The following is a 72,089-nucleotide window of genomic DNA, read 5'->3' as shown; positions in this document are numbered from 1 at the left end:
TAGGGAAGATTTTTGTATTTTACCCTTAAATAAAAGGGATAATAGCATATAAGGGCAATTTTTGGGATTTAATATCAATAAAAATAATATTTTTAAAAATATTTAAAAAATAGGTTAATTTTTTTGAAATAATATCAATAAAGGGCAAAAATACTCTTATAGTTTCCGAAGGTGGTCGGAGGCAGAGGTAGTGGTGGCGGCGCTCGTGGTCGTTCTTCTTCCCAACATCGCCACTTCCGCCCACCTTCGTCTTCGCCTTCGGCAACGCTATCAGAGGTGGGTGGAGACAGAGGTGGCGGCAATGGCTCTGGGCAAAGGAATGACCAATAGCGTTGCCGCCGCCACCTCTACCTCTAGCCACTTCCAACAATGTTTTCGGAAGCGAAGGGGAAAATGGGCGGAGGCAGTGGCAGGCGGTAATGGACGGCGGCGCTAGTGAACAAATGATAAGAAGAAGATGATGAATAGTATTTTTGCCTCTTATGATATTATTTTTTAAAAATTAACCTATTTATGAAATTATTTTAAAAATATTAATTTTATTGATATTAAACCCCAAAAGTTGCCCACATATGCTATTACCCCTAAATAAAATCAGTAAAACAGGAACCATGCATACAAATCAAAGCTTGCTCTTTGTTATGGGCACTGGTTTAATTAATGAAGTTATCTTAGCTCAATAATATCAAATTACACTCTCAATTTCTATTTTAAATCAACAACTCATCTTATATTTAATTCTAATCTTTATGACTTGAACCTCAAGAATTCTCTAGCTATATTTATTTAAGAAGTATGAACTCCATGCATACATTACTGTTTCCTGCAAACTCGATCGGTGGGTGAGCTGAGAGCCTGAGACTCTACTCAGTATCCGTATGGCAGAACATCAGTTCATTAACCCTTACAAGCTTCTACGGATCGTCCACAACTCGGATGGCACGCTCACACTGTTGGATTTTAATCTCATAAGAGATTAAATCTAATGGGTTTGATTGGTCAATTACATGAGAAATTGCACCTGTACACTTGTTTGAAAAAATCAGTTTTTCTCTTACAAAAACCCAGTTTTGAACTTGTCCCACATTGGAAAATTATAAGTTCTGTTTTCAATATTTCAATAGGTGTTGATTTACACTCCTTAGAATTAGTAGAGGAGAGTATGGGGATTCGATACCGCGCGTGCACGCGTGTGCGCGTGTGTGTGTGGCGCTTTAGAGGCGCATGTTGCTCGCACTTCTCGCAAGTTGGATTTAATCTCTACTATAGGTTCAGATTTTATCTCTACTCAGTCAATTGTATTTTTGGTTGAGGCTGAAGATTTTAAATAAAATACCCATTGTCATAAATATTGAAAATGATCCAAAAACCTATAGTGAGGCCATGGCCTCTAGAGATGTTGCCTTTTGGAAGGAAGCTATAAATGATGAAATGGATTCAATAATGTCAAATAACATATGGGTACTAGTAGATCTGCCTCTAGGATCAAAACCAATAAAATGTAAATGGGTGTTTAGAAGAAAATACAACATTGATGGAACTGTGCAAACTTTTAAGGCTAGATTGGTAGCCAAAGGATTTAGTCAAAAGGAAGGGATTGATTACTTTGACACCTATGCACCAGTGGCTAGAACAACTTCTATTAGAACACTTATAGCATTAGCATCCATTTATCACTTATCTGTTCACCAAATGGATGTTAAAACTGCTTTCTTAAATGGTGATTTAAATGAAAAGGTTTACATGGAACAACCAGAAGGATTTGTTCTTCCTGGAAACGAGAAGAAAGTCTGTAAACTGGTTAAATCACTATATGGATTAAAACAAGCACCTAAACAGTGGCATGAGAAATTTGATTCTTGCATTCTAGCTTTTGGTTTTAAACATAAAAGTGCTGATAGATGCATCTACTCAAAATTTACTGAAAATTATGGAGTAATTGTGTGTCTTTATGTGGATGATATGCTTATTGTGGGTACAAATATGGTTGGCATAAATGAAAATAAAAACTACTTATCCTCTGTTTTTAAGATGAAAGATTTAGGAGAAGTAGATACCATCTTGGGAATAAAAGTTAAAAAGCATAGTAGGGGCTATGCATTAAGGTAATCACATTATATTGAGAAAGTACTTGAGAAATTTAAGCATTTAGGTTTTAAAGAATATAGCACGCCATATGATTCTAGTATAAAACTAGTAGAAAATACTAGTAGAGCAATTACACAACTTGAATATGCTATGCTTTGTACCAGACCTGATATTGCATTTGCAGTAAGTAAACTTAGTCGGTTTACAAGTAATCCCGGTGCAGAGCACTGGAAGGCAATTGGGAGAGTTCTTAGGTATCTCAAGAGAACCCTGGAACTTAGCTTGTTTTATTATGATTATTCAGCTGTACTAGAAGGATACACTGATGCAAGTTGGATTATCGGTAATGGAGATAACAAGTCCACATTTGGATGGATTTTTGTCCTTGGTGGGGGTGCGATCTCTTGGGCATCCAAGAGACAAACTTATATATCTCACTTGACCATGGAATCCGAATTCATAGCCTTAGCGGCTGCTGGAAAAGATGCTGAATGGATTAGGAATTTATTATTGGATATAAAACTTTGGCCTAGTCCTATGCCTCCAATTTCCATTTACTGTGATAGTGAGACAACTCTGCCAAGGGCCTACAGTGGTACCTACAATGGTAAGTCCAGACATATAAGTCTGAGACATGAATTTGTTAGGCAACTGATTCAAGATGGACTCATCACTATAACCTATGTGAGGTCAAGTAAAAACTTGGTTGATCCTCTTACCAAGGGTTTAGCCAGAGAATTTGTAAGAATGACAACCAAAGAGATGGGATTAAAATCCTTTACTTATTCACCTGTAATGGTAACCCAACCTGAACTGAAAATCCATCAGTATTGGGTTTAATGGGTAACAACAAGTTACAACAATGTGATTGTTAGCACTGACATTGAGAAATTTCCCATCACAACATAAACAGTGTTGTCCGTTATGATGAAAGGTTGAGATAAACTCTTAATGAAGTTCTGAAATGTGTCAAATAATGGAGCACATAGTGGAACTTCACCTATGTGAACATAGAAGTGGTGCCACTTCTCATGAGGGTTTGGGTGCTCTCGGGATTGTTCATGAAACCAGGAAAAAAGCACATGGCCATAACAGTGCTGAGCAAAATTTGAAACTTTTGCAGAGACTGAACATTTTTATGTGTATAGGTGTCTCCGGTCTATCTTGAGAGTAGTTGGTTTAAGGTCTTACCACCAATAACTTTGACAAGGCTCTGAGATAATTATACTAACAAGAGGTTTAAGTTGATAAACACTTTTTGTATGCATAACTGTGTCATAGTAGTTTGGATTGAGAGAGAACTATGTAATTGATCAATCAATGTGGGGGATTGTTGGATTTTAATCTCATAAGAGATTAAATCCAATGGGTTTGATTGGTCAATTACATGAGAAATTGCACATGTACACTTGTTTGAAAAAATCAGTTTTTCTCTTACAAAAACCCAGTTTTGAACTTGTCCCACATTGGAAAATTATAAGTTTTGTTTTCAATATTTCAATAGGAGTTGATTTACACTCCTTAGAATTAGTAGAGGAGAGTATGGGGATTCGATACCGCGCAACGCGCGCGCACGCGTGTGCGCGCGTGTGTGTGGCGCAATGAGGCACTTTAGAGGCGCACTTTGCTCGCACTTTGCTCGCACCCGCGTGGCTTGCGATGGGCGGCTCTGGTTTTGGTACGTTGATGACCGTTGATCACCATTGATGAGATCAACGGTCATGATTCAATCGGGTGTGATCAAGAGGCATAATTTAAAGTTAACAGTCACCAACTGTTAACAACTTTTTAAACAGTCACAATGGTTGAAATTGTGACTGCTCAAGGTGCCTTCTCTAAACCAGCACCTACATTTTCCCCATACCTCTTCACAAGTTATTTAAGGAGCATGAATCAGACTCCAAAAACACAATTTCAAAATTCACTATCTCTCTCTCTCTCAGTCCTGTCTGCTACAGTCTCACAGAAGGTTTCTTTGGAGACTCTTCAACTTTGCTGGTTGCAGATTCTCGCCCAAGGCTCTGTTGTATCCTGGGAACGAATTTGCCTGTAACCCAACAACAAACTCAGTAAAACTGAGTGGGGGCAAATAACGTTCTAAAGACAGTGTCTTCAGACACGCCTCAGAGCTTCTCCTCCTAAGTTACAGTGACCCCATCTTCCCCAACACACACGACTCAACCATCTCCCCACCACCGCTGCAACTGATGACACCGCCGATCAAAAGTTCCACACCCTAGTTCTTTCCAAAGACATACCAATAAACACCATCAACAAAACTTGGGTTCGAATATTCCGACCTCACACCTCCTTCGTCAAGCAACCTCTCATGGTTTACTTCCATGGCGGTGGCTTCATCCTCTGGAGCGCAACCTCTACAATCTATCACGACTTCTGCTCAAACATGGCCATTCAACTGCCTGCCTTGATCGTCTCCGTCGAGCACCACCTCGCTCTCGAAAGTCGCCTCCCAGCGGTTTATGATGATGATGCAATCGAAGCGTTGACTGGGTTAGGAAACACGCCTCATAGAACATCGTTAATGGCAAAGAAGACTGACTGGTTGAGCAGAGACTTGGTTGATTTCTCTCGGTGCTATCTCATGGGCAGCAGCTCAGGCGCCAACATTGCCTTCCATGCACGATTACGAGCTCTGACGATGTTTTCGGATGCTGCCGATGAGCCCTTGAAGATCGTCGGTCTTATCATGCACCACCCTTTCTTTGGTGGGTTGCAGAGAACATAAGCGGAGATGAGATTGTTCAACAATTTGAGATTTCCCATGTCAGTTAGCGACTTGATGTGGGACCTGGCATTACCTATAGGTTCTGATCATGATCATGGTTACTGCAACCCACTGAAACTTGGTGAGAGCTGCCAGGAATTGGGTTGCTAGGGAGGTGTCTGGTGACTACCTGCGGTGGGGGCCCCCTGATCAACCGTCAGACGGAGTTCGTGAAGATGCTGGACGGAGAGGGTGTTGAGCAAGGCTCAGTTCGACGAGGAAGGTTACCATCTGGTGGAGCTCTATGAGCCAGACAAGGCTCAGGCCCTAAAAGATTTCATTTTTCAGTTGCTGGCTCAGTCGGAAGAGGGCAATTGAGCTTGTATATTTCGTTATCATGAAAATTAAATAAAGTAGCTGATGAATGAATATGAATATACTATATTATAAATTCCAGTTATAGAGCCAGACTTTTTTTTTAGGGTTTCAATCATGTTTCATTCATTCAAGAGATTGGTACAAAGAGATGCCAACCAAGCCAAATAAATACCACATATACATTCTCAAGAAGAACAAAACAAATAGATGGAATTTAGGAGAATCAGAATAATTTCTGCAACCAAACAACCATAACTGGCGAGCAAGGTGAGTTAACTTCACCAACAGAAGTGGATAAAAACATCTCCAAACCACCATAACTAGCAAGCAAACTAACAATAGGAGTTACTAATCAAACTGAAAACTGACAGAGGAGGTTACATAGCCACAAGCCAAGAACTATAACTTCCAACTATGCCAAAAACTGTAAAAGACGCATCATCTGTAACTGCCATCCAGTACACCGAAGAACTGCCAACTGCAAGTTGTCTTCCAAAGAAAAAATGGAGAACTGTAACGTCCAACCACAATGCCGGAGAATGGAACGTCCATACACAACGTCGGAAAACTGTAACTGCCATCCAAAAAGTTGGATAACTGAAACTACCAACCAGGACGTTGGAGCACATCACAACCATCTAGGACATCAGAGAAACTTATCGTTTGAGCACTATCTCAGACATCTAGCACTGTCTCGGTCAACTAGGACATCAAAATGCCCGCTGAAAGAAAGCAAACAAAGAAAAACAAATAAGATCAGAGAAATAGAGAAAGAAAGGGATGATCCTCGAGAGATCTAGAGAGATCTTAAGAGAGAGAGAGAGAGAGAGAGAGAGAGAGAGAGGAAAACATAAAAGAGGGGAAATAGAGAGCTCGAGAGAGAGAGAATGGGGAAAAACGCCAAAAAAGGGAGAAACGGAGAGAGGGGAAAAACACAAAGCAGATGAAAACCTCTCTGGAAACAAAGAGAGACAAACCTTGAAAGATAAGAGAGAAAACCTCTCTGAGAATAGAGAGAGACAAAGTGGGGCGGGGAGGGGGAGTCACCCCTACCAAACAACTCTACTGCAGACTTTGGCGCTTCCCGTTCTAGAGCCAGACTTGGTAAACATGGCACGTGCTGAGTTGATGGGAAGTCTTCAAATAGTATTTGATGTAGGCGTGGATGGTGCTGCCCAATCGCAAGACTCACACATTTCTGGCAGCGCGGGTCAGAGTGGAAATAATCAGTTAACACACACTGTCCAATTCGGCTCGACGGGTCTTGGGGGGCCAATGCGGGGCCATTTGGTGGCTTTGGATGGCCATGCCCCCCACGTATGAATTAAATCCCTACTGTCCAAACTCACCTACCTCCATGCGGATTTAAGTATAAATATGAGGTGACCCTTCATTCAAGTAAAGGATTGAATACTTGAGCTTTCTCACTAGCACTTGAGATATTGCTTTCTAGTGACATCGTCTGGATGCTCACACCTCAGACCTCGTCCACTCCACACCTCGGTACTAACTTGATCATCGGAGTCATCACCTCGAGTCTCCACCTGAGGCCTTTGACACTCTTTCATCCTTGTAGAGCCGATATCCTAGTCCTCGGTAGTAGCAGAGCTTGGACTCTGAACTCGTACTTCGGGTCTCAGGCCCCATCCACCTTGGGTTCCACTCCTCGGTTACCACGGTCCTCGGCCCTTAGACACCTCGATCCCATTCAAGCTTAGAGAGTGAATCGACAGTGTTGTCCTCAGCCAATCCGAGCATCAACAATTGGCACCATTTGTGGAAAACGTCACTAAGACATCCCTCAACTTACCTTAAATTCAAAAGAACGCCCCTAATCTTCAGTCAACATGGTACAAAACACGAGGAACACCCAAAATCTGGTCACTAATGAACAACTCCAAGCGGTCCTCGACCATTTGGATCACCTCGCCTGGTGACCGAGTTCCTAGTCATGAGGATTGGCTAGCCCTACAATGCCATTATAGGGAGGCCAACCCTCCATGCATTCAAGGCAGCCATCTCCTCCTACCACCTCACCTACAATGCCATCAATTCTATATTTATCTAAATATGCATCCAGTTCTGACTTATTTGAATTTAATGGCTCTTTCTCAAAATAATTAATTAAATTCTTACGTAAAAAATCAATAGTCATAAGTCTTAAAAATTATAAATATAATGAAATATAATTGAATTAAATTACATTATACACACTAAACTTACAAGAATGTCATCATCTTCATCTAAATCAATTCTAACATCATTATTCTCTGTAGAATGTGTAATTGATGACTATGCACTAGAGTTCTTTTTGCATATTCGTTAAAGAGCTTGTACAATTGATTATAAAGATAGGTTGATTTTACATTTACAGTTTCCTCATTTAATTTTTTATAACAAAATATCACATTTACAGTTTTTGATAATTGACTAGCTCTACCCCTGCCATTAATGTTCTTTAAAACCAAATTGTTCCATCAAAATTAATATTCCATTAATGTTCCATCGAAATTCATATACACATATAAATTTTCTTTAAAACCCAATTGTGCCCTTCGTCCTTCTCTCTTCTTCTTCACTATGTCTCTCCTTGGCGACATTTATAGTTAACCACTCCACAACCGTTCCACTCCCTGTCCCTTCGCTACCGTCGCCACCACTGTCGTCCTCTGTATCCAACCATTGTTAGCATAATGAACCCAGGGAGGCCATTACATGTTACAAGACCGCTACGGGAGAGCTCAATCATTGTTGCAAAGCGGTCATGAAACAAGGGCGAGAGAGAACGAAGGAATGGGGGGAGAGAGAGAGAACGAAGGGGATGGTGAGAGAGAATCAATGGCGGTGAAATGGGTCATGGCGAGTTTGGATCCAGAGGAGGTGAAAAGGGCTAACAATGAGCAATATAAAAGGGGAAATTTTGTAGAAGCTCTTTGTTGAGCAACTGGGATTCCACTAGCAGTGATATACATCTTGTTGAAGCCATTGTTGATCTTCCTAGGCGGATCACCAAAGATCGCATCTGCGACAATGGTGTTCATCTATGGCCTCAAAGAGCATAATAGCCCCTAGCACATACACATCACCGGTCACAATAGCTCCATACATCACCTATGACACCACCTTCAAAGAGCTTGTATTTGTTCAAATTTTGAACTCACCTTGTGGATCTTAGCTGGTGAAGTGCAAGCTTTTATCCATTCGAGCTTGATAAATAGCAGTAGGGGTGTCAATTGGTCGGTTTTGGTTTGGATCTAATCCGATCCAAACCTTATCAAATTGTTTTTGGACGGTCCATTATAATTATTGGATTGGGCCAATCCTAAATAAATTGGTCCATATTCTTATTGGTTTGAATTGGACCTAAACCAAATTTCTAATAATCCGATCGTGAGGCCAAACCTTTGTTCAATTTGAAATCAACCAAAACAGAAAACAAAACAAAATCATTTTTATGAAAGTACTTTTACGAAAGCACTTTTTTGAAAATATTTTTATAAAATCACTTTAATAAAAGTACTTTTATGAAATGTATTTTTACGAAAGCACTTTTATAAAAATACATTACAAAAGTACTTTTATGAAAGCACTTTTACAGAAGTAGTTTTTATAAAAGCATTTTACAAAATCACTTTAATATTAAAGCACTTTTACAAAAGTACTTTTATGAAAGCACTTTTATAAAAAGTACTTTTACATGAAAGAACTTTTATTATGAAATCACTTTACAAAAAAAAACTTTCATGGAAGTACTTTTATGAAAGCATTTTTATAGAAATACTTTTATAAAAGCACTTTTATAGAAGTACTTTTATAAAAGCACTTTTACAAAAGCACTTTTATGGAAACCTAGGGGCTCAGACTAACCCATTTTATGTTGGATTTGGATAAGCATTCAAACTTGTAGGCTCGGACTCGGGTCTCTGACTATTGGGCCCAATTATATTTTGGGTCGGGTTTGGAAACCTAGGGAGTCTTTTGACATTTTTATTCATAAAACTCAATTAAAAACAGTAATTGGACAATAAAATGATCACATGTTCATTTTATAATTGGATAATTGGATTGATGGGTAGCTCTTAGATCACTGATCTTCCATAGTTCTGATCATGGGAAAGATACCTGATTGACTGATTGCTCCCCAGAGATAAATTATATATCAAAATCATAATATAAAACCATCAACTCAACTTTATTCTTTGAATGATGGACTACAGAATAATTAAGAAAGGAAATTGGAAACAGAAAGAAATATCTGACCAATCGTGAATCTTAGGCCCCGTTTGGCTCGTAGGAATAGGGATCTGAAATTGGAATCGGAATGGAAATTCTGATTCCAATTGTTTGGTTAGATGGAATAGGAATCTCATCCCCATTTCTATTGGAATGGCATTACCCGTTTGAAGGAATGGCCATTCCCTACTCCTCTCTTGAGAATGAAATCCCATTTCTGCTATTTCAATTTCTATTTCTGTATGAACCAAATAAATTATAGGAATGAATAATTTTGATTCCAATTCCGATTGCGAATCAAAGAGACCCTTATTACTTCATCTCTTATTATGCAACAAAATTGGGCTCAATTATTCTACAGGTCATTCTTTTTTGTGAAGGTTAAAGGTGAAATACTTCTCAATTATACAAACAATGTAGGGTGATTGTAATTGAAAGGAATATAGAATTCCTTCGTTCGATTGTTATATCACAGACATCAACAAATTTTCATTTTGGTTTATTACATCTTTTGTCTTATTTGAATTTAGAGCAATTATTTTCTGTAAAACCAATTCTAAGTACTTATTTTGAATATAAAGCATCTTCAGGAGATCATTGTCCTGTCATTAACCCCTACGAAGCAGGGGCCTCCCTGCTAATACAAGAGTAAACGTGAATGAGAGCCTCGTGTGGGGGAGTAATGTTTTCAACTTGTCATTGATCCAACCAGGTGAATCATCCGAACTGTTATCCGGTTAAGATTTTGGATCCCATTCAGTCAAAAACCGTTGACTTGGTGAAAAGTTGTTCAACTCGATCATTCAATCAGTAACCCGTTCAATCCAGTCATTGGGTCACGGGTTGCACATTCAATGAATGTAAACTTTCGGAGGCTATAACTTTTTACTTTGATGTTCGATTGGAGTGTTTTTTTCTTATTTTGGTAACTTTTCTAGATCTATGCGTCCCAAGGCGCCATAGGTGCCTTGCCCCACTAATTTTGCAAAACTAAAAAAAACCCTTTTTAGCCTCAAATTACAGTTTTTAATATTTTTATAAATAAAAATTAAAAACTGAATTAAAAATCAATTAAATATAAAAATACATATAACATATCTAAACCATATATATATATATGATGTGACACTGGATGTATTGATTTTATGATGTGGAGATGTATTGATTTTTTGATTCCTACCAACAAAGGAAATATATATTTTTTCAAATTTCAAGTACAGATCGCCTGAGGATGAAATCTCCGCCACTAAATTGGAACCAGATATTAGATATTTATTATGAAGAAAAATATAAATAGTGGGAATTTGGAAAGGAAGATGTGGGCATCCGGGGAATCGAACCCGGTCAGTACCGTGGGAGGGTACTATGATACCACTACACCAGATGCGCTTTCGTGATTAAAAGTGAGAATGTAAATTTATTCAATTCTCAATGTATGTTTTCTCATTTCCCAATAAATAACTTCAAGAATTTGATCCAACAAGTGATAAATACGACAGAAGAATTTGGATTTTGTACTCACAAAATTGATCCAAACAACACTTGCAGCCGTGAGGACCAATTTCATGAGAACAAAATCCGATTTCCTAGATTAAACTCATAAGGCAAAACTTGTGCATTCTAGAATTAGATTAATTTTAGGGATATTATTATCTACAATTCAATGACTTTTCGAATTTCTGTTAAACTCACGATTGACTTCTCAAAACTCCAGAAAGCTCCTTTGCCGATGGGTTTTATTGTCCAAAAATATGGATATTAATTGGACTGGATTTGGTCCAATCCGATCTAATTCAATGTGAGTTCATTATATATGGAACAACTCCAATCCAATCTAATAAATATTTTGGACCAGTCTAATCCCATGTCTGTATTGTCTAATTTGTTCAAATTCGTTTTGATTTAGATTGATTTCAACTCAAATCCAGTCCATTAACACATACATTCTTATCTATTATCAATAGATCAGATATGGGCTTAATCCAACGCAATCTAATATAAATTCATTACGAACGGGCTAGGTCCAATCCAGCCTAATGAATATTTTGGACTGGATTGGTCCAATCCAATATGTTTTGTTGGTCCGTCTAATTTGATTTTGGACTAGATGGTAGGGGTGTCAATTGGATTGGATTTTGTCCAATCGATCCAGTCCAATGTGAGCCCATTATAAATGGATCAGGTCCAATCCAATCCAATGAATATTTTGGACCGGTCCAATTCAATGTCTGGACTGTCGAATCTGTTCAAATTCATTTTGATTTAGATTGGTTTCAAACCAAGCCCATTCCATTGGCACCTACATTCTTATCTCATGTCAATGGACCAGATATTGGCTTAATTGGGTTGGCTTAATTCAACCCAACCCAATCCAATATGTCTTATTGGTCCATCCAATCCATCCAAATTGATTTTGGACTGGACGGGGTCCAATCCAAAACCGGTCCATTAACACCCTTACAGGATGGGATCCAATTCAAAACCGGTCCATTGACACCCTTATCCAAAAACTCACCTTCTATTAGATTTTCGTTAGATCCTACCTTATTAAATATTTTTTTATAATAAAATTAGCCTTGGTTGCCTATAGATAATAATTATACATATACTCCTTTGTTTAATTGGGATTGGCTAAGTTAAATTTAGAGGTGATCGTGGGTCAGGCCAGGCTGGGCCTCGATTGAGCTTTGCACATATGGTAATTGTTATAGCTTGGGCCTAATATAGCCCAAGTTTCAAGCCTGAAACATAAGCCCCAGCCTACATCTTTTACATATATAATATTTTATATTAAATGACATATGATATGCATATAAACTTATTTCATACATTATATAATATAAAATATTATGTGAATATATATTATAAGTATTACATTATAATATTTCTCAATAAAATATAGAGTACAACATAAAATAACATATATACATATGTATACATAATATATATAATATATGTGGATTGAGGCTTCAAAAAATATATGTGGGGATTGGGATGGGCCCAGGCCTGACCCTAAAATTTGTGGGCCTGGGCCTGGATCAGAGGTAATGTTGTTGTAAAAATATTTAATAAGCTTGACTTGCCACTTAGGGGTAGTTTGGTTATGTAAAACCTTAAATGCTTATGTGGACAACTTCTATTAGTAATCACTAACAGTGATTTAATGGCTATCTGATAGGGGGTTCTCGAGAGGTTTATTAAGAGTCATGGTGAGTTTAAAAGAAATGTGAAGAAAAAAAAATTATGGTGAGTTTTAGATAATATCCCTTAGTTTTAAAGACGGTTTTTCTGTCATTTGGTTGCAATTTCGAATATAATTTTAAAAATTGGATCAAATATACATGTATAAATGAACTCAAATACATATACATGCATGACATAAAATATAATATATATTAATTTTGCAATGAATGAGAACAAGCGACCAGTGTTTTCAACTTGTTGAGCCGGTTGGTCAGAGCATTCAACCTATCGCCCAGTCATGATTAACCCTAACCTTGTTCTTCCATAAAATCCGTTGATTTGGTTAGTGACCCACCAACCCAAGTAGTTAAACCATCAACCCACTTGACCTAGTTAACAAGTAACAGGTTAAAATTTTTTTATAACATTTATATCCATGTTTGTGGAAACATCCATAAAATTGTGTATTTATGAATATATTGTTGATATATTTATGGGTGTTGCAAATTTCAGGAGGTCATAACTTCGCATCCGCTTGTTTGAGCATTGCAACCACTGGTTTTGAAGTACCGTTTCATGTTCTAGTGGAAATAAGAAAAGATGGATTGGATCAGCCCATTCACATTCGCATAAAACAAATATGTAGGGAACCCAATAAATCTAAAAAAAAAAATACATTAATTATACATCTCAATTAGCTACAAATAAGTTTATTGGCTTGGACCTAGGATTTGTGTCTAGAATCAACCTGGCCTTGTATAATTTATATAATATTTTATAGGGTCATTTACTAAAACACCTCCTATGGTTTTATGAATTTATTAAAACCTACCCTATGGTTTATGTTTTATTTAAACATCTCCTATAATTTGCAATCCATTTACTTGATCGACCTTTCATTATTCAAAAGTAGAAAATGACTGTTTTGACCATGACCAAGGTTCAAAATTTCGATACGATACGCTCTGTATCGAGCGTATTGTATCGTTGGGGTCCCGATACACCTGTTTACAAGTGTTTTGGGATCCCCCTTCTTTTTAATAAAAAATATAGTTAAAAGTATGCCTAAAAACCAAATTTTTTTATGGTTTTAAGTACTGATACGCCTCTGCCAATACATCAGGGCGTATCGATACTTTGAACCTTGACCATAATATCCATTCAAATAAATTTAATCAAAAGAAAATAAAAATAAAAAGTGCCAATTTTGACCATAGTAAGAGATTAACAGCCACTCTATTTTGTTCCATGTGGGTCAATGTTTTTTATACAGAAAAAAAAAAGGTATTAGAAATACTTATAAAATAAACAACCATGGATACATTGGTAGTTTTATAATAAACAACTATGGATTCATTCTCTTGAACATTTTTCACTTAGTTTAGATGGCAAAATAAATAATTTTTAATGAAAGGTTAATTAAGTAAATAGATTGCAAATTAATATAATATTAACGATAATTGATTTTAATTCTAGCTGCCGAATTGAATGTGCTAAATGGATGAATTAGAGCACACCTTAAGGCTATGTTTGATTTGAAGAAAAATGTAGAAAAAGGAAGGAAAAGATAGGAAAGCCTAAAGAAGGGCTTGTCATGGAACGCCTGACAAATTTCTCTACTCCTACGTGAAGTGAAGCATTTGGTTTCTGGCAGATCAGATCATTCTCTTATTGCACTTTATACAAGACCGAAGAAAAGATTCCGTAGGAAGACAATCCGCTTCGAAGCCCTTTGGACGAAAGCTGGCTCACTTTCATATTACGTTTAACAAGTTTTGGGATGGGGGGCAGGATTCATTTGGTTGTGTTTGATTGCAGTGCAAATAAAATAAATGCATGGGAGTGCAAATGAAAAAAATGCAAATTTTCATTTAATTCTATTTTAGATTTTAATTTATTCTGTTTTATGTCTTAATTTACTTCATTTAATTTGCAATTAAATAAAATAGGCTAAAATTTGAAACAAAAATAGATCAGAATTTACATTCAAATCATTTGCACTGTAATGGTTCTTACCAAGGTTTTTAAAATGAGACCAGATAGGGAACCGTTCTAGGGTCCGGTTCTTAGGTCGAACGGTTCGACTGTTCAGTGCAAATGGACAGCCTGCTCTGACAAAAAATAAAAAATAAAAAATAAAACCCAAAAAACGACCAAAACCATTCCCAGGTTGAACGGTTTGGCAGTTTGAGTGCTCGAGTCAGTGGTTTTCTGACCAAATCAATGGTTTTTGGCCAAACAGCGGTTTTGGGGTAAAATAGAACCAGTCATGTGACCGATTCCTAATTTTTCTGATCCAACCTCTGGTCCGATCCGGTTTTGAAAAGATTGGTTCCTATAGTTCAAAAATAATCCTTTCCTTTGTGGTTGTTAGAATTTGGGGAATCTAATATATATATATATATATATTAAAGGGAGGCCTTCAAGGTATAGGCCCCCATCATTTAGATACGTGACATTTTCTGAGAAGTTGTTGTTAAAGCCCATAGCCCACTACCACCATTCAGACACGTTGCATCTCATTAATTTAAGAAATAGGATTTAAAAAGTGGATAGTTTCACTCATAAACATTCTTACTAGACACTTATTTATTAGCTTAACACATGTTTATCTATAGTCTATTAAATACAAATGGAGGGACCCATTAAAAGATTACCATAAACCCATGTTTGTTTTTAAATGATTTTTTTCAAAAAAAAAAAAAGCTTTATTAATTACAAATTTGATTTAACTTTTAGGAAGCAACCCAATTTAACTTTTAAAAATAAATAACTCAAAATAGATTTATTAGATAAATAGTAAATACCAAATAAAGTAGGTTTTTTTTTACCAATAAGATCTCATTTAATATTATAAACCAAATTAAAAAAAAAAAACATAAATTTATAGTGAATTTCAAATAAAATGTCAAAATAGATTGTTAATTACAAAAATGCAAAACTCATATTAATTTTTTTTAATTTAAATTTTGATAATTAAATAGTAAACTTCAAACTAAATTATACACACATTTGGGTTAGTTACCCACTACGGGGTCATTCTCTAGTTTGAGCATGAAAATCAAGGCAAACTGAATCAAAACTACAATCAGTCCATCATGACATTGCTACAGAAAATCAACTGCATACGGAGCTGAACAACATCTTAGAAGCAGGAGAAACTTTATCGGAAACAGCATGCTCATGTAGTAATGTGGATTGGCTAGAGGGAGGTCAAAACATAAGGTTTTTTTATATCTCAGCTTCCAACAGACGTAGAGCTAATAGTATTTACTTGCTTAAAACACAGGAATGGGAAGTGGACATCTGAAGAATCTACTATTTCCACCATGATATGGGAGTTTTATATTGACCTCTTCAATTCAGCCAGTATAATTCAGAGCTTATTCCTTGGCAAGTCACGGATGAAATGGATGATATGTTATGCAAAGTACCATCGACAAATGAAGTTAAATTTGTTCTCTTCTCTATTGGCCCTCTCAAGGCCCCAAGACCAGATGGGATTCATTCATTATTTTATCAGTCTTGCTGGTCAAAAATTGGTCCAAAAGCGGTGGAGTTTATACAATTAGTCTTCAGATCCTTTTCAAATTGCAGAACTTAATGATTCCACACTACTGTTCATTCCAAAAAGGAGGGTGCTGGCTCTCTCAATAACCTCCATCCCATCGATCATACAAATGTCCCTTATGTTGTGTTTGGTTGCAGTGCAATTTTATTTGCATTTATACAAATGAATAGGAGAGCAAATGAAAAAAATGTAAATTATTGTTTAATTCTGTTTTGGGTTTTACTTTATGTCTTTATTTACTTTATTTGTGTTGCAATCAAACAAAGTAAGTTAAAATTTAAAATTGAAATGGTAAGAATTTACACTGAAATCATTTACACTTCTATGGTTTTGCATTGGTGATCTATTTACATTGCAACTAGGTGTGAGCAAAAAAAATCGAAAAATCGGTTAACCAAACTAATTGGTCCGGTTTCAGTTAACCAATATAAGCTATTGGTTAACTGAACTGATCATTATACATATATTCTATATTATATATATATATATATATTATAAATTAATAAATATGCATTATAAATATAAATATAAATATATAATATTTGATATATTATTTATTAATTAAAATATAATTATAAATTTTTATTATATATTTATAATATATATTAAAAATTTTGAAAAACCGACATCTAACCAAACCGATCAATTGGTTAACCAACTGGTTTTGTTGCCGATTTTCCAAAAACCGGTAGTACCGGTTCGGTCCTAAAATAAGCCCCACGGTTCGATTAACCGAACTATGAGCACCCCTAATTGCAACCAAACATAGCCTTAGGCTCAGTTTGGAAGGAGTACAAATACAAATATGTACAGTTCAAAGACGTACAAAATAATACAAAATACAAGGTTTTGTACTCTACAAATTTGTATTTGTACTCCTTCTTAACTGAGCCTTAGGCTGTGTTTGGCTGCAATGCAAATAAAATTGCACTGCTACAAAACTATGGCAGTGCAAATGATTTGAGTGTAAATTCTGATCTATTTTTGTTTCAAATTTTAGTTTATTTTGTTTGATTTCAGTACAAATGAAGTAAATTAAGACATGGAACAAAATGAAGTAAAACCCAAAACAAAATTAAATGAAAATTTACATATTTTTTTCATTTGCACTCTCATGCATTCATACCGGTGCGAATAAATTTACACTGCAACTAAACACAGCATTATAAAGTAATAACAAAAATCATCACTGTACGACTAAAGCAATTCTTGAATGATCTCATCACCCCATTTTAGAATGCTTTCTCTTTAGGTAGGCAAATTACTAATAATAAAGTTATAGCTGCAGAGATGGTCCATTCCATGAGAAAGATAAAGCACAGAATAGGAAGCTTTATGGTAAAGATTTATCCATCTAAAGCCTATGATCCAATTGAATGGGATTATCTCATTTGGAGCTTACAATGAAGAGGACTCTGCTCTCAATTTTGCACTCTAATTAGGATTTGTATCTCTACTCCCACCTTCTCTATCTTGCTTAATGGAGAATTGGGAATTTTCATAAACCCTGAAAGAGGACTTCGCCAAGGTTATCCCCTCTCCCTCTATTTATTTATCCATTATATGGATTTGGTCTCTCGGCTCCTAGCCAAACATCGGATTGGGGATTGTTCTATGGAATCAAAATTGTCAAGAACTGCCCAAAGCTGAATCACATCATGTTTGATGATGACATATTGCTCTTTCCGAAGTGTACCAATAGTGAAACTGCTCTTCTTAAACAAATTATTTTATATTAGCGGGGACCGTGTGATGCACGGGATTTATTAAGAGAGAACTAAATAATAAAAATGGTTATACACTAAAATACCCCTTATACTTTCATGGATTTACTAAAATCTACTCTACAGTTAGTATTTTACTAAAACACCACTTATAATTTGCAATGGATTTAATCAATCTTCCATTAGATGACAGTGGAAAATGACAGTGTTGACCCTAATGTTCATTTAAATAAATTTAATTAAAAGAAAATAAAAATAAAAATACCATTTTTCCCTCAATAAGATATAGGCAACCACTCTAATGGCTACATTTCTTCAATTTTGTTTTTATACAAAAAAAGCATTAGGGGTATTTTTGGAATAAAAAATCATGGGCCTAAGGGCAAAACAAACACTTTAATGAAATCATGGGCCTAGGGCCCCGACCTCGATTCTGAAATTAACCCCCATCCCTGATCCTTGACAGGGATGGATTCCCTATTGGGACCCAAATTCCTAAATGTTTTCAGATAATAGTATTTTTAAAAATAAATAAAAATTTTGAATTATAAATAATGGTTTAAATATGTTTTGATATATATATAAGATAAATAATATAATAGTATATTTAATATATATAGTCAGGGTCGGGGTGGGGAGGGGACCTCAATCCCCATCCCCAATCCCAACCTCGATCGGGGATTCCTATTAATCCTCGTCCCCACCCCCGCCCCACCAAAACAATTCCCATCCCCAACCCCATTTGGTCGAGGAAGTCAAGTCCCCATCGGGGATGGGGAAATTTGTCATCCCTAAACGTGTGTTCTAATAAATGACCCTAATAGAAACATGTAAGAGTATACAATTGTTTTACATTTTCAACTTTTTAAATAATTAATAATTATTCATATTTTATATACTAGTTTTAATAAAATTTTTATAATACAAAATAACAATAATTAATTTTAGTTAGGTTTATTTATCAAACTGATGAAACCAACCAACCCAATTAATCTCCAATAATATTATATAATAAATATAGATTAAGAGTTTAAAATTATTATTTATTTGAAAAGTTATTTTCTCGAATTATTACTTGATATAAGTGAAATTAATTAACTACAATATTATGTCAAAATATTAAATTATTATTAATTTCAATATTATGTTATAATTATTTTTCTACTTTCTAGAATTTTTTTAAATTTATTACACAATTTATTTATTTTAACTATTTAAAATCTAGTTATGTTAAATATTTTGTTATTATTTAAAATATGTAGTTATTTAAATACTTAAATAATATGTAAAATATTTAAATTTTAAAATATTGATTATTTATTGAATTTAATTATCCATAAAATCATAATTTATATTATGATTACATAATTTCATTATTAAATTTGTAATATATTAAATAATTATTAATTTAAATATTATGTTCTAATTGTTTTTCTACTTTGAAAAAAAATTAAATTTATTACATAATTTCATTTTTTAACTATTTAAAATCTAGTTATGATAAATATTTAGTTATTTAAATATTTAAATAATCTTAAAATATTTAAAATTTTTTGTTATTTGACTTTTATTTATTTAAAGCTATTACATATTATTAAATATTTAAAAACATTTAACTTGATAATCTAGAAAAAAACATAATTTAAAATGTTAGTGCATAATTTCGTGATATATTTTGGAAAAATACAAAGTTATTTTTTTGTGTTTTTAATAAATATTTTAAAGTTATTTTATAATTTTGTTAGAATATTTAAATAATTCTAAATTTTTTTAATCTAAACTTTCTTTAGATAGATATAGATAAAAAATAGGGAAGAGGATAAATAGGAATTATAGATAATTTAGGAGAGAAACTCTCTACTAAATTAGAGATAATTTAGGACATAAATAGGAATTAGAGATAATTTAGAAGATAAATAGGAATTAGAGATAATTTTGGAGAAAGTGGGGGATAGTGGAGGAGGTAATTTAGGAGTAATTTTAGGAGAAGAGATTATTTAGGTTATTTGGAAAGTGCATCTAATTGATTGTTTTAAAAATGACATGGAATTAAAAAATAAAAAATTCAAAAAAAATGAGAAAATAGATAAAAGGCTTCTCTCAAAGGAGAGACATGTTGACATGGCCAAACCAATTTTAATATATATACTAGCGGGAACCCGAGCCATGCACGGGATTTATTAAAAGAAAGCTAAATAATAAAAAGGGTCATACACTAAAATACCCCTTGTAGTTTTATGGATTTATTAAAATCTACCATATAGTTAGTATTTTACTAAAACCACCACTTATAATTTGCAATGGATTTAATCAATCTTCCATTAGATGATAGTGGAAAATGATAGTGTTGACCCTAGTGTTTATTTAAATAAATTTAATCAAAAGAAAATAAAAATAAAAATAAAAATAAAAATACCATGTTTTCCTTTATATGACATGGGCAACCACTCTATTAGCTACATTTTTTCAATTTTGTTTTTTATACAAAAAAAAGTGTTAGGGGTATTTTTGGATAAAAAATCATGGGCCTAAGGGCAAAACAAACAATCCTTAATGAAATCGTGGGCCTAAAGCCCAACCTTGATTATGAAATTAACCCCCATTCCCGATCCCTGATGGGGATCGATTCCCCGTGGGGACCCGAATCTCCAAAATGTTTCCAGATAATAGTATTTTTTAAAATAAATAAAAATTATAAATTATAAATAATGTTTTAAATATGTTTTGATATATACATATATATATAATATAAATAATATAATAGTATATTTAATATAAATAACATTTAATACATACACACACACACACACACACACATATATATATAGGGACCTCAATCCCCATCCCCGACCCTGACCTCGACCGGGGATTCCTATTAATCCTCATCCCCTTCCCTGCCCCACCAAAACAATCCCCATCCCAACCCCATTGGGTCAGTGAAGTTAAGTCCCCGTTGGGGATGGGGAAAATTGACATCCCTAAAAGTGTGTTCTAATAAATGACCCTAATAGAAATACATAAGAATATATAATTGTTTTATATTTTTAATTTTTTAAATAATTAATAATTATTCATATTTTATATACTACTTTAATTTAAATTTTTATAATTCAAAAATAACAATAATTAAATTCACTAAGTTTATTTATCAAACTAATGAAACCAACCAACCCAATTAACTCGACCCAAGTTGGTCGGTTTTCTAGTATTTTAGGTTGGCCTTGGTTCAAAAATCTTCCAATTCGACCAAGTTGGATCAGTTCCACTTTAGCCATTTGTAAACTGACCAAAATCGAACGACCTAACCATGGATATATATTAATATTTTATATTTTAAATATAATTTTTAATATAAAAAAAATGAAAATTTTCCCATATTTCTTAGTCTAAAATGTTTTATGTCATAAATCTAATTTTTAAATTTATTATTTAATAATCACACTGTAATTTTTAAAATTAAATTAAAATTTTAAGTTTAAACCTTTTGAACAGACTAACCAAACAAAAAAATCGACCCAAACCAATACAACTTGACCGGGTCAATTTTCACAAAAGGTTAGTCGGTTTCAGCTAACCAACTTCCTAACCTACCAAGTCAATTTGGTTGGTCAAATAGCCTATGACCGCACCGAACCAACTCATGAACACTCATAATTTTAGCTAAATTAATAGTCTTATCTCTAATAAATAACAATAGTTTAGTATCACATAATTATTGAAAATTTATAACAAAAATACACAATTATTGAAAATATATTGATAATAAAAACTACAATAATTATAGAAATTACAAAAATACAATAGGTATTAAAAATATATTAACTTAGTCAACAAATAGTATAATCTCAAATAATAGTTCAATCTCTACTAAATATTAATCAATAACTTATAACAAAAACACGATAAATACAATAAGTACAATAAATTAAATTTAAAATTTTCAATAATAGTAATTTAATCTCCAATAATTATTGAAAGTTTTCTATTAAATAACTTAAAAATTTATTTATACATACTTATTGAAAATACATTTATCACAACAGACAATAAATATTAAATTTAGTATATATAAATATATAATAAATATAGATTAGGAGTTTAAAAGTATTATTAATAAATCTTATTTTTTTGAAAGTTATATTCTTGAATTATTACTTGATATAAGTGAAATTAATTATTTACAATATCATGTAAAAATATTAAATTATTATTAATTTCAATATTATGTTATAATTATTTTTTTACTTTTTAGATTTTTTAAATTTATTACATAATTTATTTATTTTAACTATTTAAAATCTAGTTATGTTAAACATTTTGTTATTTAAAATATTTAGTTATTTAAATACTTAAGTAATATGTAAAACATTTAAATTTTAAAATATTAATTAATTATTGAATTTAATTTTCCATAAAATCATAATTTATGCTATTATTACATAATTTTATTATTAAATTTGTAATTTATTAAATTATTATTAATTTAAATATTATGTTATAATTATTTTTCTACTTTGAAGAAATTTTTTTAATTTATTACATAATTTCGTTATTTTAACTATTTAAAATTTAGTTATGATAAATATTTAGTTATTTAAATATTTAAATAATATATAAAATATTTAATTTTTTTGTTATTTGAATTTTATTTATTTAAAACTATTACATGTTATTAAATATTTAAAGAACATTGAAATTGATAATCCAAGAAAACATAGTCTAAATTGTTAGTACATAATTTCGTGATATATTTTGTAAAAATATAAAATTACTTTTTGTGTTTTTAATATATATTTTAAAGTTATTTTATAATTTTGTTAGAATATTTAAATAATTCTTAAATTTTTTAATCCAAACTTTCTTTAGATAAATATAGATAAAAAGTATGGGAGAGGATAAATAGGAATTAAAGATAATTTAGGAGAGAAACTCTCTACTAAATTAGAGATAATTTTGAGATAAATAGGAATTACAGATAATTTAGATGATAAATAGGAAGTAAAGATAATTTTGGAGAAAGTGGGGGAGGTAGTTTACGAGTAATTTTAGGAGAAGAGATAATTTAGGTTATTGGGAAAGTGCATCTCATTGGTTGTTTCAAAAATGATATGAAATTAAAAAATTAAAAATTAAAAAAAAAAAAGAGAAAATAGATAAATAGCTTCTCTCAAAGGAAAGACATGCTCACATAATTTACAGGAAACCCCCTTCCTAATTTTCTGTTTTTTTTTTATTTTTTATTTTTTAGTTCCACATAATTACCCATTAAACCAATAAGGAAATCACATATACCTAACTATTTCTAACAACCATAAAGCTTTTCTATTGTTTAGCCAAGTGGCACCACTTTCCCCACTTTCTCCTAAATTGTCTCTAATTCCTACTTATCTCCTAAATTATCTCTAACTCCTATTTATGTCTTAAACTATCACTAATTTAGTAGAGAGATTCTCTCCTAAACTATCTTTAATTCCTATTTATCCTCTCCCCTACTTTTTATAAATTAGAACTATTCAAAACACAAAAAATTAATATATTTAATTATATTCATAATATTAATAATTCAATATTTTTACAAAATTCATCATGAAATTATGTAGTAATAATATAAGTTATAATTTTACGAATTATTCAATAATAAAAATTTAACATTAAAAAATAAAACGTTATTTAAATATTTCAATAACTAAAAATATTAAATAAAACATTAAAAATGGATAAATAATATAACAAAATATTTAATATTACGTAATAACATTAAAATAAATAAAAATCAAATAATGAAATTATTAAATATTTTACATATTATTTAAATATTTAAATAACAAAATATTTAACATGACAAAATTTTAAATAGTTAAAACAACTAAGTTGTGTAATAAATTAAAAAAATCTTAAAAGTAGAAAAATAATTATAATAAAATTCATAATATTCATATTAATAATAATTTAATATTTTACAAAATTAATAACGAATTATGTAATAATAGTACAATTATAATTTTATGGATTATTAAATTCAATAAATAATTAAAATTTTAGGAATTTAAATAATAATATTATTAAAATAACTAAATAATATTGTAAATAACTAATTACACTTATATCAATTAATAATTATAGAAAATAACTATCAAAAACTTATATTTATTAGTAATAATTTTACAATCATAGTGTATATTCATTATATATTTATATATACTCTAATTAATATTTATTTTATTTTCAGTAATTATGTATTGTTTTTTATAAATATGCTGTCAATAATTATTTATAAATGTATTTCTATTTTTTATTTAATATAAAATTATCAATAATTATTGAAGATTAAACAACTATTATTTAACTTTTGAAATTTAATTTATTGTATTTATTTTATTTCTGTTATAAATTTATTTTTAGTAATTATATATTTTTTATAATTTATAGATTACTACTTATTAGAGATTAAACTATTATTTGATATTACACTATTTATTGACTAATTTAGTATATTTTTAGTATTTATTGGACATTTAACTATTATTGTTTATTAGAGATTAGACTATAAATTTAGTTGAAATTAAGAGTGTTCAATGATTGGTTCAGTTTAGTTGAAAGTTGTTTCTCCCACTAAATCGATATGGTCAAGTCCGTAGTTTGACACTCAAAACCGATTGATCATTACTAAAAGCCCTCCAACTCGGATTGTATCGATTTTGATGTATTTTCGGTTTAGTTTGTTTGTTCAAAAGATTTAAACTTAAAAATTAACTTTAAATTTCATAAATTACAATGATATTATTAAAAAATAAATTATAAAAATTATATATATGATATAAAATATTTTAGAATAAGAAATCTGGGAATTTTCCTACTATCCAATATTAGGAAATTAAATTTAAAATATAAAATATTAATATATATTTATTAAACCAAAGTCGACCTGAAGTACTAGAAAACCGACCAATTCTGATTGAGTTTGGTTGGACTGTTTATTAAAATGTTAAAATATAAAACAATTATATACTCTTATGTATTTCTATTGTTTAACTTTAGCTTAACAAAGCCCCTGCATCGCATGGGTCCCCGTCACCATGCCTCTCCTTGCTCCATTATCCCCATCCTGCATTCTCTTTAACTTTCTCTCCTCTCCCCTTCCCACCACTCCCATTAAGCCATGTCACCCAACTACCTAAAAATATTCATATAATCTCTCTCCTAAGGTATCTTATTTAAAAAAATAGGAAAGTATCATGTTGCCCCACTCCCTAATCAATTTCTAAAATGCATCCCCCCATCTATATCCACTCTCCCTCATTTAAAATATTCATATTAATCAATAAATAGTTAAATACGATTAATATTTAATCCCACCCATATTCAATGAGTGTTAAATAATGTTATTACCAAAAGTTAATAAATACGGTTAGTAAATTACCAAAACTTAAATATTCTTATTAGCACAGTTAGTAAATTACCAAAAATTAATAAATATTATTATTAATTAACTCATTAACAACATTTTATAGAAATTAAAAACTCTTTAACTAATTTCTACAACAATTATAAAAAAAGTATAAAATTTGAGTTATTGTTATTATTATAATTAATAAGCAAATACAAATGAGGGAACAAAATATTATAATGTTAGAAAATGAAATTATTAATTAATATATATTGAAAAATAAAAGATAAATTAATGTAATTTTGTTAGTAAACTACCAACTAAAAATATATTTTTAATATCAATTTAAAAAAATCAATAAATCCCCATATTTACACAAAAATAATAAAATTTTCAAATAATTTCATAAAACTACATTTTCATAAAATAACATTTTTGAAATTAAAGATACAAAGTATTTAAAAGTTTGTTTAAAATGCATTAAATAATTATTGAAAATTATTAGAATATTTTGGAAATTTTATGAAAATTTATTACATTTGATAGGTTTTGGAAAACCATTTGTGGAATTTTCATTGCAAATTATTGAAATTTATTAAAGATAAATGACTATGGGAAATGGAAAACTATAATTTGAACAAATAATTATACAAATTATTAAGATAAATTAATATAATATTGGAAAAAGAAAATTATTGGTTAGTTTATATTAGAAATTATAAGATAAATTAGTATAATTCTGTAAGTAAACCATTTAAAAAGAAAATAAATTATTTAATAAAAATTTAAATAAATTTGAATAAATTACACAAGTACAATAAATTTTTCAAATTTTTCATAAAATTGCATCTTTGAATATTAAAGACAATTTAGTGTACTTTTAGAAATTTACCATGTGGTTGATACTCAATATATCCTTTTGGTCATTTCTATCAACAAATTGAATATTGGTTTGACGAGGACAATGTTTTTAAAACTAGGTCAAACCAAATGGTTAGATCGAAAAAATTGGGAACTGGACACTATTTCACCTCAAAACCGCTTTTTGTCCAAAAACTGTTTATTTGGTTAGCGAACTACTGACCTGGGCGGTCGAATCGTCAACCCAGGCAATAGTTTTTGGCCATTTTTTTTGTTTTTCTAAATTATTATTATTTTTTGTCAAAGCGGGTCATCCGTTCGGACCGAACACCGTTCAACCCCAGAACAGTTCCCTATCCGGTCCAATTATAAAACCTTGGATAGGGAGTAGGCGCCTTGCCCTGAGCTTGGCTTGGTGTGTGGCATTGCCTAGCCCAAGGCCCGGCCCATGGACTACCCCAACCCACAGCACAGCACGGGCCCATGCAGTCTCGGGCCGTGGACCATTCCAAACCGACCCCCCAAATTATTCTAGAGGAGGGAGACACGATCCGAGACGCCTCATGGGCTAGCATAGCATGACTCGCACTTTGTGTGGGCCACATGCGGGTTGTGTCTTGCCGACCCAGCACGACCCAGTTTACATCTCTACTTGAACTCGCCTAATACTAGGGACAAGGCAGGGAAATTCGAGGATTCTCCATCCTTGATGAGGAGTGGGGTGCCTTGCCCCTAAACTCGTTCGACATTGAGGAGTGGTTACCTTGCCCTGAACCCGCGTGACATTGGGGACGGGTCGGGAATGGGGTAAAGTGTCTTAACTATGGGGTAGGGAAAGGGATGGGGTGCCCTACCTTGAATCCACCCTATTGTCATTCCTATATAATTTAATTATTAGTGGAATTAATAAAAATGTTAGCTTTTAAAATTATTTTTATTTATTTAAAGTTAATCAAAAGTTCATTTGAAAATAATAAAAAGAATAAAAATTGTTAAAATTATTACAAATTATTAATAAAACTATATTTATTAAAAATATTTATTCATATTAAATTAACAATAATTATTTTTTATAAATCAACATTAAATGAAAAATAAACTTATTAAATCTTTCAGATTTTCTTGTGCATCGTACGAGTCCCTGTTAGTATATGTATTAAAACTGGTCTTGCTGTATTAGCATAGCTCTCATTGCAGGAAACCCCCTTCTTAATTTATTATTTTTTTTGAATTTTTTTATTTTTTAATTCCACATAATTACCCATTAAACCCAATAGGAAATCACATATACCTAACTATTTATATCAACCATAAAGCTTTTCTAATGTTTAGCCAAGTGGCACCACTTTCCCCCACTTCCTCCTAAATTGTCTTTAATTCCTATTTATCTCCTAAATTATCTCTAACCTCTATTTATCTCTTAAATTATCTCTAATTTAGTAGAGAGATTCTCTCCTAAACTATCTCTAATTCCTATTTATCCCCCCCCCCACTTTTTATCTATATCTATCTAAAGAAAGTTTCATTAAAAAAATTCAGAACTATTTAAATGTTATAACGAAATTATATACTAAATTTAAAATATTTATTCAAAACACAAAAAATTAATATATTTAATAAAAATCATATTATTAATAATTCAATATTTTTACAAAATTCATCACGAAATTATGTAATAACAATAAAAATTATAATTTTATGAATTATTCAATTTAAATGTTATTCAAATAATAATAATTTAGCATTAAAAAATAACATTATTTAAATATTTCAATAACTAAAAATCTTAAATAAAAACATTAAAAATAGTTAAATAATATAACAAAATATTTAATATTATGTAATAACATTAAAATAAATAAAATTCAAATAATGAATTTTTTTAAATATTTTACATATTATTTAAATATTTAAATAACAAAATAGTTAACATGACAAATTTTTAAATAGTTAAAATAATGAAATTATGTAATAAATTTTAAAAAAATCTTAAAAGTAGAAAAATAATTATAATAGAATTCATAATATTCATATTAGGGTTCGACTATTATATGGAAAAGATATGATATCTGAAAAACTTCTGACCAATCAACTGGAATCATAAATGTAGCCAGTCAAGTGTTGTTTATCAAAATTCATGGGTGGGTTTTGATTGGTCAAAACTCTTCCCATACCATATCTTTTCCGCATCATAGATTTTCCCATTTCAACTATGATATGGAAAAGATATTATATCTAAAAAAGCAATTGACCAATAAACTAGAATCATAAACGTGGTAGGGAGCATAGTGTTTGTTACTTATCAAAATTCATGGGTGGGTTTTGATTGGTCAAAACTCTTTCCATACCATATCTTTTCTGCATCATAGATTTTCACTTCATATTAATAATAATGTAATATTTTACAAAATTAATAACAAATTATGTAATAATAGTACAATTATAATTTTATGGATTACTAAATTCAATAAATAATTAATATTTTAAGAAATTAAATAACAATATTATTTAAACAAGTAAATAATATTGTAAATAACTAATTTCACTTATATCAATTAATAATTGTAGAAAATAACTATCAAAAAAGTTATATTTATTAGTAACAATTTTACAATAATAGTGTATATTGATTATATATTTATATTTACTATAATTAATATTTATTTTATTTTCAGTAATTATTTATTGCTTTCAATAATTATTGGAGATTAGAAAACTATTATTTAACTTTTGAAATTTAATTTATCGTATTTATTGTATTTTTGTTATAAATTTATTTTTAGTAATTATTTATTTTTTGTAATTTATAGATTAATACTTACTAGAGATTAAACTGTTATTTAAGATTACACTATTTATTGACTAATTTAGTATATTTTCAGTATTTATTATATTTTTGTAATTATTGTATTTTTATTATATATCTATTATATTTTCATTATAAACTTGTTTTCAATGATTGTGTACGTTTGCTATAAATTTTCAATAATTATTGGAGATTAAACTATTGTTATTTATTAGAGATTAGACTATAAATTTAGTTGAAATTAGGAGTGCTCAATGATTGGTTCAATTCAGTTATAGGCAGTTTTGCCAACCAAATCGATTTGGGTTTATTTTCGGTTTAGTTTGTTTGTTCAAAAGATTTAAACTTAAAAAATTAACTTTAAATTTCATAAATTATAATGATATTATTAAAAAATAAATTACAAAAATTAAATCTATGATAAAATATCTTAAACTAACAAATATGGGAATTTTCCTACTTTCCCATGTTAAAAATTTAAATTTAAAATATAAAATATTAATATATATTTATTAAACCAAAGCCAATATGAAATACTAGAAAACTTACCAACTCGGGTTGAGTTTGATCGGATTTTTATTAAAAAGTTCAAATAAAAAACAATTATTTAGTCTTATGTATTTCTATTGTTTAACTTTCACTTAACAAAGCACGGGTCCCCATCACCATGCCTCTCGCTCTATTAACCCCACCTTGCATTCTCTTTGACTTTCTCTCCTCTTCCCTTCCCACCACTCCCATTAGCCATCTCACTCAACTACCTAAAAATATTCCTATAATCTCTCTCCTAAGATATCTCATTTAAACCAATAGGAAAGTATCATGTTGCCCCACTCTCTAATGAATTCCTAAAATGCATCCCCCCCAATCTATACCCACTCTCCCTCATTTAAAATATTCATATTAATTAATAAATAGTTAAATACGATTAATATTTAATCCCACCCATATTCAATGAGTATTAAATAGTGTTATTACCAAAAGTTAATAAATACGGTTAGTAAATTACCAAAAATTAATAAATATTGTTATTAATTAACTCATTAACAACATTTTATAGAAATTAAAAACTCTTTAACTAATTTCTACAACAATTATAAAAAAAGTATAAAATTTGAGTTATTGTTATTATTATAATTAATAAGCAAATACAAATGGGAGAACAAAATATTATAATGTTAGAAAATGAAACTATTAATTAATTTATATTGAAAATAAAAGATGAATTAGTGTAACTTTGTTAGTAAACTACCAAATAAAAATATATATTTAATAAAAATTAAAAAAAAATCAATAAATCACCATAGTTACACAAATGTAATAAATTTTTCATAAAATAACCATTTTGAAATTAAAAGATATAAAGTATTTGAAAGTTTATTGAAAATGCACTAAATAATTATTGAAAATTATTAGAATATTTTGGAAATTTAAGGAATATTTATTACATTTGATAGATTTTGAAAATTTATGTAATTTTTATTGCAAATTATTGAAAGTTATTAAAGATAAATGACTATGGGAAATGAAAAACTATAATTTGAACAAATAATTACACAAATTATTAAGATAAATTAGTATAATATTGGAAAAAGGAAATTATTGGTTAGTTTATATTAGAAATTATAAGATAAATTAGTATAATTCTGTAATTAAACCATTTAAAAAGAAAATAAATTATTTAATAAAATCTTAAATAAATTTGAATAAATTTTCAAAATTACACAAGTACAATAAATTTTCCAATTTTTTCATAAAATTATATTTTTGAATATTAAAGACAATTTAGTGTACTTTTAGAAATTTACCATGTGGTTGATACTCAATATATATACTTTTGATCATTTCTATCATCAAATTGAATATTGGGTTGATGGGGACAATGTTTTCAAAACTGGATCAAACTAGATGGTTAGACCGAAAAATTGGGAACCGAACACCGTTTCTCCTCAAAACCTCTTTTTGTCCAAAAACCATTTATTTGGTTAGCGAACCGCTGACCTGGGTAGTCGAACCATCAACCCAGACAACAGCTTTTGGCATTTTTTTTGTTTTTCTAAATTATTATTATTTTTTGTCAAAGTGGGTCATCCGTTTGACAAACATATTGTTCGACCCCATAACGATTCCCTATCCAGTCCAATTTTAAAAACCTTGGGGAGTGGGCTCAAGCCGTGGGCCATGCCGAACCGACCCCCCAAATTATCTTGGAGGAGGGAGGCACGGCCCGAGACGTCTCGTGGGCCAACACAGCACGACTCGCACTTCGTGCGAGCCACATGCGAGTCGTGTCGTGCCGACCCAACACGACCCAGTTTACACATTTACCTGAACTCGCCCAATACTAGGGACGGGGCTGGGAAATTCGAGGATTCTCCATCCTTGATGAGAAGTGGGGTGCCTTGCCCCTAAGCTCGCTCGACATTGAGGAGTGGTTACCTTGCCCTGAACCTACGTGACACTGGGGATGGGGCGAGGATGGGGTGCCCTGCCCTGAATCCACCCCGTTGTCATTTCTATATAATTGTCAATTATTAATGGAATTAATATAAGTGTTAACTTTTATTAAATCTTTCAGATTTTTTCCATGCATCGCACGAATCACTGCTAGTATACATATATATTTTAGGAGCTAGTCAGGCAAACAAAAAAATTTCACCAAGTCTCCAGTCTTCGATTTTCTTTTCTCACTCAGAATGTTCATAGGAGAACTAGAAGGGAATTTTCCCACCCTCTTGGGGTCAACATTATGATGGGGAAGGAACACTACCTTAGCGCTCCCCTATTGAATACGGGCAACTCTATCTCAAATTGTTGAGAAGTGCCAAGTCCAACTTCTTATCACATGATGGAAGAGAGATCCTCATTAAATTTGCTCTCTCCACAATTTCTAATTACTTCATGGCATCTCAAGTGGTACCCCGAGGCCCCAAATCAGCGCTATAAGCCGTGATTTTTGGTGGGGTTTCATGATGCCACAGAGCCCTCACATTTATCTCAAAGGCTAGAATTTCTTCATGAATAAGAAAGATGTTGGGGGTCTTGGCTTCACTAGACACTGGTTCAAGAAACAGTGCTCTGCTTGTGAAACTCGCTTGGCGTTTTTTGACCGAGAAAGGTAAGCTATGGGTAAGGATGTCAGTGGATCAGTTTTGGGTTGGACCCCATCCAGTCCAAAATCAATTTGGACGGATTGGATAGATCAATAAGACATTGGATTGGATCAGTCCGGTCCAAAATAGTTATTAGATTGGATTGGACCTGGTCTGTTCGTAATAAATTTATATTGGATTGGATTGGATTAAGCCATTATCTGATCCATTAATATAAGATAAGAAATATAGGTGTCAATAGACTGGATTTGGGTTGAAACCAATCAAAATCAAAACAAATTTGAACAGATTGAACAGTCCAAACATTGAATTGAACCAATCTAAAATGATCCAAAATATTCATCGGAATGGATAGGACCAGAACTTACATTGGACTGAATCGGATTGGATCAAATCCAGTCCAAATGACAGCCCTGGCTGTGGGCGCAGTCATTAACTCTCAAATACTTAAGCACTACGGCTACCTCTTGGTGGGTCCAAAAGAGGAGATTTGATTCTAGTATTTGGCGGTAGCATACTTGACTCAAGAAGGAACTTGCCGAAAGGGGGTAAGGGTTGTAATTGCTAATGGGTGAAACACTCTTCATCAAGCTCTAGTCTACTATACCCCACGTACAAGTGAGTAACAAAGTCTCATATTCTATTGCTAAATACGGATGTACCCTCTTTAGAGTCAAGACCAATGTCTTGGGGCCCGTTTGGCGTGTCTTTCTGTACAAACCAGGCAGACCGATTTTTGGTTTATCCCCATTTGATTTGTGGAAGATCAAGCTGTCAAAAGCTGGAATGCCAAAAAAACACGAAAAGCCCATTTTGGGCTAATTTCGGAAAGCTCCAAATGAAGATTTTCGCGTCTTTCGTGTTTTATTTTCGCACGAAAAGACACTGAAAAACATACATCTGCCAAACATACTCTGAACTATTCATATCTTCATGCAAAAGCTCAATGTGTCTTTTGACTGTTGGAACTACCAGAAGATCTTTCCAAAAATTTTACCAAACAAGCCCTTGGTCTTTCCCTGTTGCCTACTGGCTTTTTCAAAATGGAAAAAGATATTTATTAAAGGAATGATATGTTAGTACTTGATAAAAATCAAACCTTTGGCATCACTTCTAGGATGGATGTCCATGACGGAAGGCTTTAATACCAATTGTTACATATTTGACCAATGTGTAAAAAGCCTTTGAGCAATTGTTACATATCTTCTTAAAGAAATTTCATAGATTTTGTTAAGAACTTTCGCGTCATGTGCAATACTCAGTGGAAGCTGGTAAGATTAACTTCAACAAAACATTTAAGCCCTATATCATGGCTGAATTGTCCTATAAACCCAAACTTGTAACCAACCCCAACAAATGAAGTACAACATTAGCCAAGCTTCTATTTTAGGGGGTATTTGGTACAAACCGTACAATAATGTTTTGTTGCCATTGCGTTTTGGGTTGATGGATATAAATTTGTATAGAAAGATATTTCTACATGAAATGTTTTAAAAACATCTTGAATTGATCAATACAAATTGCTATTTCCACCTAATGTTTGGTAGATAGGCTTTTGTAATTGAAATGACACTCATATATGATAATAGCAACACATATTTCTCACAAATTTGCATTGATAAACCGACAATGCAACAGCAACACAACACAATAGTACCAAATACACCCTTAATGAACTATGATGAAATTTATTGAATTGCAATAAACACATCCCAGGTTCAAAATATCACATATCAATGTAGGTAAGCTTAGAAATGGGTACATATTGCAACACATTTTGATCATATCGATTTCCAAGTAGCTTAATATGTAGTATAAGTGGAATAGACTTAATGCTAGACCATTCCACTCGTGTCCTCCCAAGTCAATCGTATCACACTACATTGAAGTTGTATATCATAAGGATTGATAGAATTGATATCTATGACAACAATTTATTTGGTAGAATGAACTTTTTTCCTTGTTTTGTCTTCTCCGAACCTTCTTGTCACTTTCAACTTTCATCTATCATGAAAACTATAGAAAAGCCTATACCTACAAAAACACCTGAGATCTTGCATGAAAAACATGAAAATCCATTGAAATCGAGGAGAGGGGAAGGCAGGTTTTTGCCTTTTGTCTTCATGTAATCCTTCAATGGTCAATGGATCTACATAATATGGTGTTTGGAATGCAGAAGTATTGATTTGTTATTGGGTCTGTGATGTTTTACTATTAGGCTTGTACTAATAGATCTATGGATTTTCCCCCCAAAACAATTGGGAAAATCTAAAAATTATAAAAACAATTTATTTTATATGCTTTAAATGATTTTCATGATAGGAAAAAACTATAAGACGGATCTATCAAAACCTTTGATCCAACAACAATTTATGTAAGTAATAAAAGAATAAAATAATTATACTAGCATTTGTGACTACTAATTAAAAATTTTGAATTACATATCATATGCAGATTATAAATTCTAATGCACCTATTATATTTTTAAACTAACATAATTTATTTATATGAATTATTAATTAATAATTTAACTTAGAAAAAATAAGTAATTAACAACATAGCGATTATTTACAAAAAATATATACTATTTACAAAATTGACTTTATAGACATTAGTAATTTTTACCCATTACCTTAGTTTTTTTAGTAGTTTAAAATTAGAAAGAATAAAATATATAAATTTTGATTAACTATTAAAAATAAATATTTCTATATTTTATTATTTTTAATTTTGCAATCTACCAAAAGAATTAAGTTAATGGGTTTAACTTCTTCAAAATTATTAATGTATATTAAGTCAATTTTGTAAAAATATTTTTTATTCTTCTAAATAATCAACATGTTCTTACTTATTCATCTATTGTAAATTAAATTAATAATTAATAATTTATAGAAGTAAATTATCTTAGCTTAAATAATATCAGTACATTAGTAATTTAAAATACATATAATATACAATTCAGAATTTTTAATTAGAAGTCACTATATAGTAATATAATTATTCCATTTGATATTTTTTTATTTCTGTAAATTATCAAAATTAAGAAAGACCAGTTGGCTTGCTAGATCCACATTGTAGTTCTTTCCTACCATGAAAATCATTTAAAACATATAAAATAAATTGCTTCTATAATTTTAAGATCTTCCCAATTTCTTTGGTAGAAAATCTATAAATATACAAATACAAGACTAAAACATCACAGATCTAACAAATTTGGCATATTTTTGCATTTCAAACACCAAAACATGCAGTTCTATTGAACAATGAAGAATTAACTAGAAAAGAGAAGGAAAGCTAAGAGACAAACCAATCATCAGATCATAATAGGTCCATATTGACTTATAAAGCCTCAATATAGTGCAAATGTGAAATACAGTCAATATGGGACAAGAGTGGAATGGTATGGCACCAGTGCCACGTGTCGGGCAGTTGGAAATCGATATGATATGCCATGTATCATACATATCATGTTGATATCTTGTACTTTGACTACAACCCTCCTCCCCCCCCCCCCCCCCCCCGGAGCCCCCAAATAAAAAGAAAGGAAAATTAGTACCGACAAAAAAGGAAGAAAACATCTATTCTTTTTTCCAGGGTGAACAAGCAGTTCAGCATACAGAAGTTAGGGAGGCTTTACATCTCTTTGACAGCTACATGTCAGCATCAAGTCTACAAAATGTCATTTCAAACTCAATACTTGAGATACATAAGGTCAAAATGGTACATGTATACACACCGATGAGCCTTGCTCACTCGTTAATTATTTATTTGTTTTAAGGAAAAATATCATAAAAACTAACTTCAATTTCTTTCCCACATTTCAATTCAGTGGATAAGGGAGAGATCCCTTTTTGATTAATGTTTAATATACTTACCCAAAAAAATGTCTGATATGTAACAGCAGTATGATAAGAGAAAATTTTGTTACATATCTGGGTTCGCTTCCTCTGGCACTACAGTTAGACTCACAAATTTATTGTTTGCTCTTTTCACAACCACCTTCAAGGGCTTCCCAACCTTGTCTCCCAATACTTCTATGATCTGCCACAAGTTCAAGATTAATGAATTAGGGATCCTCAAACTTATAAAAAAAAATGAATTAGGGATCCTAAAGCTGTTGATGGTTTTGGTTTTAGACAGCAACAGTGTGAATGTTTATATATTTGAAAAAGTATACATACATAAATTCAAGAAAGAAGTATGGCCAGCATAATGAGATATTGGAATCCATATTGGGTTTAGAACAATGCAATAAAATATTGGCAAGTACCAAACTTAGCCTGATTAGATTACTTCAACCACCAGATATATCAAGTTTTCCCTTGCAGAACACCATTGCTCTAATTATTCTCGCTATCCAAAACAATACAATACATCATTTTTCAGGATCATAAGATCATGCAGACTTTAGAAATGACACCTAACTGTGGATATCACAAGTAATGGCATTACCGTGTCATGTGGACCATCCTCTCATTCTTTACCTAACAATATTTTTTATTAAAGAAACAGAGATAATAAAAGACAACTTTTATCATAACAAAACTGGATATAATCTTTACCTAATACCACACTAGTCTCTCTTTATGAATTAGTTTATGCACAGAAAGAATATTCCAGTTTTATTGGGTTATACTTGCTCAAAATGTAAAACAAAATTGGTCATATACCTCCTTGATGCTTCCAACAGGTTTGCCATCAAATTCAATGACAACATCACCTGGGTGGAATCCAGCACGATCAGCAGGGGATCCTGGAGTCACCTGGTTGGAAGGTCAGAAAAATTATAAACTGTTAGCTAACTTGCAAAGTTGAGGGACTTGAGATGCAATTCTCCAAAATTCACAATGTATGTAGCATTTTCATGCACACAATTAACATGCTAAATAAAACAAATGGCATTGTTTTTAATTTTATCACCTTTTTTGTTACTTTATTAAATACATAAATATGACAATATGTATTTAATACTGAAGATTAAGTGTGTGTGTGTGTGTGTGTGTGTATAAAATATGAACATGAATGGACTAAAATAAGAGAAGCCAATTAGGAAGATTAAAATAATAAAGCAAACTTTAAATATATTGATCCACTAGTTTTATTAGACAATGCATCTACGTTAATTTTGAACAGAGAAAAGCAGCAGATTTAAGAGGGAAAATGCAAGACAGATTCCCAAAATCTGCAAACTCACTACTTGATTGTCTTGTTCATGAAAGTATCTATAGGGAAGATCAGTTTTGCGAGGCAACAGGCCAAGGTTGATTTGAATTTTTTGTTTACAAGTATCAAAAATTGCATGTGGTCAATGCACATCACTTTGTTGTTCCTTCTCTGCTGGCTTTTGCATGTCTTCTTAGTAGAATATCTTCAATCTGTTGCTGATAAAAAGAAATGCAATACTGATCCACCAACAAAACATTGGATCTTTCTTCCCCCTTAAAATATGTCAGTTCCATGTTATCTTAATTTTTCTCTCTTAGTTTCCTCTTTGGTGCTGCAATTACCCCAAAATATAACATATTTCCTATTTTTAAAATGCATCAATAAACATATCAGTGGCCACAAGACAACAAGAGCGCAGATTTTAAAATCAACTGATGCATTCAGTACTGTAGAGAGAACATCATTAAGTTATTATTTTGGTTCCTATAGCAATGCATCTTTGAGTTATTATTTTGGTTACTATAGCAATACACTTGCAAGTTAAAAATGCCTCAAATTCACACACAAAAAAAAAACACTAAACAAGGAAAATGGAGAGAAGGGAAAAAGAAAAATAAGGAAACTAATACTACATACCATAGGTACAAGCACACCTTTGCTGACATCTGGGAATGTGACATCTCTTTCTTTCAACTGTGCTATTATCATCTCATTAAGATCAAGCATTTTAAGGCCTAGCCAAGGCCGAACAACTCTCCTGCACCACAAAAACTCTTAACATTAGTAATTTGAAGTAGAATTCCAAAGATGTTTTCAAATACATCAAATGCATGTTGACTTCAGAAATGGGACAGCCACATCTAGCTTATGAATCAATTATGAAAGCTATTTATTTCTGACCCACAAAAATAAAAGTAAAACTCTTCTCTTTTTTTAAGAGAAGAAAAGTAAAACTCTCGACTAGGAGTTGCTGAGGACGATGAGGACAGTCACACTGCTTACTAGAAGCTTAATATGTGTGCACACACATAAACATTACATGTTTCAGAAGAGTTTGGATCTGCTGACCACAACACATTGCTGGCCATGCTCATCCAGCTGCACATTGAGTATATCGGTGACTACAACACAACCGGTGTTCCATATGTGTGGCTGGGTGAACATGGCCAGCAATGTGTTGGGGTCAGCAGATCCAGAGTCATTTCAGAAATACCTAATGGTTAGAAAGTTAGAAGTAATGATTGATGTGATCTTGTAGATCTCGATGGCCCATAAAACAACAAAATAAAATTCAAAAATTTTCAACCAAACATTTAAAAAGAAAATCCAAAACGTCTATCTCATGATTTGACTTCAATTCTTTTTGAGAGAAAAGCTTGGAAATAGTTGAAACTAGTATATGCCTAGAAATTTATTCTTGTTGATATAACATTTTGCATGATGGTGTTAGATGACATATGCAACAGACAACTCAAATTTCAGTGTATATCAAAAGAGAACACCAAGAAGTCGCATACCCATTTTTCTTGAAATGCTCTACAATTTTGGATACAGAGTCAATTGGTACAGCAAAACTCAAACCATCAGCAGCCAATATCTTCATAGTATTAACTCCAACAACTTCTCCATCAAGATTGACAAGAGGCCCCCCAGAGTTTCCCTGATGCAATTAAAGCACATAAACAAATATAAATAGGAGACAATAAAGAAATCTCCTTGCCCTTGTGCAAGTATACATCAATGATAAAGACAATCCACAATAATATGTCTGGATGTTCTTAAAATCACAGAAATTAAATATTACATGTATATGCAAGGCACAGAAACAAACATACACCAACAAGCATACCAAGTTTCAGTATCCAATAAACATCATCTCAAGAGAATTATCCTAATACTAACTAGGACTAGCTTCCTTAATACTGTTACGTTACCCGTTTCATCTAAAAGGTGCTGTTGTGAGTCTTATTTATTGGTTGTGTGTTAGAATGCTGTTAGTATGTTGTTTGGTTCTGTGCTAGTATTCTGTTAGTATGTTGTCAGCCTAGTCTATCTAGGTACTGACAGCTAGCTTCTTTTTTTTCCTTGTTAGTTGTTTGTTATTATGAACTGCCAGGGGCATTCTTGTAACTTCAGTTCTTATCACATTAAGTGAATATAAATAAGAAGCTAGGAACGACCAGCCTAGAGTTTTTGAGTCTCAATCAACTCTCTCTTCTCTTCTCCTCTATGTTCTCTTCTCCTCTTTCTTCTCTTCTCTCTCTCTCGTCTCTCTCAGGAACGAACACATGGTATCAGAGCAATAATTCTGGGCTCGAAATTTGTTTTTTCTCATCTGAATCTCAGTTTTTTTTGTTCTCTTGATCTCTTGGACGTGGAAGACCAAGAATTCTATCGGACTGTTCAGAGTTCCTGCGGCTGTTGTTTTTTGGGTTCCTCCTTGGTCGTAACACCAAGGAAACCCTAACAGAAGGAGGGCGATGCTGGAATGACTCTCCTCTCTTAGTTCAATGCAGTGAAAAATATTTTTCTGGGTTTGCACCTTCTTACAGGTGTGTGTCCCCTTTTTTCTCTGTGGTCTATGCTATGAAGGGCTGTGAAGGGCTGTCTCCTCCTTGGTTTCTTCTCGTGACGTACACGTAACACATGTTGGGAAATTCACGGGAAGCCCAAGTGGGCAGTGAAGAACCAAGAACAGGGTAAAGTGCAAGGTCAGAAGAAGATAAATACAGCACATAATGCAGCACATGTGGCAACCCAAGATACTCAGGTTGCTGGTACTACCCGGGACCACTTTACTAATTCTGACCCCAAGGAAGATATCATGAATTCCTTCAAAGATCACCTGGAGTCATATAGTAGGGCTTTGCGACAGATGGATAGTTCAGTCACTAGTACTCCTACTTCATTTGAATCTACATCAAGTAATGCGGCTTCTGCATTCCATGTTACTACTACCACTGATTCCCCTTGGATCATTGACTCAGGGACCTCTAACCACATGACCGGTAAGCCAAATTTGTTTCAGACTTATAGCCTTTTGTCAGGAAGGGATAAAGTGAGGCTTGCAGATGGATCATTCTCCTCCATTGCAGGCCAAGGATCAATATCCCTTCTCCATGGCCTTAACCTAAATAGTGTGTTGCATGTTCCCCAACTTCCTATAAATTTGCTTTCAATCAGTAGCATCACAAACTCTTTAAACTGTAGTGTAATCTTTTTTCCTAGTTCATGTGTTTTTTAGGATCTAACTCTGGGAGGACGATTGGTAGAGGAAGCCTAATGAATGGTCTCTATATTCTCAACAACAAAGCTTGTCTCTTGGTGTCGTCCTCAGAGTCATGTAGTCAGTCGAATAAGAGTCAATTTTTTTTTGTGGCATGGTCAATTAGGTCATGTTTCCTTTGAAATAGTGAAGTCTTTATTTTCGTTTTTATTTAAGTCATGTTCAGTGTCAGATTTTCAGTGTCAAACATGTCAGTTGAGCAAACAATGTAGAACAACTTTTCATTCAAGTAATAAAAGATCCAATTTTCCTTTTCATATTGTGTATTCTGATGTATGGGGGCCTACCATTGTAACCTCTGAGGGCAGGTATAAGTACTTTATCACTTTGATCGATGATTTCTCCCAATATACATGGGTATTCCCGATGCGTAGTAGAGATGAAGTTCCAAAGATTGTGAAAGACTTCCAGAGGATGGTGTTCACGCAGTTCCTTGTCGAAATACAAATCTTCCAATCAGATAATGCTAAGGAATATTTCCATGGTGAGTTAAATGAGTTCTTTGCCTCCCATGGATCTATTCATAGGAGCTCATGCGCAAGAACACCGCAACAAAATGGTGTTGCCGAAAGAAAAAACAAACACCTTCTTGAGGTAGCTCAAGGGATGATGTTACACATGAATGTTCCAAAGAGGTTTTGGATGGATGCTATATTTGCAGTTGCTTATGTCATCAATCGCATGCCCTCCAGAGTACTGAACTACATGACCCCTCATCAGTTGTTGTTCCCTCAATCCCCTTTATTTTCCATTCCCATGAGTCTTTGGTTGTTGTGCCTTTGTCCATGATTTGTCTCTACCTCGGGGCAAGTTAGACCCTCGGTCCATTCCTTGTATCTTTCTGGGGTATCTCTCCTCTCAAAAGGGGTATTGGTGCTTTGATCCCGTTAGTCATAAATTCTTTGTCTCTATGGATGTGTCATTCTTTGAGTTTGAACCGTTCTTCCCTGCTTCTCCTCAGGGGGAGAGTAGTGTGGAAGAGGAGAAGCAGGTTCAGGTCCGCCAAGTCTCTTTTCCTTCTATTCCGGACCTAACCCCCTTTCGTGTCTTCCAACGTACACACCATAGAGATCAGCAAGGTGACAGAGATGTGGAGGTACCAACCACTGAGCATCTAACACTGTCAAACTCCCATGAGGTAAATCTAAACCCTGCTATACCTATTGACACCCCTACTCCTACTGTGGATGACCTTGACATTCCTATTGCTCAAAGAAACGGAGTCAGGTCGTGCACTACCAAACATCCCATCACCCAGTATGTCTTCTATGATCACATTTCCCCCTCATACTGAGCCTTCCTATCTGTAGTTGACTGCATCCCTGTACCTAGAAATGTTGCAGAAGCCTTAAAATACCCTAATGGATAGATGCTATGAAGGAGGAGATTAATGCCCTCCATAAAAATCAAACTTGGGAATTGGTAGATCTTCCAAGGGGGAAAGATCCAGTGGGGTGTAAGTGGGTGTTTACAGTTAAACACAAAGTAGATGGGACAGTAGAAAGGTATAAAGATTGGTAGCCATGGGGTACACTCAAGTGTACAGAGTTGACTACGATGAGACATTTCCTCCAGTAGCTAAGATGAACTCAATTCGAGTTCTTCTATCATTAGCTGCTAATCTTGACTGGGAATTGCATCAACTAGACATTAAGAATGCCTTTTTAAATGGTGGCCTAGAGGAGGAGGTATACATGGTTCAACCCCTAGGATTTTGTGCCAAGGGAAGTGAAAAGAAGGTGTGTAAGCTAAGAAAATCTCTACAGATTGAAACAATCTCCCAGGGCTTGGTTCAGTAAGTTTCATATGGCGGTTCAGCAAGTAGGGTTCAAGCAATGACAATCTGATCACACACTCTTTGTGAAGAGATGTCAGGAAAAGGTTGTTGTTTTGATAGTGTATGTGGATGATATCATCATTACAGGAAATTGGAGTTCAGAAATACAACAATTGAAACAATTCCTTGCGTCTAAATTTGAAGCGAAAGATCTAGGCCCTCTAAAGTATTTTCTTGGAATTGAAGTTGCTCGCTCAAAAAAGATATCTTCATTTCTCAAAGGAAGTACACTCTTGATCTGTTACAAAACACAGACAAGTTAGGTGCAAGGCCAACAGATACTCCTATGGATGTTGATCATAAATTGGGTAACTGTGATGGTGAACCTCTGAAAGATGTAAAACAGTTACAAAGGTTAGTGGGGAAGTTGATTTATTTGTCCATGACTCGTCTAGACATTGTCTATTCAATTGGGGTCCTGAGCCAATTCATGCACTCTCCTAAGAAACCTCACTTGTAGGCAGCAGAGAGAGTTCTTAGATACTTAAAAAAGTATCCAGAAACAGGTCTACTATTTAGTAAGCATAATCATCTAAAGGTGGAAGTCTTTGCAGATGCTGATTGGGCAGGTGCGGTGGATGATAAAAAGTCCACAAATGGGTATTGCACATTTGTGGGAAGAAACCTAGTGACCTGGAAAAGCAAGAAACAAAGTGTGGTAGCAAGGTTAAGTGCTGAAGCAAAGTATAGGGCTATGGCACATGGGTGGCTGAAGTTCTTTGGCTTAAAAATCTTCTAGGGGAGCTTGGAGTTGCTGTTCACAATCCTATGTCTCTTTGTTGTGACAACAAGGCAGCCATTAACATCGCCAACAATCCTGTCGTACATGAGGGGACCAAGCACATTGAAGTGGACAAACACTTTATAAGGGAAAAATTGGAAAGAAAAGAAATTTGCATCCCTTATGTCAACTCCAAGGAACAACTTGCTGATGTTCTCACAAAAGGACTTCCATACTCGTAGCACAATGAGTTGTGTGACAAGTTGGGCATGATAGACATATACAGCCCAACTTGAGGGGGAGTGTTGTGAATCTTATTTATTGGTTCTGTGTTAGTATGCTGTTAGTATGTTGTCAGCCTAGTCTATCTAGGTGCTGACAGCTAGCTTCTTTTTTTTTCCTTGTTAGTTGTTTGTTATTAGGAACTGCTGGGGGCATTCTTGTAACTTCAGCCTAGTCTATCTAGAGTTTTTGAGTCTCAATCGACTCTCTCTTCTCTTCTCCTCTACGTTCTCTTCCCTCTTTCTTCTCTTCTCTCTCTCTCTCATCTCTCTCAGGAAGGAACACAGGTGCATATTCTATTAGAAGTATGTTTTAAATCTCTTTCCTACACCTAGATCTTGGTTTTCTTTTGTCTATAGAGTTTTCACTGATCAACCCACACCCAGGTCTTTGTCCTGTCCTCATAATTCTAGTAAAGGGTCTATTTCACAAGATCCCAGAACCATCAAACATTTTCTTCATTATTTTATCATTTACTGGTGCTGCAGCAGGTTCCTTAAGGCATCTCTTTCTATCATGATTTTACAAGTATTGCTAGTCATTCATCACATTTGCTCATGTAAGCTAAACTTAACATTTTTGTACACATTGTTTTCATCAAATTTAAACTATAATACCTGGATATCTGAACACTCTTAGCATAACTTTAGTAACCCAATGCAGTAACAAGCCAAAATGGGACATTCATGGAGACTTCTAGCATGTGAGCCTCTCTCTTGGAGTTGTACTGGATGTTATTCTGAACTGCTAAGATCTATTTACTGATTTCTTTCGTCAAAAAGAAAAAAAAAAAAAGAACAGGTAAATGGCATAAATTAGCAAATCTATATTAGAATCTTCAAAAATACTTGGGCATGATTAAGAATTAAGAAAGAAACCTTACAAACTAAAGCAAAAGCATGGCATGAGTCATGTGTATTGTATCTTAGATTAGAGAAACCAAGAGTGATATTCATGTCCTTATCCATGTTTGGGAATCTTTGAGTTTGAATACATAAAGGAAATAAGTATTACCTCATTGATTGCACAATCTGTCTGTAGGTACTCTCTCCGCATTCCACCAAGACCTAAATCGCTGCTTTTACGATCAACGCAACTAAATTGAATAAAGAGGTGGGGGTGGGGGGGGGAGGGGGTTAACCATTAGCGCATAAATGAAATTCTGTAATCACATCCTAATCTATTTCTCTTCCAAAATAAAGAAATAATCAAAAGGGAAAATGAGAAAAAAGGCAAGGAGATATTTTACACACCAAAAAAATACTAGAGCATTACCAGCCATAGATACAAGCTTGCCTTTCTCTTGAAAAGGAATCCATGTCACAATAACATTTATTTTCTGGAAGAAGATAAAAGATAATATATATATATATATATATATATATATTGTTTGGAGCTTTTACCTAACAATACCAGCTGTTATTGTATTTTGAAGGGATAGTGGGCATCCCATGGATATGACCCAGTCTCCTGGACGAAGCTTGCATGATGATCCAAGTTTTGCTATTGGCAGTGGAGTTCTAGATTTGATCTTTACAACAGCAATATCAGAATGAAAATCAGCATTTACCACAGTACCCTCAAAAGTTCGACCATCTTGTAAGGTCACATCCACCTGAAATTTTTACAATTTTCAAACCAAAAATGGACTTATATAATATAAGTTTTTGTTCTGGAGTATTCTTGTAACATGTAAAATCTCCAAATATCCAAATATATCTTTGAATGAGAAGAAAAGATCATGCATACAGCATTGCAAAGTTCATTCTTAATTTCTTATATGATTAAGGTGAAATTACCAATAAAATGACAGAAGAAGTTGATGTAATATAGAAGTTCCAAACCTCTTTCAAGCATCTCTTTCTTTTCCCAAGCCAACAGGAAGGGTTACTTGGAGATGCGAGATGCTTAGAGTGGCAATTCTTTGGATGGTATCAGAGAAATAAATAGGAGAATTTTCTCCAATAAAAGGAGACAGGCTGAGGCCCTGAAAAATATTATTACAGTTACTGTGGATTCTTTTTTTTTTTTTTTTGATGAATCAGTTACTGTGGATTCCTTGATGGACGACATTACTAGCAATTGGGATTAAATTGTCAGTTTGTTATGAGGAGACAGATACAGCCTAGAGTGGGATCCTTCCCCTCCAAGATGCAGTCAGCTAAACTCCAATGGCTGCTCTGTTAGGAAATAGGTAACTTTGATGAGGTAGATGCTTGCAAACGCTAGGAGGGAGTGCTTATTCTTGTAGTCGTTAACCCTTTTGCCCCCAGAGCCTTAGAGTAAAGATTTTAGCTATGTAGTGTCTTGGTTTTTCCTCGTCTAAAGGTGGAGGGAACTCTTAGGTGATGACTAGGATCCAAGAGGGAGGATGCAGTTTGTGGCTATACACCATCGCATTCAAGACTCTAGATGTTTGGCAGCAGGGTGAATTGGCTTCTCTTCAATCTTCATAGCTATCTTGGTTTCTCTCATATGGAGGTAAGGCGACTGTGAGATGGTGATTAGCTTGGTGACAGAATGAGGAGACAGGTTGTTTGTATTACATCATCATATTTATGATGCTAAATGATTGGCAGCAAGCTGAACATCACCACTAGGTAGAAAAATAATGTATAGATCAAATCCTCAAAGTTGTAATGGGGCTCAGCCATCACACTGGGTACAGGGATCATATTTTATTTTCCCCTGCTGGTTTCTCTGTTCTTCAGGCTGCCTTTATGGTCCTTTTGTAGAGGACACTTACGTATTTATTATTCTTGTTAAGTCATTCTTAATGAAAACTTTGCTGCCCGTTCAGGTGGGTGCCAAGATCAGCAGCTAACATGGTTTACTCATTAGCAAGGTCAGGTGTGTTGAGGGAAAGATTACATTGGCGTGATACAGGGCCAGGAAGAACATTGTAAAATTCCAAAATTAAAGCATAGATTGAAAGGTCACTTGTATAGTTGTGTTTTTCTATCATTAATATAATTTTTGAAGTATGTTATTTATCAAAGAAAAAAAATAATTGAAAATTTTCCACTACAGATCAAAAGAACAAAATTATTGTGCAGAGTTATTCAAGAAAGAGGATGATAAAAGTTCATTGTTGAAAAGAATAAGGGAATAAAGAATTGTACAATGACCATGGAAGGGTAGTGTGCATATTTGTCAGATCTTTCACGAAGAAGGGCCATTAAGGAATTAACACAAAAAGCAGTCTAAAAACTCCGTACACCAACCTTTCCCTTAGATACAGTTCTCATGCTTTGGAAGTCTACAACAACATGAGCACAGGTCAAAATTGTGCCATCAGGGTCTATAATAGTTCCTGAACCAATACTCTTCCCTAAAGTCATCCCATGAAAACCTGCAAAACAAAATAACAACTATTTCAATAAAGTCCTTGATGATAAATCTTGAGAAGCAACTTTTAGAATTTTTCTTTTTTTTTTTTTTTTTTTTTGACACACCTTGGGTAACAGATAAGTTGACAACAGCAGGACCGACCTTAGCAGCCGCTGTTGCAATGGAGTCTCTACCCAAGCATCCAGGACAGCATTTGGAGCCATTTCCATCTTCTACAGGAGCTTCATTACTGAAATTTGCAGATGGTAGTGAACCGATTCTAGAAAAAATTAACGGAAGAAGCCCTAGAATAATGAATATTAAGGGAAAGAAATGAGAAAAGCAATACCGATAAAAAAACAGCACACAACAGATTCCAACAAATCCAGATGTAAAAATTAAACTTCGAACAGAACCTGATCTGGAAGTGTCTGACGGCGGTATAGACGGAGAATGAATTTCCTGTGGAATCCGCCAAGCCGGTGGCAACAATTCCCGCAATTGCGGGGTGACTGACACTGATATCGCTGTTTCTGGATTCACCCATTACAGCAATACAGAAAATAAGTCATGATAAAGTTTTTTTCCAAACCAACTTCAAGCTTTCTTTGTTTCAAACGAACGCTTACCAGTATCCGAGTCGCGGTTGCTTGAACATAGAATACCAGTTCCTGTAGCAGCCAAGGTCAATATCCGAAGGACAGAGTTCCGATTGGAACGTAAGAGATGCCTCTGTGAAGCAGAGAGAATCGATTGTGGAGATTTTAAAGAAATGAAAATAATGATATTAATGAATTGAATTTGCTGATGAAGACGAAATTTGATGAAAATAAAGCCAATGTGGAAGTGCAAGAGGAAAAGAAACATAACACAAGGAATAGGAATTTAAGACGAGCAGATACTTACGAGTATATGTCCCATGAGCAATGTTGTAGTAATGTAGCTTTCTCTGCTCTATTTCCAGAGAGATACAGAGATGATTTACTCGCTGTCCCCCAAAAAGGCTCAAACCCCTACTAAAACCCACAGCCGCTGTATTGGCTGTGGAGCAAATGACTCTTCCAATTAGCTGAATATCATACCTGCTATATTGGCTGTGGAGCTTGCTTCACGTCAGCAATAAAAGTACATATGACCCACAATCACTCTATCTCTCAAAGTCTCAATTATGCCTGACTTGGAGCAAAATGATTGGTCTGGTCAGGGACTCAGGGGACCAAATTAGACTTGAAAATGGGAATTTGCATCAAAACACATCTCAACCGTGTATTGGGAACATCTCACAATCACCTCTACGGGAGATGTTCCCAATGCATACTAAAATTGTCTCACAGTCACCTCTACAAGAGATGTTTCCAATGCATGTTGAGATATGCATGTGGGGCGTCAATTTGAACTCTGAAAATAGATTGAATTGAGTGGATATAAGTAGATCAAATTTGACTTGTTTATATTCGAATTTAAATCAGATCTCATCCATGAGATTTGAATTACATGTTGGAATTGACTCAAAAATAAAGTTAGTTATAGAAAGTGGCTATTAGTGCATGGTAACCATAAAGTTAGTTACAGAAAGTGGCTATTAGTGCATGGTAACCATAAAATTAGTTATATAAAGTGGCTATTAGTAACCATAAAGTCGGTTATAAAAGGAGTGGCTATCTTGTATCTTCTACTTCTTCTTCTTCTACAATTTTAATGAAAATCCCTCTCTGGAGTGTGTGCTCTTCCCATGGACGTAGGAGGATTTTCTCCGAACCACGTAAATTCTTGTGTCTCCATCTCTATTTGCTTGAATTTTTGTTTGCTTTGCCAGATTGTGTATTCTCCATTTTTCTTCATGGATTGATTTAGGATACGTGATACAACGCTTCTACACCAACAAATGGTATCAGAGCAAGGTTATTAAATCTGTGAAGTACTTGTGATGGCGAAGATATCGACTATAAAGTTTGAGGTGGAGAAATTTGACGGAAATATGAACTTTAGGTTGTGGAAAAAGAGTGTGAAGACAATTCTAGTACAACAAGGTCTTCACAAGGCTCTTCTTGGAAAGGAGAAGGCAAAAAGATGACAAGTGATGAGTGGGCTGAGTTAGATTTGAAGGCATTGAACATGATTTAGTTATACTTGGCAGATAAAGTGATGTACAACGTACTCGATGAGGAAACCACCATTGGCTTATGGACAAAGTTGGAGAAATTGTATATGACAAAATCTCTCACCAATAAGTTGTACCTGAAGAGGCAACTATATAGTTTGCGTATAGCCGATGGAACCAATTTATTGGATCATTTGAATACATTCAATCGGTTGATTGTGCAGTTTTTCAATGTAGATGTGAAGATTGATGAAAAAGATAAGGTGATTCTTCTCCTCTCCTCTCTCCCAGAAACGTATGACCATTTGGTGACAACCATGTTGTATGGAAAGGATACGTTGGTGATGGATGAGGTCACAAGTACTTTACTGTCAAACGAGATGTGGTGAAAGCCTTACCTTTAGTGATAGTGAAAGTTTGACTGTAAAGGATTCGGGTTATGAATGGGGCAGATCTAAAGAAATGGGAGATAAGAAGAATAGAGGCAGATCAAAATCCAAATTGAAGAAAACACAATGCAAGTGGTGCAAGAAAGATGATCACTAGCTAAAGGATTGCAAGAAATTTGCAGAGGCTCAAAAGAAGAAAGGAAAAGTTGCAAACGAGGCAAGTGTTGCTTCCAATATAGAGAATGATGGAGATATTCTTACGGTCTCCTTAGGTATGGATCCCTTGGATACTTGGATACTTGATTCTGAATGTTCTTATCATATGTATCATTTCTAGAGATTGGTTTTTTACATATGAGTCACATGTTGGCGGCACAGTTCTTATGGGAAATAATGCCGAGTGTAAAACTATTGGGATTGGGACAATTAAAATCAAGATGTTTGATGGGATTGTTAGAACATTAACAAATGTTAGACATGTTCCAAATCTTAAGAAAAGTTTAGTCTCACTTGGTGCTTTAGATGATCTTGGGTGTATATATAGTGGGGCTGATAGAGTTATAAAAGTTAAAAGGGGTGCCATGGTTGACATAAAAGGAGAGAAAAAAAAGGGCCATTATATAGGTTAATTGGAAAAACTATCATTGAGGATGCAGCTATCACATCCACTTTAGATGATGATTCTAGTCAGTTATTGCATTTGAGATTGTAACACATTAGCGAGAGAGGCACGATAGAACTGCACAAAAGGAAATTACTTGATGGTGTTAAATCTTGCAAATTAGATTTCTACAAATTTTGCATTTTTTGAAAGTAATGCAGAGTCAATTTTACAGCATCTACTAAAAGAAGCAAGGAGATTCTTGAGTATGTGCATGCAAATACATGGGATTCATCGCCAATGACTTCTAGTGGTGGAGCACGATATTTTATTAGCTTTGTTGATGATTATTCCAGAAAGGTTTGGGTGTACTTCATAAAGCATAAATCTGAAGGTTTTGAGAAGTTCAAGATTTAGAAGGCAAAAGTTGAGAAGCAAACTAAAAAGCAGATAAAATACATGTGGACAGATAATGGTGGAGAGTTTACCTCTATAGAGTTTCAGAAATTTTGTGCAACAGAAGGGATTACTCGGCATCTTACTACTCTAGGCAGACCACAGCATAATGGGGTAGCAGAAAGAATGAACATGACAAATTTACCAAAGCAGTTTTGGGCCGAGGCAATTAATATGACTTGTTATGTGGCAAACAAATCACCTTCCAAAGCATTGGGACTCAAGACAGCAGAAGAGGTATGAACTGGAAATTCTTTTGATTACTCAAATTTGAGAACTTTTAGATGCCATTGTTATGTCTTGTTGCAGAATAGAGAGAGGACAAAGCTTGGTGCTAAGTCAAAACCTTGCATTTTTCTGGGATACAATGAAGGGGTGAAAGGATTCAAACTTTTGAATCCTAACACAAAGAAGGTTGAGATAAGCAGAGATGTTGTATTTGATGAAGCTTTTATGTTGAAGAAAAATCAACAGCAAATCCGAGATGGTGAGAAAAGCAGTACCTCAATTCAAGTGGAGTTAAGTGAGGAAAGGAAAATGGGTAGTGAACCAGTCACTATAGATTCTTTTCATCAAAGCCAAGAAGTTGCACAATCCCAAGGGGAATCACCATATTCCATTGTTGCAGTCAGGGCTAAAAGGAACATCAAGAGACCAATCAAATTCGATGATACAGGTGCATATGCATTAATAGCTAATTGTGATGATCCAATGACCTACAAGGAGGCAATGAAAGATAATGACAGCTCACTATGGATGGGTGCTATGAAAGAGGAGATGGCTTCTCTTTAGAATAATGAAACTTGGAAGTTAGTAAAATTGCCTGAGGGTAAGAAGGCTATTGGGTGTACAGAAAGAAAGAGGCTCCGTCTGCAAGTGAACCAGTTAGATTCAAGGCAAGGTTAGTAGTGAAAGGATATGCACAAAAGGAATGAGTGGACTTCAATGAGATTTTTTCTCCAGTAGTGAAACATTGTTCCATTAGAATCATGTTGGTGATGGTAGATATGTGGGATATGAAGTTGGAGAAGCTTGATGTGAAGATAGCTTTCCTCCACGGGAGCTTAGAAGAAGAAATTTACATGGTGCAGCCCAATGGGTTTGTTGAAAAAGAAAAAGAACAACTGGTATGCAAGTTGAATAGGTTACTCTATGGCCTTAAGCAAGCACCGAGGCAATGGTACAAGCGCTTTGACACTTATATGACTTCACATGGCTACATCAGAAGTAAGTACGATAATTGTGTTTATTTTTGTTTCCTTCATGAAGACTCCATTATACTATTGATGCTTTATGTCGATGGCATGCTTATTGCTTGTAAGAGTTTGCATGAGAATGTTAAGTTAAAGCAGGAATTGAGCATGAAATTTGAGATGAAAGGTTTAGGTGGAGCAAAGAAAATCTTGGGAATGGAAATTCAAAGAGACTGGCACAATGGGAAGTTTTGATTGACCCAAAAAGGGTATATTGAGAAGGTATTGACCAAATTCAATATGGAGGCTAAGGCAGTGAGCACACCTCTAGTTCGGCACTTCAAACTATCTCTTCAACATTGTCGAAAGACAAAGAAAGAACGTGAGGAGATAATACATATACCATATGCCAGTGCAGTTGGATGTCTTATGCATGCTATGGTATGTACCAGACCGGACTTATCTCAAGCAATTAGTGTTGTGAGCAGATTTATGGCTAATTCGGGGAAGGAGCATTGGAATGTTGTAAAGTGGATTTTGCGCTACTTGAATGGTACCCAAGATATGGATTTACTATTTCATAATGGTTTGAAAGGAAACAAAGTGGTTGGGTATGTAAATTTAGATTTTACAGGTGACCATGACAAAAGAAAGTCTACTAAGGGATATATTTTCACTCTTGGTCAAGGTCCTATTAGTTGGAGATTTACATCACAAGATATGATGGCTTTGTCTACTACAGAAGCAGAGTACATGGCAGCAGTAGAGGTAGCCAAGGAAGCTATATGGTTGAGAGGATTGGTTCAAGAGCTTGGAATTGATCAAAAAAACATTTGTTTTCACTATGACAGTCAGAGTGCTATATGTCTTGCAAAGGATCCAGTGTTCCACTCAAGGACTAAGCATATAGATGTGCGGTATCACAGGCTCAAAGATTTTGTAGAAGATAGTGACATTCATTTGGAGAAGATTTCTTCCCAAATGAACATAGCAGACATGATGACCAACCCATTGCCAAGGGAGAGGTTCAGGAATTGCCTAAATCTTTCAAACATACAATAGTGCTAAGTTGTGAAGGCCCCAGGAGGGGGTATTCTAGATAGTGAAATGGAGTAGGGTGAAGGAGAGTTGAAGAATTTTTTTTTTAAGTCAAGGTGGAGAATGTTGGAATTGACTCAAAAATAAAGTTAGTTACAAAATGTGGCTATTAGTGCATGGTAATCATAAAGTTAGTTATTGAAAGTGGCTATTAGTAACCACAAAGTCAATTATAAAAGGAGTGGTTGTCTTGTATCTTCTACTTCTTCTTCTACAATTTTAATGAAAAATCTCTCTCTGGAATGTGTGCTCTTCCCGTGGACGTAGGAGGATTTTCTTCAAACCATGTAAATTCTAGTATCTTCTTCTCTATTTGCTTGATTTTTTGTTTACTTTGTCATTTTGTGTGTTCTCCATTTTTCTTCATGGGTTGATATAAGATACGTGATCCAACACTTCTTCACCAACATTACAACCTCTAATAGGACAAATAAATTAAACTAAAAATGATCAAAATATTATATATATTAATAAAATAAACTAAAATAGCATTTTCTAGAGAAAGTAAATGGAATTTATTAAAAGAGACAAAAAATTCATATAAGAGGTGTAGAACTGAAAAAACAACAAGAAAAGAGAAAAAAAGAAAATAAGCACAACAAGAGGGACTCTTAAGAGATTACACGGGTAATGTTCTATCACCCATTAGACTTTCCCTTTGAGTCCCAAATTTAGCAAAGCTAAGAATTAATGGATTCAGCTCTCTAGGAATTCGTGGAAAGAGAGGCACTCATTGAATTTAGAAGATTTCTAGTCTCATTGAGATAATGAGCCTGTCTCCAAGGGCCTTCATCATTTACACCAAATCACCCTCAATGAGTATGTTAGAGAAGCCAAAGTTTTTTACAAAATGAATCCATGTTAAAGCAATCAAAACCTTTGTCTTCGAACAGTTTGCATTGTCTATTGGGCCACTAAAGAACTAACAAATATTTTCTGCCCTATCTCTTATTACCCCTCCAATACCAACAACTTTAGGACTCCCCATGGCTATGGGTGTCAATCGACTAGTTTTGGATTGGATCCAATTCGATCCAAACCTAATCAAATCGGATTTGGACAGTTCATTATAATTATTGGATTGAGCCAATCAAAAATAAATTGGTCCATATTCTTATTGGTCTAAATTGAACCTAAACCAAATTTCCAATAATCCAATCATGAGGCTAAATTCTTGTCCAATTTGAAACTGATCAAAACTGAAGCCAGTATAAAATCACTTTTACGAAAGCACTTTTATAAAAGTTATTTTATGAAAAGTACTTTTACAAAAATACTCTTATGAAAGCACTTTTACAAAGTACTTTTATGAAAGCATTTTTACAAAAATATTTTTACGTAAGCACTTTTACAAAGTACTTTTATGAAAGTAATTTTACGAAAGCACTTCTATAAAAATACTTTTACATAAAAGCACTTTTATGAAAAGTACTTTTATAAAAGCACTTCAACGGAAGTATTTTTATAAAAGTACTTTTACAAAAGCACTTTTAAGGAAGTACTTTTGTAAAAGCACTTTTATGAAAGTACTTTTATAAAAGTAAAGAACTTTTATGAAAGCACTTTTACAAAAGTGTTTTTCCAATGCCAAAAAGGTAATTTTTAGATTTTCTTCATTTTAATATATTTTTTGTAATTTTTTTATATGTTCTATTTTTATATAACTTTTGATATTTCATTCGGTTTTTACATTTTAATGGATTGGATGATTTAGTTTGTATTAGATTTGGATTGGATTGGATTTAGTTCTTTTAAAAGTGGACTCACATTGGACTAGATTGGGTTGGACCAAATCCAATCCAATTGACACCTCTACCCATGGCAATTCCATCAAAGTTTAATTTAATAATGTACACCTGATCAAATGGCAATTTCATCAAAATTTAAGTTAATAGTATACAACTGATTAGAGTTAAACACCCGAGGGATAGATGGAACTAATATGAAGAAAATAAGAACTCCACTACATTTCTTTGTAAGTCATTCAAAGAGAACCCATAAAAAATGTTATTATTAACCACCCAAAATTTACATAAGTCAACAATGTAAGCAATCAGGTCTAGGCCTCTTCCTTGTCATTGCCAAATAAGCTCAATGATCCTTTAAGGCATTGTCTAACTATAGCCAATAAGGTTGAGAAAATGATACAAATTTTTTCTTGTTTCTATGCAATGAAGTAGAATGTGTTCAATCATTTCCCCATCTCTAAGGCAAAAAGAGCAAGCATAAGGTGAAAGGTATAATTTATCTTGATTCTTCTTTTGCACCAAATTATAAGTGTTAATTTTCCTCTGTTTGGCCTCTACACAAAGAAGCTAATTCTGGAAGGGATGTCAGAATGTTAGACCTTCTTAAAAGGAAAATAAGGATTTTCATATGTTGTCGAAGATAGATCTTCCTAAGAAACTGGAGAAAGTTAGTAATATCCTCTAATTATACTTCTCTTAGTAGTCTAAGAAAGTTAATGTTCCAATTAAAGCTTAGGGACATCAAGGACAAGCAGATGCAACAAAAGCTTCTTTGTTTCTAGAATGGTAAAAGAGTCTAGGATAAGATTCAACAAAGGCCAAATCTTCCCACCTAAGGTTAGTCCAAAATCTAATCTTAGAGTCATTTCCAACATTATGTCTAATGGAAAGAAAGGAAAAAAAAAAGAAAAGGTGGAGCAATGCCTTTCCAAGGGTTGGTTTCTTTCACTCGATTCAGTTGGGTGTTGCTATCCCAACCATTAGCATTCCTACCATAGTTGCTAGTGATGACTATTACCCAAATGTCATTAAGCTTTAAAGGGAATCTCCAAAGCCACTTACCAAGAAGCCAATATTCTTTTCCTTGAGATGATGCCCAAGACCTAAACCTTCATTCTCTTTTGGTTTATGCACTTGTTCCTAATTGATTAAATGGTTCTTCTCTTTACAACTTTTCAACACGATTCCTTACTTTGATTGAAACTTGAAAAACAAAGAGGAAGTAGATAGGAAAATTCACAAGAGAAGTTTTATTTTTCATAGAAACACTGAGGAGCTACAAAAGCCTGGGGGTAGCTCTTCCCCTCAAATTAGTAAGGCAAATGACTGAAATGAGATTTAAATCATTATGAAAACAACCAGAGTTCACCACAGAGTCAGGAAGTTCATTATGAGACAACTAGTTAGTGGCTTGATTCACCTCACAAACGCATGCCTGAAGTGAATATTGAAGTTGAACATGGTAGCGAGGTTGAGACATTCCTTAATGGTGCATTCTAATCTCCATGGGGGTTCACTCTTCTTCTAAGACAACCGATGACGAGCTTTGAATCTCCTTCTATGATGATCTGTCGGTCCCTAAAGTTAGTAGCAACGTTGATAGCTTCCCATCCTGCCCATGCCTCTACAAGATTTATCATTGGATACCCAATGTTATACTTTTTGGTCATAAGGACACCTCCCTGATGATTCCTTGCGATACATCCAATCGAACATATGCCTTCATTCCTAGGGGAAGCATCAAAATTAATTTTGATGCAACGAGGCTTAGGACTAAACCACTCAATAAGATTCTAGCCTTTGTCATTGGGAAGATTTTCGTTTAGATAATTATCCTTAATCTTCGTCCAATAATCACTATCTCTTTCAATAATGGACTGAGGATCACTCAATTTGTCATTGAAATGCTTATTGTTTCTATTCTTCTAAATGAACCATAGGGCGCAAGCTAACCTCTCACAATAAAATTGATCATTAGAGGAGTATCAGATGTTCTAGCCCACCACTAAACAACTAAAGCATTATTGGTCGAAGGCCCAAGAGTCTTAGGTTCATAAGACTCCAAACTTGTTTAGAAAATCACACTTAATGAAAATGTGGTCTATGTTTTCATCCTCACTACAAAGAGCGTAGGACAGGTTTATGTTAAGCCCTCTTGTAATAAGATTATTTTTAGTGGGAAACTTATCATTAAGTAGTAAAAGAGAAAATCTTTAATTTTTTGGGGGATCTTAAAATTCTAGAAATTTTTTGGACCATCATTCGACCTTAACTCACCTCGATTATATCTACACTCCTCATTGTAAGAAAATTTAACCAAAAAATTACCATTTGATGTAAATTTCCAAGTGAATTTATCCTCCATATCTATAGATGGGATCAAACTTGGTTTGATATGCTGCCAAGTGTGAGGAGTAATAGCCTTAATGAAGTACTCCTTCCAAGCTTTCCCGTCATGGTCAATCACACTACAAACCTCCATATCAATATTAGAGATATAATATGGATTTAAACCAGTAATGATAGGATATTTTCCAGGCCAAGCATCTTTCCAGAAATTGACCATCATTCCATTACCAATTCTCCAACTAGAGCACCTCTTAATAAGGTCTATAGACGCCAAGATACCTCTCCACGCCCAAGAGATGCCCTTATTAGGTCAACATCCCAAAATTTATGATTACTTATATATTTTCTACTAACCACCTTCACCCATAGGTTATCTTTGTGATTAATGACTTTCCAACCCAACATTGCAATTAGAGCCTTATTAATCCATTTAAGATTTCTCACACCCAAGCCATCCCAGGCTTTAGCCGTATAGACTTGCTTCCAGTTAACAAAATGGATAGGGTTCTAGCTCCTTGAATTTGACCATAGAAAATCCCTTTGGGATTTTTCTAACCCATTTATGACATTATTAGGAATTTTGAACGATTGCATAACAAGCTGGACTGTGGAGGCAGCAGAATTAATAAGAGTAAACTTTCTTACAAGGGAGAGTGAATTTTTTTCTACCCCACAAGTTTCTTATTCAGTTTCTCACTAAGAGAGTTAAAAACCCTCTTAGACACCCTACCATCAATAATGGGGCACCAAGGTACGAATTGTTTTTACTTCCATCGCATTTGTTGATTTCATCTAAAAGCTCATTCTTCTTCTTTGAACCAAGGTCCTTACGCATAGGATTTTATTTTATTTTATTTTTTCCTCTTTTGTAGCTTAAATTCCTCTCCTCCCCATTAGGGTTGTTCACGGGTCGGGTTGGGTTACTTACTGGCATTTTTCCAACCGACCCGACCTGGTCGGTTTACCTAGAAATGAAACCGAAACGGACCCAATACTAAGTAAAACCGACCTGGTCAGTTTGAATCGGTTTCAGTCGGTTTGGATCGATTTTGTGAATGATTCTCTCAGTGTGAACGATAAAGGATTCAAGTCTAAGAAAGCAAAGGCTGGATGCCTGGAAATTAAAAATGATTTGATGGATTAAAACTAATATTTTATATATAAGAAATTTTATATATAATATGTATATTTCTGAAATAAAGTTGAAATATATATATCTCCACAAATATATATCCAAAATATATATTAAAACTGAAATATATCATATATATTATATATATCTAAGTTGGTTTGGGTCGGTTCGGTTTTGGTTTTCACACATGAAAACCGAAACCAAACCGAACCATCGGTTTATGTTTTTTGTAACCCAAAATCGACTGGTGCTGAAGAAAAACCGGCCAACTCGGGTTAGATCGGACCGGGTTGGTCGGTTTGATCGGTTTGGGTCTTGTTATGAACAACCCAACTCCCCATCTTTGAATTTTCTTTTTTTTTTAACTTAAATTTCTTCTAAAAGCAATAACCTGCCCACCCCTCTACTTTATACTCATTCCACCAAGTGTCTACCTTTTACCATAAATCCTTATTGAGGGTCAACACTAATCTAAAAGGTGATTTTCCAATTAAAACCAACTCAAATTGAAGGGCTCACAGATAGTGATCAAAAATACATTGGGACTTTTCAAGGGATGAGAGATCCATCATATAGATGGCCAAACCCTGTAAGAAGGTTGGGCAAATTTTCAAAATATTTCTCTCTCTTCCATGTGAGAATCACATTTCCTATTTTAGAAAACTGCATTTTCAATTATCAATCTTGAACCTAAACTAGACTAGATCTGAAACCAAAAGGGAGTGGAGGGATATACCTGATACAGAGTAGTAATAACCTCCAATGAAAGCATTCACGCCCAAGGAAAGATCAAAAGACTACTTCCACTGAAGATGACACGATGCAAGATGAATCAGAATCAGTAGGATGGTTCTTCAGCAAGAACTGAATTCTTCAGCAAGAATCTAATGGAGGGCTAGTGAGCACGACTTCAAATTACCTTTTCTGCCAAAAAGTAATATCAAGAACTTTTCTTGATCGCTCCCACAGGTGAAAGATCGAACTGGTATGGTGGCAAGAGCAAGAGAGAAGGAGACAGTGCAGTCAAATTGTGTTGTCTCTCTCTGGAAATCAGCAGTCACTTAGATGATTTCCGTTGTCTTTTGAGGGTTCGCCCTGCTCTCCTATTTATAGCCTTAAAGAGAGGTTCTCCTAATCTCATTAGGAGTTTCCTAATCCAAATATTGTATTTGGATCTAGACTTTCTTTAAGAGCTAAGGATAATCCCTTATCTTATCTGCAGATAAAGATCAACCCTCCTAATCTAATTAGGAGTTTCTTGATATAAATCTTTATTTGGATTTGGACTCTTTGAGTGAATAGGGATAATCCCTTATCTTATCTACTGATCTAAATCCCAAAACCTCCCCCTTTTAATTAATCTCATTAAGCCTATTCGAATTGGGCTTTAGGACCATTAAGTCCATCTACTCACTTACCCTCCAAACTGCTGCCCAATTGGATATCCTTGTATGGCATGGGACCCAAACATTGATCTATACATCAGCCACATGGGTTCAGCCCAGCCTCCGTTACAAGGCCTGGCCAAATTTATTGTAGGAGACAATGAACCCCTGAGTCCATCACCATGGACTCTATCGGTTGCAAGGTGTAGTGCTACATTCTCTACTCACATGGACCCCGAGAATTAAAACCTTTTACAAACATTTCAAAACCATAATATATATATGTATGTTATATATATATATATATATATATATATATATATATATATATATATATTATCCTATCTGTCCTTGCAAACATTTCGGCTGCAATGTGTAGGGGTTGATCCTATCACTATGATCACCCACTCAAATGAATTTTCGGATTGTCGCAACATACCCAGGTTTTGACCCCCTCTAAGGATCTCACTGATTGGCATATCAAAGACAACACAATCCAACACCTAGTGCAGTATCATAATCGAGTCTAGGGATCAGGTGTAACATTCCAGTTTTGCCCACCTAGTGTATTTCTCTACTCACCTAGTGCATTTTTCCAATCGACTCAACCTGGTCAGTTTACCTAGAAATGAAACCGAAACCGACCCAGTACTAAGTAAAACCGGCCTGGTCAGTTTGAATCGGTTTGGGTCGATTTTGTGAATGATTCTCTCGGTGTGAACGGTAAAGGGTTCAAGTCTAAGAAAGCAAAGGCTGGATGTCTGGAAATTAAAAATGATTTGATGGATTAAAACTGATATTTTATATATATGAAATTTTATATATAATATGTATGTTTCTGAAATAAAGCTGAAATATATATATTTCCCCAAATATATATCCGAAATATATATTAAAACTGAAATATATCATATATATATAATATATCTGAAATATATTATATATCTAAGTTGGTTCGGGTCGGTTTGGTTTCGGTTTTCATGTGCGAAATCCGAAACCAAACCGAACCATCAGTTTATGTTTTTTTGTAACCCAAAATCAACTGGTGCTGAAGAAATACCGGCCAACTCGGGTTGGTCGGTTTGATCGGTTTGGGTCTTGTTATGAACAGCCCAACTCCCCATCTTTGAATTTTCTTTTTTTTTAAACTTAAATTTCTTCTAAAAGCAATAACCTTCCCACCCCTCTACTTTATACTCATTCCACCAAGTGTCTACCTTTTACTATAAATCCTTATTGAGGGTCGACACTAATCTAAAAGATGATTTTCCCATTAAAATAAACTCAAATTGAAGGGCTCACATATAGTGATCAAAAATACATTGGGACTATTCAAGGGATAAGAGATCCATCATATAGATGGCCAAACCCTGTAAGAAGGTTGGGCGAAATTTCAAAATATTTCTCTCTCTTCTATGTGAGAATCACATTCCCTATTTTAGAAAACTGCATTTTCAATGATTAATCTTGAACCTAAACTAGACTAGATCTGAAACTAAAAGGGAGTGGAGGGATATACTTGATACGAAATAGTAATAACCTCCAATGAAGGCGTTCACGCCCAAGGAAAGATCCAAAGACTACTTCCACCGAAGATGACACGGTGCAGGATGAATCAGAATCAGTAGGATGGTTCTTCAGCAAGAACTGAATTCTTCAGCAAGAATCTAATGGAGGGCTAGTGAGCATGACTTCAGATTACCTTTTCTGCCAAAAGGTAATATCAAGAACTCTTCTTGATCGCTCCCACAAGTGGAAGATCGAACTGGTATGGCGGCAAGAGCAAGAGAGAAGGAGATAGTGCAGTCAAACTGTGTTGTCTCTCTCTGGAAATCAGCAGTCACTTAGATGATTTCCGTTGTCTTTTGAGGGTTTGCCCTGCTCTTCTATTTATAGCCTTAAAGAGAGATTTTCTTAATCTCATTAAGAGTTTTCTAATCCAAATCTTGTATTTGAATCTGGACTCTTTTTAAGAGCTAAGGATAATCCATTATCTTATTTGCAGATAAAGATCAATCCTCCTAATCTAATTAGGAGTTTCCTGATCCAAATCCTTATTTGGATCTAGACTCTCTGAGTGAATAGAGATAATCCCTTATCCTATATGTTGATCTAAATCCCAGAACCGCCCCCTTTTAATTAATCTCATTAAGCCAGTTCGAATTGGGCTTTAGGCCCATTAAGTCCATTTGTTCACTTACTCTCCAAACTGTTGCCCAGTTGGATATCCTTGTATGGCGTAGGACCCAAACATTGATCTACACATCAGCCACATGGGTTCAGCTAGCCTCTGTTATATGGCTTGGTTGAATTCATTGTAGGAGACAATGAACCCCTGAGTCCATCACCATGGACTATCTCGGCTGCAAGGTGCAGTGCTACATTCTCTACTCACATGGATCCCAGGAATTAAAACCTTTTGCAAATATTTCAATAGCATAATACCATAATATATATATATATATATATATATATATATATGTATATATAAATATATTTTGCAAAAAAAAAATCAATGGTTGAAATCAATTACCGACAGTTTTGGTTTCCATTAGAGAGAGTGCATCCCTGATCATTCACTTTGTCCGACAAAGGGGTTGATCCTGCCACTATGATCACCCACTCAGATGAATTTTCGGACTGTCCCAACATACCCAGGTTTTGACCCCCTCTAAGGATCTCACTGATTGGCATATCAAAGACAACCCAATCTGACACCTAGTACAGTATCATAATCGAGTTTAGGGGCCAGGTGTAACATTCTAGTTTTGCCTATCTATCTCCAAGGTCCAGGGCAATACTGAAATTCTGGTCTGGTTCAAGGTTTCAAGGAAACCCACATACTGCATGTACCTCAGGTCTCACCCTAGCAGTTGAAACAAGCCACCCCAACCAACTTGGCGGCACATCAGTGTCAGCCTTGGCAAGATAAATCTCCCCAGATCTATCCAACGACTATGAAGATTCTAAACTAACACGAGTCTCATATGTGTTCAGTTTAAGGGAACTACACAGAAATACACCATAATAACATAAATCAAATATGTACTTTATTCATTTACATTAAATGTCATAATGCACATCATTCTGATTGGAGCTAAAGGCATATACTGTCTAATAACTTTAACTCCTAAAAGGAATTTGAAAATTGTACCACCCAATTTGTAGACAAAATGAATCTATCCAATCTATAACTAATTGCATTTTCATGTATGTTGGACCAAGTGATCTTTCTATTGTGAAGAGGAAAGTTTCATAAATTATATTTAGCAATGAACCTCGAAAAGTCCTTTATGCTTCTAGTTAACATCCTTCCATTTGAGATTTCATGTCTAAATCTTGTCACATTGAAATCTCCACCCATGCATTAAGGGATATTATCATGCTCGTGGAGAGAGTCCAAATCCACTCATAGTTTGCCTTTATTAATGAGGTTGTTAGGAGCATGAATGTTCATCAAGATCTAGGCATGGCCATCAGTCTTGTTAGTGATGAAGAGAATAAAAATAGAAAAACTCTCTTCCACCCATGCACTAAGGGATATTATCATGTTCGTGGAGAGAGTCTAACTCCACTCATAGTTTGCCTTTATTAATGAGGTTGTTAGGACCGTGAACGCCCATCAAGATCTAGGCATGGCCATCAGTCTTGTTAGTGATGAAGAGAATAAAAACAGAAAAAAATCTCTTCCTCTCTTTTATCCATTTCAATCCTCGAAAACTCTTCCTCATTTCACATCACAATAATGTCCCTAACACACCCACTAAAGGTAAGGTTGTCCACTTTTTCCCCGCAATACCTCAAATTGCTCTTATGAGCTTCAAGTTAATCTCCTCCATTTCTTGAAGAATAACAATATCTAGATTCTCTCTCTTTATAGTTTCTTTCACAAAATCCCTCTTCTAATCTTCATCCAACCCCTTTACATTTCAACTTAAAATTTTTATTGATTGACATTTGGCAACAATCCCTCACCAAACTTCCTATTTGTACTTGTGCAGTTTTGTGAACCTTAATCGACACTCCCCCACTATAGCCTTTTCAATTTCCTATTACTTCCCTTTTTTGAACAATCTTCCTTTTTCTTCTTTTGATCTTTGATCTCTAGATTTGAGACAAGGTGGGAGTATTTCCTAGACTCCCTTGTAACTATAATACTTCTCATTTCCATAGTCTTAGCTAACTTTAAAACACCAATCCTGTCCAACTCAAAACTATTGTTTTTTAAACACCATTGCTTTGCATCTTTTAAGCCAGTGGATTTAGCCAAAACTTGGGAGTCATTCTATCAAATAGGCATAGTTAAAGGTTGGGATAGAACTCCTCTTGAACTTGTAACACAAGAACTACAATGAGTACCACAAGAGCAAGAAGAACCAAAAGAGAAAGAAGAAGAGTTAGGAGCAAGTAACAAGTTTTGACCTAAGAAAGGTTGGAATTTGTCGACTTTTCTTTCGATTTTCCTTTCCCAAGGCTCTTTGGATCAAAGGTCTTCCTATAATCAAGGTTCACTAGATGCCCCTTTTCCTTTTCCAAAGCTCTTTTGGTTAGAGCTCTTCCTAAAATCAAGGTTCACTAGATGCACTAATTGAAGCAAATCAAAATACCCCAAGATTCTTGTCTTTGGAATAAGGCTTTTGATATGCCCAAAGCCACCTCTTGTGAATCTACTTCCACTTCTATTACATATGGACTAGCTACATAATCGGAAGAAGTAAACTCAATGTCTCCTAACTCTAAATCTAAGCTCATTGATTGAGGAGTAGGTGGCTGGTTAATTTTCTTTTATCACCACCCTTGCTAGGTGGATTGTCTAATATGGCATCAATTCCAACACAAGAAGTTGCAAGTGGGTTGAAAACCTAAATGCTACTTCTCTCGAAAAGCTTCATACTAGTTTGGGCATTTTGTCAAGCAATGGAGGAGGGGAATCAGTTCGGACCATCTCTTTGGATCCATTTGAAAATAAGTAAGACCCACTCCTCCTCAGAGAGAGGTATGTGTGTTCAACACATGTCAGGGCTTAAAACCATGAATTTTTCTTGGCTCTTTTCCAGTTCCCTTTTTCCTTTTTAAGTCTTCTCTTGTAAGGGTCCCACCCCCAATTTTTCTTGGCTCTCATGCAAATTACTATATTTGGTAAGAAGAATAGCCTCTACATGAAATCCTCTATGAAGCTAAGGAACAAGTTGCTAATCGAACTCAAAACAATGAATTCGTGACTCATTCATCTTCAACACCATAACTGCCACATAAAACCACAAATTTCTATTAAGAATGGGAATTGACCAAGGACCGGCATGAACACTACAATTGTGAACTCTGATTCTAGTTAAATTTAAATCCAAGATGTTTTTTAACTTTAGAGTCAATTTCTTACAACCCACCACATATGCTCCTTGTCAACCTAATAACCTCCTCATTGTAGAGATGAAAAGGTAAGCCATGAAGTGTTATCGATCCATCAAAGCTCAGACAATCTGGTACTACATTTGTAGTTAGCCACTATTAGGCAATGGAGACCCACTTGCCATAGGTAGGCACTAAAGCCTATTAAACCCAAGCTGAGACAAGGTCCTCAGTCGATGCAAAACCCATGCCCTAGAATTGTTAATCAACATCAAGGAAATCATGTTTTGAGAGTGCAGGTTAGTTGCGTGAAACCCAACTCCACCTCCTTTGAGACAATGTTTATTGGCTTTGAGCACAAAAAAGCTTTCTTTCCAGATCCCAAAAGGTCCCCCATGATGAACTATCAAAATATAAGTTAAGCCCTCGACCTAGACTACTCTACTATGGCTTAACTCAAGTTGTGGGAAATCTCTTTGAGGCTCAAGTGATCTCTAAGCACATTTATTGGCTTTTTCAAGGATGCAAATGCAACTTAACTTCTCTCAATGAGATCAACAATTTAATTTTATAAAATGTCCCCATCTATTTTCGTTGATTTGAATCAAAAGAATTCTATTGCTTCTAGCAAACCTCCTTTCTTCTGAAAACCGTTTGAAATCTTTTAAAGGCTCCCAAAAGAAGATATTTTAAAGGTTTCTAAAATGAACACCTTCAAATTTTTATAATTCATATGTTTTTTAACCGATTGCTACGAAACGTCCATGATTGTTGTTAAGTGGTATCCAAGGAAAAGAAATGAAGGATGATGTGGAGAACAATGAGGACAGCTATCTTGTGAGCAGTATGGGAAGAGAGAAACAATAGGATTTTCCAAGGGAAAGAAAAATCAGCTCCTGAAGTTATTGAAGGGATCACCATCAAGGCAGTACATTGGCTGAAAACTCTTGACTTGTTCAAGGATGTCTCTATAGATGATTTGATTAGAGGCTAGAATATTTAGCAATATCTTCTACTTCATCACCTACCATACAAGCAGTTTGGTCCCCTCTTTTGCAGTATCATGTCAAAATGAACTTTGATGGCAGCTCTATTGGGAACCCCGAACCTTCTGGAATAGGGGGTGTGTTTAGAGATGTGGAAGGAAAAATCCTAGCTTTGTATTCTGGCCCAATAGGTGTGGGGGACTCCCTCAAAGCTGAAGTTTTGGCGCTCCTCCAGGGGCTCAGATGGGCCAAGCAATTGGGTTTCCAACAGTTGGAAGTGGAAGGGGATTCAAAATTAGTAGTAGGTTGGCTGCAATCAAACAGTTTGGGAACGTGGTCCCTTAGACAACAGGTAAGGGAATTATTGAGCCTCACAAGTGAGCTAGATGTAAAAGTGTATTAGTCTAGGAGGTCAGCAAAAAGGTGACAGTTGTTTCTTTTGGTTTTATCTAATGAAAGTTACGGCTTCTTATAAAAAAAAGTGGTGCCCAATGAAATGAAATAGCGTGTTTGGAGATTTATGTTCTTCCTTATAGGGAAAGATTGGCAACAAATTCATGGAGAACCATTTACTCAATGCCCATGGAGACAAACTGAAACTAATTTGGATTTACCATTTTCATTTTGAACTACTTACTTTGTCTTCTTTGAGAATAAACCTTTTAGCATTATTTTAATACCCATTAAAGAGGGATGAAGCGCAATAGCTATGATGATTGCATTGCCCTAGTGTTTATGATTTAGATGAACTAAAACAACATTGATATTATAATTTATGAACAAAGTTAATTGAAATTTATTTACATGAAATGAACCTATTTTTTATGCCACTTTTTATGGTTGAAACAATCCTATAAAAGCATGTGCTCCATGGTGTCCCTGCCCCTTAAATCCTCTTTAATTTGTCTAAATGTAATACCACAAAAAAGGCCCTTCAAATTATCACAAATTTTAACCAAATTGGAAGGGATCAAATTTGCAAAAAAGCAAGTGCAATGAGGTATTGATTGTAAGTCCCTTTATTCCACAAAGCTTCAGCTAGCCGGTGCTTATACTCCTTGATAGATTTCCTTTTGGGTTGAGAGCAAAATATCTAAAGGGTAAATTTCTTAAATTATCCTTATGGTTTAGTTAATTGACTAAATGTATCCTGTTTGAAAATTGATTAATACTATCTCTATTGTTTCTAGTAATTGACTAACTCTATGTTAACGTTCATTACAATTTGTGCACATGTGACCCCACCTGACCTATAATTTTTTTTCAAAACCCAATATTACCCTCAGTCATGAACCCCCACTCTCTCTTTTCTCAAACTTCCCCCTCCACCTGTTTCAGGTCTCTTTCCCTTTTTTTACGGAGATGGATAACTGAGTCTACGAGCATGCGCGAGAATGAGAAGAGCGGTTTTCAGTCCGACACAGATATGGCAGTGATTGTTGAGCAGCTGCAGTACAAGTCTGCATTATTCATCTCTTTAATCTTGCAACGAGAACAGGGGCGGTGACTGCAAGTCCTCTCTCCGATCCCTTCTCTCTCTTCCTCTCTTTCTCTCCTTCCGCTTCTTTTTCTTCTTCCAGAGAATAGAGATTTGAGCAGCAATACAAGTCCGAGCATTGGAGAACAAAGAGCCTCCGATCTCTTCTCTCTCTCAAGTCCACAGCTCAAACTACCAACTACATGAAACTGGAAGTTGCAAGTTGAATGACAATTCCTGATCAGGTACACGGTGGCGGAGGAAGTTGCAATGGAGCAGAAGTTACAGGTTGCAGCGGAGTGGAAGTTATAGGTTAGTTATACAGTAGGAGCATGAAACCGTTTCAGCCAGAAATTGTAGTAGCACCGTCTCTGCTTTATCTCATTCCACCTCTTTACCTTTGCCTATGACTGCCTGCCAACTGGTTTTGGCTGTGCCGGTCCCACTAGCCAGAGAAGAAGGAGAAGAAAAAAAACAGAAGAGAAAGTGTAAGAGAAGAAGAGAGATCAAAGGTTAAATTGTCATCGTTTCTTCTGGTTCGAGCGACGATGAAAGGTACTGTAACTCGTTGCAGCAATGCTCCTCTATTTTCGTTTGAAGGGGGGTCATGTAGCAGCAGATCTGAACACGACATATTGTCTTCTCACTCTCTTTCAATACCTCTCTCTCTCTCTCCCTCATTTTTCGGATCTTTTTTCCCACCCCTTCCCTCATTTTTTTTGCATTTTGGATCATTGTTCACCATCGTCTTCAAACTCCTGAACTCGAGCTAGTCGTCATAGCGGCGACAAATGGTAGATTCTCTGGCAGGCAGAACAAATTAACTTCCTCTCACTAAACTCTGTTATATCCCCGGTCATCATTGCCGCAATTGAAACTGATCGAAATCTCTCCTTTGCCCCTCTCATCCCGTGTTGGCATTAATTCTCCGTATCAGGATACATAAGGTAAGTTTACTCTTGTTATTAGCTTGGCGTTCATCAGATCCACACCCATGGTTCACAACGTTTAGCTCTCGCAAGGCCTCTCTTTGCTTTATCCGCCATCAAAACCGTACAGGGCAAGGGGTTTTCATTGGTGTTCATTGTTATGAAAGGGGTTTTTAGGTGCAAAATGATAGAGATATAAGTGCTGAGATCTCTTAACAGCCACTGAGTTCAGCATTTCTTTCCCTTTTTTCTTGTTTTATTTTGAAAATTTGAAGAAAAATAAAGGTTAAAATAGTCCTTTTCGTCTTCCTGTTAAGGATGCCTAATGGAAATATTAGTCAATTGTGAGAAATAGTAGAGATAGTGTTAATCATTTTTCAAACAGTAAGGGATACACTTAATCAATAAACTAAACTATAATGGTAGTTTAAGAAATTTACCCATATCTAAATAAGAGCAATTTTTAGAATATCTAGCTCTTAGAGACGAGGAACTTGTATGTGGGCAAACATGTCTTAAAGATGGATGCTTATTGGAAGAAAATTTTGGTTATCCATGTTTGACAGCTTCTACTCTTTTTAGGGTTCTCTCCCCATGTCATGACATGTTTTTCTATATTGGGATCTGTTGCTGAGGACGCTTCACAAGGACCTTACAGGCACATCCCATCATGCATTAATTGAAAACATCTTCCCTGGTCTTCATTCCAACATATATCGTGTCGCAATTTTACACAATGACCAGAATACCCCTAGTCAGGTAACCCATCAATATTGCATACATTCTCAACAACTAGGGCTCATGGCCAGATTTGTGTGCATTGATGATTGAACATCTAGTTCATAACAATTAACAAAGCACCAACCCAACATCATCTGGTTTTAGTGGTCTTTCCAGCCCAAGCCATCTGCCAAGCCAAACCCAGTCCATATGAGAGAGCCTCCCAACAGAGAATGTGCAGCGACATGTTAAAGATTGATCAAAGAATACATCCAACTGTTTGGAAGCAATGATCAGTGTTTCCTCAATACAAAAAGAAAGAAAAAAAATTCAGGACTGCTGAGGAAACAAAGAATGAACTTACCAAACCTTACAAGAAACAAAATAATCCCCCTCCCCATTTTAGCCCAAAGAACAAAAAAAAGCAATTAAGAAAAAAAAATGGCCATTAGATTAAACTATGGTTTCCTTGTGGTGTTCCACCATGCGAGAAGCCAACAAATGGATCTCCAAATGGATTGTTGGACCCCATGTACTGTTGCATTGGCTGGTGAGGGTATTGAGGGAGATATTGGTAGGGTGGAGCCATCATCATCATCTGTTGTTGATGTTTCTGCTGTTGCATTAGCATCTGTTGTTGCTGCTGCTGAGTCATTAAGGCCATCTGAACACTAGTTGGGGGTTCTATATTATTGGACATGGAAAATGGGTCTTGTGGATCAAATGGGTTAGGTGCCGCCATGCCAACCCCATACCCTTCAACCTGTTGTTGGTGTTGTCTCCTGGCTGCTGCATCTTCATACAAGCTATCAAGCAAGAGCCTGTCAAACCCACCAGCCTGAAACAAATGAAATCCATGCATAATCAGAAAAGAGGAACCATATGTGTGATATTTGTCAAGTGAAATTGTTTAAATAATCCAATATTCATGGTTCACCAAATTGATAATGTTTAATCAATTCAAGGTAAGCAAACCTAGCAAGCTGACCTATTGGTTGTACTCAGTCAACTCATAGGTGGATTAGCAAATGAGCCTATAAATTGGGCTCGAACTCGGCTTGAAGCTCGGTTTAAATCGAGCCTCATACTTTTTTGGCAACCTGAATTCGAATTGCTAGCTATTTGGCTCGGCTCAGCTCAAATCCACCCCTAGCAGTCAGCCAACTTATGTTTATAAAATATCTCAGGAAATGTACAAGCTATATCCTAATGCCCCACAAGAAGTTGTAATGCCTCCTAGAAACTCTTCCAACTTATTTAGTTTAACAGTCAAAGCTAAACCATATCTAGATAACATGTTCATGGATCAAATTAAAATGTTTTGTGTGTGTATTGTATGTATGTTCTACAATGGAAAATATTGACCCACTGCATAAATGTTCCAACTCGCCGAAGCAATGTTTTAAAAAACGATCCGGAACTGGAACCATTCTGGCCACTGATTTCTGGTTCGATGGTTCAACTGTCTGATTCGAACGAATGGCCTGTTCTGGAAAAAAAATTAAAATAAAAAATTGCCAAAAACCATTTAAACAGGTTGAATGGATCGATGGTTCGACCACCCGGGTCAATGGATCATTGACCAATTCAACGGTTTTTGGCCAGGGATCAGGTTTGGGGTAAAACAGAACTGGTTGCCTGAATGGTTCCTGGGCCGAACGGTCCAACCATCCAGATTAACAGCCGTTTGAAAACATTGCGCCGAAGTCTAAATTGTAGGCTTAGTCAGACCATTTACCAAGTCTTCCTACCATGATCACATTTTCCTAGCAAGTAAAAGTGCACAAATGCTAGATTTAACTAAGTAGAAAACAAACCAATTTGCTTTCTGTCAAGTGGCTGGTATTGTTGCTTGGCATAGTCACCAGCGCAAGTTCCCATCCTGTAGCATTTGGGGCGCCAAGAGCTGCCAATTCCCGACTTGTTGAAGATAGTGGATCAAGCCCTGAAATATTTTTCAAATAATGAGATTTGATTGATATCCAACTCTGAAACACCAAACAAAAATTCAAATAGTTAGGATATGCAAAGGGGCACTATAACAAATCTTAACCCATAATAAATGTTTATTACAACCATTAGGTACAACATGAAGATGGTCCAATAGTTTATCACACCAATTAGGTATAACATAAAGAGGGCCCAATAGAATAGGAAAATCCATGCAAGGAGGGGTAATATTGCAGCTCTAGTTGATCATGCTACTTACCATTTTCTCCATTCATATCTTTTTGGATAATTAACCATGTCTAAATGTCAAAATGAAGAAAAAGTAAGTCTACAGGAATGGATGGTTAGATGCAGATCATTTGACTGTATAACCTAAGTTTTTAGTCTCTGCATTAGCTGTTATGTTGTTAAAGTGGCATTTTGATCTACCAGAAATACATAATCAAAATTTTCCTAATTATCAATATAGAAACCAACCAGATGGATCTATAATTGCAAGAGCCAGCGCATTGCTTTCCTCTAGTTCTGCAGCTTTGGGATTTATCTCATTAAGACCCTGCAAAAGGAAGTATAAAGAAGATATTGTTTACAGAAGTTTTATTCCAGCATCAAAAAGAAGCAAAAGGGAATACAAGTAAATCACCAGTAAATCTCCAGTATATTCAATAAGCGGTGGGGGAGCTTCAACCTCACTCTTAGGCTGAGGTTCTTCTTGTGGTTCTTCAATTGGCCTTTTAACCTCAGCTTCTTCAATGGGTTGAACAATTTCTGAAGGTGAAGGTTCTTGTTTTGGATGCACTGGGGTCTCAGGCCTCTCATGATACTGCTAGGTTAAGAAAAAAAATCAAGAATAACCCAAGAAGGGTCAATACCCATGCTGGAACTTGACCACAAGGGGAGAAAACATCAAAGATTGCATATAAGTTGTTAAATTGTCATTGGTGTTGTGTATACAAAACATGATAAGTTCTTAATCCGAAGCTTTGAGAGGGAAATTTGGATAAAAATGATAATAAGTGAAATACAGAGGCAAGACCAATAACTTGCAAGTCCATAGTGAAAACAAAATAATTATGATCTCAGTTCATTATAAATACCAATATGATGATAATGGATGACATACACTAATGCGATTTGAATGGTAATCAAGACAAGTATATAGTTCTATATTGTTATTCCAAAGAAATACTTTGGTACATAACCATCTTCAGTAATTGCACAAGAGTTCATATGTATGTAGGAATTCATGTAAGAGTTCATATTGTAATAATTAAAGGAATGATAAGGTTTCATGCAAGTTAAAAGGCAAAGATCTTGAGATTAACAACAAAGAAGACAGAAAGACTGATGTACATGGAAAACCTAGCATTATGCCTACAATGTCTTGATTGAGAATCACAAAACCATAATATATTTTTTTGTTTTTTTTTTTGTTTTTTATGGCAAGAACTTCCCACCAAGGACCCCCAATAAACAATATGTAAGGAGTACTACTCAAAAGGAAGAAAAGACATTGTCACCATTTCAATCTAAGG

At 34.4% G+C, this 72,089-nt stretch overlaps 2 protein-coding genes and 1 pseudogene across 2 annotated transcripts in view; 1 reads left to right on the top strand and 2 right to left on the bottom strand.

Moving 5' to 3' along the window:
* Positions 1–301: 301 nt before the first annotated feature.
* LOC148844039 (3-O-acetylpapaveroxine carboxylesterase CXE2 pseudogene) lies at positions 302–5,191 on the top strand (annotated as a pseudogene).
* Positions 5,192–35,726: 30,535 nt separating this feature from the next.
* Positions 35,727–47,787, bottom strand: DEG14 (Trypsin family protein with PDZ domain-containing protein). Its single transcript, XM_088960002.1, has 11 exons — positions 47,598–47,787; positions 47,321–47,423; positions 47,108–47,224; positions 46,817–46,996; positions 46,586–46,713; positions 44,765–44,976; positions 44,376–44,457; positions 38,753–38,895; positions 37,872–37,992; positions 36,740–36,832; positions 35,727–36,110 (listed from the first exon to the last, which is right to left on the bottom strand). Exons 1-11 carry the CDS (start codon positions 47,610–47,612, stop codon positions 35,994–35,996), a joined length of 1,311 nt encoding a protein of 436 aa, XP_088816128.1. The 5' UTR covers positions 47,613–47,787; the 3' UTR covers positions 35,727–35,993.
* Positions 47,788–68,830: 21,043 nt separating this feature from the next.
* LOC148844037 (putative clathrin assembly protein At5g57200) overlaps positions 68,831–72,089 on the bottom strand; it is a 10,339-nt gene continuing 7,080 nt past the window's right edge. The window contains exons 12-15 of the mRNA XM_088957562.1: positions 71,198–71,377; positions 71,032–71,110; positions 70,422–70,549; positions 68,831–69,442 (exon numbers count right to left, since the gene is read on the bottom strand). Coding sequence (XP_088813688.1) covers positions 69,053–69,442; positions 70,422–70,549; positions 71,032–71,110; positions 71,198–71,377 — 777 coding nt within the window. The 3' untranslated portion in view covers positions 68,831–69,052. The remainder of the gene's footprint in view (positions 69,443–70,421; positions 70,550–71,031; positions 71,111–71,197; positions 71,378–72,089) is intronic.

Source organism: Nelumbo lutea, chromosome 8 (assembly GCF_056320005.1).
Source record: "Nelumbo lutea isolate HS-2025 chromosome 8, American lotus-T2T, whole genome shotgun sequence".
NCBI classification, from domain to species: Eukaryota; Viridiplantae; Streptophyta; class Magnoliopsida; order Proteales; family Nelumbonaceae; genus Nelumbo; species Nelumbo lutea.
This window is presented reverse-complemented; position numbering and strand designations above follow the sequence as displayed.

Excerpts from the sequence above, each read along its gene's own strand:
- DEG14 (XM_088960002.1), bottom strand. Across the intron at positions 47,225-47,320 it reads CAACCGCGACTCGGATACTG|AAACAGCGATATCAGTGTCA; the intron begins GTAAGCGTTCGT and ends GGGTGAATCCAG. Across the intron at positions 36,833-37,871 it reads AAGGTGTGCTTGTACCTATG|GTGACTCCAGGATCCCCTGC; the intron begins GTATGTAGTATT and ends CCTTCCAACCAG.